The sequence below is a fragment of the Triticum aestivum genome, chromosome 2A (genome assembly GCF_018294505.1).
Source record: "Triticum aestivum cultivar Chinese Spring chromosome 2A, IWGSC CS RefSeq v2.1, whole genome shotgun sequence".
Taxonomy (NCBI): domain Eukaryota; kingdom Viridiplantae; phylum Streptophyta; class Magnoliopsida; order Poales; family Poaceae; genus Triticum; species Triticum aestivum.
In genome coordinates, this window is record NC_057797.1 from 304,318,005 (window position 1) to 304,390,093 (window position 72,089).

Consider the following 72,089-nt stretch of genomic DNA (forward strand, 5'->3'; position numbering starts at 1 on the left):
TTCAAATTAAATTAGTTCTGTTAATTTCAAAAATGTTTAAAACCTTGAAAAATCATATAAAATAAACCGTATCTCGGATGAAAATGTTTTGTACATCAAAGTTGCTCAGAATGGCGAGACGGATCCGAATAACCACTTTGTTCATCTGTCACGTGCCCCTAGCATAGCGGACATGCAACCTTCGCCTCTCTTTCATCTGCCCAGAAAATGCCAATCACCGGGAAAACTCCTCCGGATCTTTTCCCTCTCCATCTGCAATGTGTAACACCGCGTTAGAACACCCTAGCTTTGCATATTGTCATGTCAAGCTTAGTGATGCATGTGTTTGCTTATATTTATGGTTTCTTCCCCCTCTTCTCTCCGACAGACCCCGATACCTATGTTGCCCCTTTGATCGACTACGTCGACGACGACACTTCTTCCTTTTCAGCAGAGCTTCCAGACAAGCAAACCCCCCATTGATCATTCTGATATCGCCCATTCCCATCTCTCTTATGCTTGCATTAGAACTACTATTGTTTTTGTATTATCCTATTCTGATGCATAGCCTGTTTTTGTTACCTGCTTTCATATCTTACATGTTTATCCTAAACTACTTAGTATAGGTTGGTTAGTGATCCACTAGAGACCCCCCCTCCTTGTCCTAGTCGCCGTGCTTGATGACCGATGACTCGATCAACGTGATCGACGTCCAGACCCCAACATCGCACATCACCCCCTTAGTTGTATGACTCTGCAGAGATATTATCGAGTGCCAAGGATGATACCTCATTAGCACTTCAGATGTTAACCCTGTAGTCAAGCTATTCGGTCGTGGTAATCGAGGGTGATTCCTCCTTCACCACTCCCGATACCGACTCTGTCGTGCAACCCCTCAAGTGTGGACCATCGAGGGTGATTCCTCCAAGTCCACCTTGGCGGTTACATCGAGTGGGAACCCATTGAGGGTGATTCCTTAGGTTTCTCCCTTGTTGTTCCGGACACACGATTACTTTGACTTACCACAGAACCATGATGACATCGGGTCGGCCCCGAGGGGTACCTACGAGTGATGTCAAATCAGGTTGACCTGGAGGGTACCTGAGAGATAATTACGTGGCACGGCCGAGCATTCTTATCCCTTGACGTAAGTCCACGAGACGGGGCGATGGGGTCACATAATTGTGAGTCTCTGCTCGTTACCGCACACTACCAATACACTAACAGCTTGGATATTTGATCTAAGTAGGCCTTTGGACTTTTTCGCACTAACGACCACGCGGGAATAAGTATGGGCACTCTACGTCGTACGATTCTTCCGAAAGCTCACTAACGTCAGCGACTGAGTGGGGCGCGCCGGGTTGGATTGGTTAAGCCTGCACTTGTATAAGGGGCTAGGTCTACTCACCGGCCACGTTCGCAACGCGTAGGATCGCAAAGGACGATTGGCCCAGGACCGCTTCGCATTTAGGATGTAGACCAGCGTGTTGGCCTATTTGTTGAGTCTAGGTAGGACTACGGCGTGTCGATCGACCGTGGCCGGTCATGACCTGATGGTGTGTCTGATCAAAGTGGATCGAGCATGTTGGGTAAGCTGGCGCACTCATGCAGGGAAGTATTCTATCTATTCGAATAGCTGTGTCCAGGTAACGGACGCTCGGAGTTGTATCTCGATCGATAGAAGTAGAACTGGACACTGAATGCTGAGGCATGTTATGGATATGTGGCTCCGGGATTGCTTTCTCGCAAGGAGTCAAGAAAGGATCTCTGGGCGCTAATGTTACAACATACTTGTTAAACATAATATGCTATTCTATACTCTTCTATATGCTGCAACATGGTTGAAGATGCTAGTCTTCGATAGGCTAGGCTTTCGCTTTCTCTTCTGGCATTCTGCTGTATAGTCCACAGATACTACCCATTTCATTGATACCGATGCATATGTAGTGTAGACCCTTGCTTGCGAGTACTTTGGATGTGTACTCACGGTTGCTTTGCTCCCTCTTTCCCCCATTTTCCATTCTTCTCGGATGTCGCAACCAGATAGTGGAGCCCAGGATCCAGACGCTACCGCCGATGACTACGACTACACCGAGGGTGCCTACTACTACATGACGGATGCCGACGACCAGGAGTAGTTAGTTGGCTCCCAGGTAGGACGCCTTGCCTTTTCGATCTTTGATGTTTGTGCTAGCAATCTTAAGGCAACTTGTTTAACTTATGTCTGTACTCAGATATTGTTGCTTCCGCTGACTCGTTTGTATTCGAGCCCTCGAGGCCCCTGGCTTGTAATATAAAACGTGTATTATTATAATTTTCATCCAGAGTTGTGTAGTGATATCTTCCCGTGAGTCCCTGATCTTGATCATACACATTTGCGTGTATGATTAGTGTACGGTTGAATCGGGGGCGTCACAAGTTGGTATCAGAGCCGACTGCCTGTTGGAACCCCCCTTTCCAACTCCTTGGCCGAAGTTGAGTCTAGTCATTGATTTTTTTACTAACAAGGCTGTGCAGCTTACGGGCCCACGTCGCCATTGGGTGGTATTATGATCTTTTACTCCTCGTCTATACTCTGGGACTCTGATCTCTCTTCTATTCGGGTGAAATGACTGTGCTAACTCTAACTCTAGGTTCCCATAAATACTTTCTCCCAGAGAGCCACTCACTCCAGATGATTGCTTGGTGCACCAGAAGATTTTCAAGATACTCTTCGATATTTTTCCGAGACCCTTGTTCCCTTGGTCGCTGTGATCCCTACCACCAATAAATCCTTGTGGGTAACATTCTGCATTTGTCATTCATACCTTCATCCCCGGTTGCTCTTATTATTACAAGATGCCCTGAAATACTGTTCGATCTTCCGAAAATCCTCAACAACCTATTGCTCTTGAAATTCTTGCTTGCTTGCGATACGTCTCCAACTTATCTATATTTTATGAATTATTGATGTCATGTTCACAACAATTTTATATGGTTTGCATGGAACTAACCCGGACTGACGCTGTTTTCAGCAGAACTACCATGGTGTTGTTTTTCTTGTGCAAAAATGAAAGTTCTCCAAATGGGCTGAAACTTTTTGATGATTTTTTGTAGAACAAAAGAGACCCCCGAAGGTTTGTGGAAGGAATAGAAGGTGAAGGAGTAGGGCACAAGACACGGGGGCACGCCAGGCGGCCCAGGCGCACCCTGGTGGGTTGTGCTCACCTTGAGGCCCATCTTCGCATGAAACCGACGCCAAAAATCCTATAAATAGAGAAACCATCAGAAAAAACCCTAGATCAGAAGTTCCGCCACCGCAAGCCTCTGTAGCGACAAAAAACCAATCGGGAGCCCGTTCCGGCACCCTGTCGGAGGGGCAGATCATCACCGGAGGACATCTTCATCATCCCTATGGTCTCCACGATGAGGAGGGAGTAGTCCACCCTCGGGGCTGAGGGTTTGTACCAGTAGCTATGTGTTTAATCTCTCTCTCTCTCTCTCTCGTGTTCTTGATGGCGCGATCTTGATGTATCGGTGGCTTTGTTAATATAGTTGGAGCATATGGTGTTTTCCCCTCTCTACCTTGTTATGATGAATTGAGTTTTCCCTTTGAGATTTCATTTTATCAGATTGAATACTTCTATGGATTTGAGAGCACTTGATATATGTCTTGCATATGAATACCCGTGGGGACAATGGGTTATTATTTTGATTCACTTGATATATGTTTTGGCACCTAACTCGCGGATTCCTGAGGTGACATTGGGGTAGCCTATGCATAGGGGTTGATTCACGTTCTCGTCTTTGTTACTCCTGTAGAAATCTTGGGGCACTCTTTGAGGTTCTTTGTGTTGGATCGAGTATTATAAATCTGAATTTGCTTTGGTGTTATTTTAGTACGAACTCTTCATAGATTGACTAGAAAGAATAACTACAAATAATTTCTTCTGATGTTCTCCGCTAGATAAGAACTTTGGAGTGATTCTTTGTTGCACATTGAGAGATGGTTATGTGATCCAATTATATTAGCATTCTTGAGAGATTGCACTAGCGAAAGTACGGACCCTAGGCCTCATTTTCAAGAATGGCAATACCGTTTGTGCTCACTTTTGTTACTTGCTACATTGCTGTTTTTGTAGTTACTATTACAAAAACCAATATCTACTATCACTACTACACTTTTATTACCATCTCTTCACCGAATTAGTGCACATATACAAATTATCATTGTATTTGGTGTGTTGGGGACACAAGAGACTCTTTATTATTTGGTTGCAGGGTTGTTTGAGAGAGACTATCTTCATCCTACGCCTCCCACGGATTGATAAACCTTAGGTCATCCACTTGAGGGAAAATTTCTACTGTCCTACAAAACTCTGCGCTTGGAGGCCCAACATGTGTCTACAAGAATAAACTTGCGTAGTAGACATCAAGCTCTTTTCTGGCACTGTTGTCGGGGAGGTGAGTGCTTCAAGGTATATCTTTAGATCTTGCAATTGAATCTTTTAGTTTCTTATTTTATCACTAGTTTGGTTTATAAAAGAAAACTACAAAAAATGGAATTGAGGTTGCATCATATTATTCATCTTTATAATGGCTTTCGTGAAAATAATGGAAAGGAAAATTGTGCTCAATTGATAGAAGAAGAATTCTATAAAATGTTTGACAAAAAATCTTTGAATGATGAGCATGATTTCCAAGTTGTTGGTATGAACTCTTTGAATATCCATGATGCTAACAATATGCAAAGCCATAAGCTTGGGATGCTATATTTGATGAAGTTGATATTTTTAGTCCCCCAAGTTTTGATGAGGAGATTTATTATGATGTGCCTCCTATTTATGATGATTACAATGATGAAAGTGGATTTGGAAGAGTGTCAACTATAGGTACTAGTGATCCCACTATTTTGGAGGGTGTTGAATTTTATTCTAATAATTATGAAAGTGGATTTGGAGAGGTCATGACTTTATTTACTGATGAATCCACTATTTTGGAAGAGATTTCAATTGATTATGACAAAAAAGTTGCTATTTATGATGATTATGGTGATGACATATATGATATAAACAATAATGATAACCATGAAACTTGTCATCATGATTTTAATTTTCAACCACGTGATAGTTATTTTGTTGAGTTTTCTCCCACTACTATTGATGAGAATACATTTTCTTATGTGGAGACTAACAAAATTTCTTATGCTTATGTATCATGAAAAGAATGCTTTATGTGATAGTTATATTATTGAATTCATTCATGATGCTACTGAAAATTACTATGAGGGAGGAACATATGCTTCTACATATCTCAATAATATCATGTTTCCTCTCTAGGTGTTAAAAATCTTGAAGTTATGGTTGTTTTGCGTTCCTATGCTAGTTGATTCTTGCTCAAAATTTTTTTGCTAACAAAATCCCGATGCATAGGAAGTGGGTTAGACTTAAATGTGCTTGCCATGTGTTTAATGATGCTCTTGTTATGTTTCAATTCATATCTTTTATGCGAGCATCATTGAATAATCATGCCTAGCTAAAAGGCATTAAAGAAAAGCACTTGTTGGGAGACAACCCAACATTTACCCCTACTGTTTTTGTGTGTTAACATGATTAGGATACTATGGTAATTATGTTTTATAGATTTTGTTTCAATGAAGTTCCAAGTAGAGCCTTTGGGATTATGTTTGGTGATAATTGATTTGATCTTGTTGGAAAACATAAACTTTTGCATCCAGTAAAACAATTTTAGAAAATCACATAAGTGACGAAATCTTATGAAATTTTTACACAAGATTGATATACAAATTTCCTACATCTTCCTAATATTGCAGAATTTTTGGAGTTACATAAGTATGGTTAGACTCCAGATTACTACAGACTATTCTGTTTTTGACAGATTCTGTTTCCAATGCATAGTTTGCTTGTTTTCTATTTTCTATGGCTTATATTGATCAATATAAATTGTGGAAATGATGAGGTACAGTAGACATTGTGTGAGAACAATTATGAATCTTGTATTTGACAATACTAAAGTTAATGGTTTGCTATCTATCACACTAACCTATCTCACGAAGCTCTGTTAAGTTTTGTGTGATTGAAGTTTTCAAGTTTTGGGTGAGATATCAATATGAGGAGAATAAGGAGTGACAAGACCCTAAGCTTGGGGATTACCAATGCACTCCCAAGGTAATATTCAAGTAATATCCAAGCAACTAAGCTTGGGGATTCCCCTGAAGGCATCCCCTCTTTCGTCTTCAACATTATCGGTAACCTCACTTGGAGCTATATTTTTATTTGTCACATGATATGAGTTTTTCTTGGAGCATCATTTTATTTTGTTTTGATTTACTTTGTGTTATTTAGAATAATGTTTCATATCTTTTATTTCAATAAAAGTGGCAAGTATAGACTTTACCATGCTTATTTTGCAAGTATATGGGTTGCTGTTTCAAAACAAAAAGTTTGTCGCTGTTGCAAAAATTCCCGAGAAAAGTCAGAATGTGATAAAATGTTGAAACTTTTTGCACAATAATATCTGATAAATTTTCTACGGTGTGTTAAATTTTCAGAAATTTTTGAGCTAAATAAGTATGGATACTTCTTCATCCATTACAGATTGTCCTGTTTGGCAGATTGATGTTATGTTTGCATTGTTTGCATCTTTAATGATTATATTTGAGGATAGGAGTATTAAATATGCAGATGAATTTAGTATGCAATGTTAAATAATAATTTTAATGATTTGCTACAGTAGATAATGATAAGGTTATTGCATTGATTTATACTAACTTATCTCATGAGTTCTTGTTGAGTTTTGTGTGGATGAAGTTTTTAAGATTTAGGGAAACCATGATATACAAGGAATTAAGGAGACACAAAACTCAAGCTTGGGGATGCCCAAGGCATCGCAAGATAATATTTCATCCCAAGATAATATTTCAAGAAGTATCAAGCATCTAAGCTTGGGGATGCCCCGGTAGGCATCCCACCTTTCTTCATCAACAATTATCGGTTAGTATCGGTTGAGCCTAAGTTTTTTGTTCTTCACATGAGTTGTGCTATTCTTGGAATGTAATATTATTTTGTTTTGCTTTCTGTTTTAATAAAATACTTAAATATGAATGTTTTTTGTAAATAAGAGAGAGTCCACAATTAGCTACCTATTTACTTAACTACTCTCTTGATCTTCACTTATATCTTTTTGGAGTACCTTGTCATTTACTCTTGTGCTTCACTTATATCCTATGAGTAAATTGTTGAATGAACTGAATATCATGAAGTTGAAATTATATCATGCCTAGTGGTAGCTTCACATTGGGTTTAGAAAGTGAAATCTTTTGAAGCTTGACAATCACAATATTGGTCATACAAGGAATTCATGAATGATTTGTATAAGGAAGAGAACTTTCACATGCAAATCTTGGCCATCTTCTATGATTGTGAATAACCATTAATTATTTTCAAACTTGAGAAAATTAGTTGAAGTTGGACAAGGAAGACAAGGTAATGAGTGATGGCTATGTATATTTTCATAGAAGTTATATTGTCATGGATCCTCCAACATGTGGTGTTTGCATAGGATCTTTTGCTAGCCAAAAATTCGTACTAAGTAGAGATACCACTTCTTCATCCAAAAACTCCTTACACCCAGTTTCTTGCCATGAGTGTCCACCATACCTACCTATGGATTGAATAAGATCCCTCAATTAAGTTGCCATAGGTGCATAAAGCAATAAAAATTGCTCCTAAATATGTTTGATCTTTTATTGTAAGGGAAAATTGAGCGTTGTACGAACTTGTGATGGCAAAGTAATAAAAGCGACGGACTACATAATAAAGGTTGCTATCATAAGGGGCAATATAATGTGATATTCCTTTGCATTAAGAGCTTGGGCATCCAAATAAAAAGCGCGTGACAACCTCTGCTTCCCTGTGCGAAGGGCCTATCTTTTAATTTTCAGTATTTACTTTTATGCAAAGAGTCAATAATATACATCCTTATTCAACCTCAATTATTCTCTAGTTGGCAAGCATCATGTGGTGGGGAAAGATAGGCACATATGACCAGTTAAATATGTTGGATCTTGATTTATTATTGTTGACAATTATCTCTATGATAAATGAGTTGGGAGGCAAAATATTAAGCCCCTACCTTTCTTTGTGTTCGATGGATGCCATCTGTTCAAAGAAGATGCTTCGAGTAGTAGCAATCATGGAAGACTATATGATGATTGAGTATGTGGAGCTCTTACTTAGACTCTGTTGAATAAGTTGATTTGCAATTGTTTGGTGACTAAGAATATAGGTTGTTGAGTGTCAAGAGAATTCTGACATGTGAATTGGTTGCTACTTTGTCGTGATGAGTTTTATGAGAAAGAGTTGCGATTATGATGCTAGGAAAGGTGATTGAAATTATCATTGATCAAACTTGTTATATTGATGTATGGTAGAACCCTAGACGCCTGATCTTTCACGAAAGGAGCGGATCCCGAGATGAACATGAAGAACAAGAGGGGAAACACGAGAGAATCACTCAAACCAACAAGATTCGGTCACGCATATGCTAGATCCTCGAAACACAAAAGAGGTATAAGAACCAGGATCAACAAGGGACGATACAAGTAGCACGTTCTTCTGCGTGAGGAGGTCTTGAAGGACTTCCCGTAAGGGGTCTTGAATCCACTTGGGGGTTCTTCTCCGTAGAGGCCGTGAACTCCTAAGGAGAAGGGGATCAAGTGGAGAGAAAATCTTCTCAATGAGCTACTACTTTGCTAACCCTAGAAAGAGGGAGGAGGAGGAGTATACATAGTCTAGGTGGGAGAAGGGTTACATGGTCCTCGGCCCTTTACTGTGCGTAGAGAGGTGGAGCCGGACGTCCAAGCGTCGGGCCGGATGTCCGGGCTGGGGGTTGGATGTCCGGCGGATGGGGAAGAGCCGGATGTCCGGGCTGACGAGGTCCAGCCTCGGGTGTGTTTTGTGATGGGTGCCAGATTTCCAGGTGGAGGACGAATGTCTGGGCTGGCGTGAGGCCGGATGTCCGGGGCCTGGGTCGGATGTCTAGGCCCAGTAGCTTCTGCTGGTCGGCTGCTATGGTAGATGTTCCAGGGGGCGGATGTCCCGGGTTGTGGCCAGATGTCTAGGTCCTGGGAGCTGTCCTTGACTCCTTCCGTTGGTTCTCTTCAACTATGAACTTGTGGACTTGTCTGTCTTCATGCGCATCTTCGAGAGAGTCCTCTTGGTACCTAATCATGCACAACATTCCGGAGTTAGGTAGTAGCCATGTCTCAAGTGGATCATATGTGATATCACTAATGATGCGGAGCATCCCAAGGTCATCCCCATGGACCTACCTACATCTTCGATGACACCACATGGACAAATGACACAAGCTTGAGCAAAGGCTATCGAGAACGAGGTTAATTCTCTCCTTGTTGAACTCGCCTTTCACCCACTTGAGACATGGCTACTACCTCAAACGGAGATGCTTTGTGTGCTTAGGTACCAAGGAAGCAACCAAGGAGAAGTTATGGTGCAAGATGGACATCAAGAGCACGAAGAGAATCTGCCCAGTCTAGAAATTCCGGTACGACCGCCCATATACAGCTTTACTACCGCCCGGGCGGTACAGCCGCTCGACTACCTCCCTATTACCGGTCCAGCTTCTGTGATCGAGCGGTGCAAGACCGGTACAACACCGGTTTATCCCCGCAACAACCAAAAGACCGGTACAACCGCCCCGACCACCGGAATAACCACTACTCCCTTCCGCAAACACCTCCAGGAACCAACACCTGAGCTCCCAGCGGTACAACCGCCCCCGTGACCGGTACTACCGTCCTGCCTATGCGCAGTGAAAAGGGTTTCACCCAACGTATCCCCAACTTACCCCTTGGACTATATATACTTGTCCCTTGGCTCCGTACTAGGGTTAGCAATGTGATAGCTCATATGTGAGAAAGAGCTTTGCTCATCCATCCAGATCTACTCCATTGAGAGAGACCGCCACTTCGGAGAAGATCCATCTTGGATCCAAGACCCCTAACGGGAAGACCATCAAGACTTCCTCTTGGGATGACCTAGTTACTCTATGTATCGTCCTTTGTTGGATTCAGATCGTATATCTCTTTATGTTTCGGGGATCTAGCACATGTGTAATCGAATCTTGTTGGTTGGAGTGATTTCCTCTCGTGTTTTCCCCTCATGTTCTTCGTATTCTTCGTAGGATCCCCTCCATCTCGTGAAAGATCAGGCCACTAGGGTTCTACCCTATATCATCTTGGTATCATGAGCCACGTTGATCACGAATTTGGAGTCTCCCCTACTGTTTTTTTAGCCTTCTTTTGTTTGATTTTTGTACTAAATTCGAAAATCCCCACCAAAAATAGCCCCAATTTTTTTGTGATTTGTTGGTGTGATGAAGTTTTGTTGTATTTGATCCGTGGATTTCTTGTCTGGTAGGTAGATCTCCGCAATTTTGCCCCCGAAAACATCCATTTTCGTCCCAAATCCATCCCGATCTAGATCTGAGAATTTTTTTCCCGACAAAAGCGGTACAACCGCCCGCAAGCCGGTACAACCACTCAGCCATCACCTGACACTTCAGGACACTCCAGGAGTGGTACAACCGCCCCCGCAAGGGGTACAATCGCCCCTCCCAGTTTCAGCCTCAGCTGATTGATAGTTTTGTCCATAACTTTCACATCCGGATTCCGATTTTGATGTTCTTTAGCTCGTTGGATAGCTATTGACATCCCCCATCCATATAGATAGATTCCAACACCTTTTGACACCATCAATTTTTTCATTTTGGCATCTTTGCCTTGGTCCTCCAACATATCATCCACATTACCATCACCAACTTCCGCAACTTAACCCATTTTGATTCACATAACATTTGTGGTTGTTTGAGTTGTGATTTGAGTCTCCTAAGGTGTTTAGGATACTTAGGGACGGTTGTTTCTTCATCAACCACCACCACCACTTTCGCATTGCCAACTTTGAAACCACCTTTTGACTTTGGTTTTGAGAATTTGAGTTGTGGTTCATCGTTTCCTAACGTGTTTCGGCTACTTAGGGATGGTTCGACAACGACATCACCACCACTCATATTCGTCATCGACATCGACCACCTCACCACTTTCGCACCTTCACTGTAAGCAAGAACGGTAACCTCTATGTTATCCTCGTATCGTGGTATATCATCATTGTACATTCTTGCCATTGCATTGATAACCCCATCAACCATTTTTGCGTACCTTTCGCATCGAGACTAGCCTTTGAGTATTGTCGGCAACATACTTATGCACATTAGTGATCATAGTTTCCCTTTTCATACATACCATATCATATTGGTATACATATCTTGGTATCATATCTTGTGCCACAAAGTTGTCATCGCATATACACAATTGCTATCTTGGTTCGTGAAGTTTTGCATGAGAAAAGAGCTCCAAAGAAAAAGAGCCAAACAAGCTTTTAAGCAAAAGGAAAAGATAAGCAAAGAGCTTATAAGCAAGAACCATAGCATCATACTACATTAAGGTTGTCATACTTGATCATCTTGGATCATATCATCGGAATACCATACATATAGCATACTTGGGATAGAAGTCGTTGCATTTTTGCTTAGTAGGTTGTGCACAAGTTTCATATCCGTCTATTGTGCAACCGTGCTAGCGTCTCTCTAGTGTTGTGCAACAAGAGCATTTTCGTGGATTCCAATTTTGGCTCATTCCTTGATTGCACGACCCCATTATCTATCCGTGTGTCTGTGTGTGTTTTCATGTACCATATCTTGCTATTGGTCTACTTGTTGAATTTGCAAATTTGTGAATCTTTTCCAACATTATTGAAGCTCACTAACAATTGCATCAAATTTTGTGCCACCATCCTAACCGAGCTCCACCATAAGCTTTTACTTGTGTAGGTGTGAGATCCGACAAGAATTGGTACCAATTGTGCTATTTCCTTGTTACACATTTGAGTGATCATTGATCCATCTTCAACATCGGTCAAGGTACATTTGGTATAAGTTCTTATCTTTCTCCCACTCAAACATTTTCTTGGAATGATGGACGAGAACCCAAACAACTACGTCACCAAGATCCACCTCTTCGGTGCACAACGAGCTTTGCATGAAGAACAACAAGCATTGAGCGACCGCATCGACAATCTCGCCACTGACTTGCGACTCTCCGAGCAATGTACAAGAGACTACTTCGACAACAAGCTCGACGAACAAAAACAAGAGAGCCATGCAAGAATGGACGAGATTCGTGCCTTGTTGTTCAACTGCTCTTCTACCACTTTGTCCTGCTCAAGACGGAGCCGCTCGAGACGACACTCCAACGACACCATCTCCGACTGAAGTACTCCGACATCAAACACTCATCGACGAGCCGCACGCCAAGACCGTCAAGCAAACTGCAATCTTCTACACGCAATCCTACACGAGAGCAAGTCGACGAGCAAGCACATTGGCATCACCAAAACCAAGCTACCCTTGCACAAGCACAAGAACAACAATGCCAATGCCAATAAGAAGAGGAAGAGCGAGCACGATAACACCAAGACGCACAAGATGCCGAGGCACAACATGAAGAACAGCAATGACGTGAAGCTCAAGCACTCCAAGCGCAACGTTCCCTACGAGAATCAAGTCGAGGCGTAGCCACACGCAACCAACATAATTGTGAGCAACAAGAAGCGCTTCGCGAGAAAGTTCAAGAAAGGAACTATCAAGCACGCGTGCACCGACAAGTTCCTCAAGCTCCTCCACAAGCTCCTCCACAAGAACCCCATGTTCGCCAAGAGTAACATGAGGTTGACAACCCTCCATGCCAAGAGCAACATGAGGTTGACAATCCTCCACGATAAGGGCGTCATCATCCCCAATCCCAACACAATGAAGAGCAACATTATGGCAAGCTCAAGTTCACCATGCCCAAGTTCAGTGGAAGCAATGATCCTGAAGAGTACCTTGCATGGGCATTGAAGGTCGGCAAGATCTTTCGTTTGCACAACTATGAGGAAGAGAAGAAGATTGATAGAGGCGAAGCTGTCCCAATGTTTCGATGAGACAACTATCGTTTCTGTGGGAGTCGACTTTGACGATTCGACTACGAATGTGCAAAGATGCCGCGCCTTAGCAATCACTAAATCAAATTCTGAAGGGTTATTGACCACGCCGAAGCACGATAAACCTGGCCACGAGGGTCTATTTCCTATGAGCAAACGAAGAACAAGCAAGAAACTGAGATTGCATTCTGGATATTGCGAATATAAGAGGAAAGCTTTATTAATGAAGGTGGGGTTCCGTGACATTCTGGTCTGGTCGTTGAACACAAACGAAGTACACGAAGTTGCAGCTATGGCAAACTTTTAATCTAAACAAAACCCAAAGTCTAAACGACCCCCTAAGGGATGTATATATGGAGGAAGAGGGGGAATTTCATGGCCCTTGGGGGAGGGGTCCGAAACCAACCCTATCTCTTGTTTCCCCACACATACAGACTCTAAAAACAGCCTATACTATAGTATTTCGAAATTACATGGGCCTGGCGCAAGAATAAGGCGGCGCAACACCTATAATAGTCTCTGGACGAAATTTAGGAAGTGGCATCTTGTACTCATTATGGTGGCTTCAAAGTCCTGAAATCATCACTTGAAACTCCAGTCTTGTTTCCCTTGGGCATGCCATCATCTCCATGCTTGATCTTGCTCAAGTGATCATCCCTCTCATCCATGCTAGGCCTTCATTTGTAAGCAAAACAAACGTATCCAATTTAGGCAGCATCATATTCTTATGAACATTAGAATCATTACAAAGAAATGAAAGTACCTGATAATTTAATTGGCATGCGCGAGCTCTAGTAATTGGTCCAGTATGTATAGAAGCATGGGATGTGGGTGTAACAATGGTATTGATGTCCTCATCACCCTACCCTTCCTGAAATGAAGTCGTCCTTGATGGAAGCTACTACTTTGCTAACCCTAGAAAGAGGCAGGAGGAGGAGTATACATAGTCTAGGTGGGCGAAGGGGTACATGGGCCTCGACCCTTTACTGTGCGCAGACAGGTGGAGCCGGACGTCCGGGAGTCGGGCCTGATGTCCGGGCCTTCACGGGGAGCCGGATGTCCGGGATGGCGGGCCGGATGTCCAGGCTGATGGGGCTGGCTTTGGATCTTCTCTAGATAGGATTATCCAGATGTCCGGGCTGCAGGCTGGATGTCCGGTGCCTCGGGAAGAGCCGGATGTCCGGGCCTTTCGCCGGATGTCCAGGTTGATAGGGTCCAGCCTCGGGTGTGTTCTATGATGGACGCCGGATTTCCGGGCAGGGGCTGGATGTCTGGGCTGCCGTCGGGCCGAATGTCCGGGCCCTATAGCTTCTACTGGTCGGCTGCTATGGTAGATGTTCGAGGGGCCGGATGTCCGGGGTTGTGGCCGGATGTTTGGGTCCTGGGATCTGTCCTTGACTCCTTCCATTGGTTCTCTTCATCTATAAACTTGGGACTTGTCTATCTTCATGCGCATCTTCGAGAGAGTCCTCTTGGTACCTAATCATGCACAACATTTCGGAGTTAGGTAGTAGCCATGTCTCAAGTGGATCATATTTGATATCACTAATGATACGGAGCATCCCAAGGTTATCCCCATGGACCTACCTACATCTTCCACAACACCACTTGGACCAATGACACAAGCTCGAGCAAAGGCAATCGAGAATGAGGTTAACTCTCTCCGTGTTGAACTCTCCTTTGATCCACTTGAGACATGGCTACTACCTCAAACGGAGATGTTTTGTGTGCTTAGGTACCAAGGAAGCAACCAAGGAGAAGTTATGGTGCAAGATGGACATCAAGAGCATAAAGAGAATCTGCCCAGTCAAGAAATCCCGGTATAACCGCCCATATACCGCCTGGGTTGTACAATCGCTCAACTACAGCCCAACTACCGATCCAGCTTCTGTGATCGAGTAGTGCAAGGCCGGTACAACACAGGTTTATCCCCGTAACAGCCAAAAGACCGGTACAACCGCCCCGTCCACCGGTACAACCGCTACTCCCTTCCGCGAACACCTCCAAGAACCAGCACCTGAGCTCCCAGCGGTATAACCGCCGCGTGACAGCTACTACCGTGCTGCCTGTGCGCAGTGAAAGGGGTTTCACCCCATGTATCCCCAACTTACCCCTTGGATAATATATACTTGTCCCTTACCTCCGTACTAGGGTTAGCAATGTGATAGCTCATATGTGAGAAAGAGCTTTGCTCATCCATCTGGATCTAATCCACTGAGAGAACCACCTCTTCGATGAAGATCCATCTTGGATCCAAGACCTCTAATGGGAAGACCATCAAGACCTCATCTTGGGGATGAACTAGCTACCCTATGTGTTGTCCTTTGTTGGATTTGGATCGTGTATCTCTTTGTGTTTTGAGGATCTAGCACATGTGTAATCGATTCTTGTTGGTTGGAATGATTTCCTCTCGTGTTTTCCCCTCGTGTTCTTCGTAGGATCCCCTCCATCTCGTGAAAGATCTGGCCGCTAGTGTTCTGTAACACCCCGGATGTAATTTACCTTATCTGTATCCCAACTCTTGCCGTTTCCGGCCTAAGTTATTTTATTTTCCTCAGTGTCGGGTTTTTGTCTCTGTGTGTGTTTTCCTTTGTCATGCATCTCATATCATGTCATCATGTGCATTGCATTGCATACGTGTTCGTCTCATCCATCTGAACATTTTCCCCGTTGTCCGTTTTGCATTCCGGCGCTCCTATGTCACCCGGTGCCCCTTCCTACCTCTTTTCGTGTGTGGGCGTTTAACATTTCCAGATTGGACCGAGACTTGCCACGCGGCCTTGGTTTACTACCGGTAGACCGCCTGTCAAGTTTCGTACCATTTGGACTTTGTTTGATACTCCAACGGTTAACCGAGGGACCGAAAAGGCCTTGTTTGTGTTGCAGCCCAACACCCTTCCAATTTGGCCCAAAACCCACATAAACCTCCTCCATCATCTAGAGCGTTCGATAACGATCGCGTGGCCGCAAACCGTGCTCAATTTGGAGCCTCCTAGCTCCTCCTACCTATAAAATAGCATCTCCCCCATAATTTTTGGGTCATTCCACCCCTAACCCTAGCCCCGCTCCTCTCCGCGCGGCCGGACACGTCCGCCGGCCGCCGGACACATCGCCGCCACCACTCAGGAGCTGCCACATGGCCCCCTGCGCCGCCTCCCACCGCTCCGGCCCGGGAGGCCCAAGTCGGGCCCCCGCGAGCCCATCGTCCGCCGCCGCCCGGGTCTTCCTCCTCCTCCCGCGCGGTCGTGCGTCGCCCGAGCCGCCCTGCTACTCCGCCGCTCCGGCCGCTGCATACACCGACGCCGACGACCTCCGTCGCGGCCGCCCCTCGCCGGCAACCGCCGTCCTCCGCCGTTCCTTGCTCGCCGGCCACCGCGGCCTCCATCACCGGCGCTCGCCGCCCCGGCCACCGGCGCCCGCGTCCCTCCGCCGGCCTCCGCGGCTCCGGCAATCGCCGGCTGTCAAGTCCATCTCCGGCAGTGCCTCGAAGTCCGTGCTCCGGTGAACAGTATACGCGCCAGATCCAGATCCAGATTTGAGACGGTTCACTTTTTCATCCCCGAACCCTAAATATTTGCAAACTTTGGCATGTCATAACTCTCTCATCGTAGATCCGATTTGTGCGTGTAGCATATCAAAATGTTCGTCTCTACGAGTACATCATTTAATCTCATTGCATCATTTTCATTTGAGTTCATCTTGATGCCAGAAATGCTGTTGGAAGAGGGCTATGTGATGAATTTGTTAGATCTGTTTCAGCAAATAGGCTTTTGTCATTTTTGCCATGATTAATGTGTGCATGCTATGATCCTGAGCTCTACATGTGTTTTGTTATATGCCATGCCATCTTTACAGAGGTGCTTGCCATGTATGTTTGTGATATTTGTGGTGACTAGCACAAGCTTGCAAAGTAGCGTAATCGGTAATGCTGATTTCAGGGACTTAGTTTTTCACCAAGTCCTTGTCCTGATTTTGTTGTTATGCCTTATGTTCATGTTGTTTCCTAGTGATCCGTTCCTCTTTGGAGGATGATCAGTAAGGATGTTTTGTTAACATTATGGTGCTCTATCCATCCATGTCTTTGTTTGCAATTATGGAGCAACCTAGCTTGAGTCAATCGAGCTCTACTTTTGCTATAAAATAATCCTGGCAGAATGTTGACATGTTTAGCGATTTTGCCGAGGATGTTGCTATTGATCCGTGCAAGCTATGTTATTGTTCTTGCCATGTCTAGCTTCTATGCCATGTATTCTTGATGGGTGTATGCTTAGTTTGTCATGCCATGCTCTGTAGTGAGTGCATCGAGCTCGTAAACATGCCTACTCCTTAACTGTTTTGCATCCTCCAGTTTTTCACTAAGTCTGAATCTGTTTATGTTTTTGCCATGTTCACATGCTTGCAATTGTATTTTCTGATCCCTTTTGGCTTAAGGTCACTAAGGGACTTTTGTTAAGTGCTTTGAGTAGCTTCATGCCATGCCTTACTTTGCCATGTTAAGTTCCTGTAGCTTGTAGTTTTCATGCTCTAAAGTGTGCTTCCTGATGATAAATTCCAGACTTGTGTTAATTTCACGAAGTCTGAAACCTGTTATCATTTGCACTTTTGTCATGCTTGTTTGAACCTGTTATTGGATGAATTAGCCGTAGCTCAGTGTTCATCTTTTGTCTAGTATCATGAGTGGATCCCTTCCATGTATTTTGTTGTCATGTTTGTGTGTTGTAGAATATTTATCTTGATGCATTTAGTTGGTCACTTGCTGATTATCGCAGATCGGTGCCATATTTGTTTTGCTTGCCATTTCCAAACTGTGCATCCGATTCCGGTGATCTTTATATCGATTTCAACCAAAATCACCTCACCTTTCCAGTAGCACTCTTGGATTTCCAAGTTGAGGCCAGGTTCAATCATTCCTTTCCAAATCTTGCATATGCATCACATACCGCATCCCGCATATCATACCATGTTTGCATCATGTTGCTTGAGCATTGCATGTGGTCGATTGTGCTCCTTTTGCTTGTTGTTCTTATTTGGGTAGAGCCGGGAGACGAGTTCGTGAACGAGGAGCCCGTTGAGTTCGTTTACGAGGATCAAGTCAACTGTGAGAACTTTGCAGGCAAGATAACCATACCCTCGAAATCACTTCTGTCTTGGCTTGCTAGATGCTCGCTCTTTTAATATGCCTATGCTACGATACCTACCACTTGCTTATCATGCCTCCCAAATTGCCATGTCAAACCTCTAACCCACCATGTCCTAGCAAACCGTTGTTTGGCTATGTTACCGCTTTGCTCAGCCCCTCTTATAGCGTTGCTAGTTGCAGGTGAAGTTTGGAGATCGTTCCTTGTTGGAACATTGTTTATTATTGGGATATCACCTTATTATCTTGTTTATCTTAACGCATCTATATACTTGGTAAAGGGTGGAAGGCTCGGCCTTTTGCCTAGTGTTTTGTTCCACTCTTGCCGCCCTAGTTTCCGTCATATCGGTGTTATTATCCCGGATTTTGCGTTCCTTACGCGGTTGGGTTATAATGGGAACCCCTTGATAGTTCGCGTTGAATAAAACTCCTCCAGCAATGCCCAACCTTGGTTTTACCATTTGCCACCTAGCCTCTTTTCCCTTGGGTTTCCGGAGCCCAAGGGTCATCTTTATTTAAACCCCCCTGGGCCAGTGCTCCTCTGAGTGTTGGTCCGAACTGGGCAGCCTGCGGGGCCACCTCGGGGAGACTCGAGGGTTGGTTTTACTCGTAGCTTGACCTATCTGAGTGTGCCCTGAGAACGAGATATGTGCAGCTCCTATCGGGATTTGTCGGCACATTCGGGCGGTGTTGCTGGACTTGTTTTACCACTGTCGAGGATGTCTTGTAACCGGGATGCCGAGTCTGATCGGAAGGTCTCGGGAGAAGGAATATCCTTCGTTGACCGTGAGAGCTTGTGATGGGCTAAGTTGGGACTCCCCTGCAGGGATTTGAACTTTCAAAAGTCGTGCCCGCGGTTATGGGCAGATGGGAATTTGTTAATGTCCGGTTGTAGATAACATGAAACTTAACTTAATTAAAATGAATCAACCGCGTGTGTAACCGTGATGGTCTCTTCTCGGCGGAGTCCGGGAAGTGAACACGGTGTTGGAGTAATGCTTGGCGTAGGTTGTGCTAGGATCACTTCTTGATCATAGTTGTTCGATCGTGCTTTTGCCTTCTCTTCTCGCTCTCCTTTGCGAATAGGTTAGCCACCATATATGCTAGTCGCTTGCTGCAGCTCCACATCATACCTTGTCTTACCTATAAGCTTAAATAGTCTTGATCGCGAGGGTGCGAGATTGCTGAGTCCCCCTGACTCATAGATTACTTCCAAACCATATGCAGGGACCGATGATACCGCTCCAGACGATGCGCTTGAGCTCAAGTGGGAGTTCGATGAAGACTCTCGTCGTTACTATGTGTCTTTCCCAGATGATCAGAAGTGGTGCCTAGTTGGGGCGATCAAGGACTTTGTCGCATGTGGGGGTTGAACTTTATTTTGGTACCGTAGTCGGACCAAGAGTGTATTGGATGATTGTAATGTTATTCATGTATGTGTGACGTGGTGAGTGTAAGCCAACTGTGTACCTTTTTCCCTTTTATTTATTTACATGGGTTGTTGTGAAGATTACCTTACTTGCGACATAGCTTTCAATGCGGTTATGCCTCTAAGTCGTGCTTTGACACGTAGGAGATATACCACATCGAGGGCGTTACAGGTTCTACCCTACATAATCTTGGTATCATGAGCCACGTTGATCACGAATTTGGAGTCTCCCCTAATGTTTTCTAGACTTCTCTTGTTTGATTTTTGTCCTAAATTCGAAAATGCCCACCAAAAATAGCCCCAATTTTTTTTGTGATTTGTTGGTGTGATGAAGTTTTTTTGGATTTGATCCATGGATTTCATGTGTAGAAGGTAGATCTAGCTTCCACACCAGCTTCCCCACCTTCCATCCACGAAATCTCCGCAATCCCCCCCTCCCCTGAAATCATCCATTTCCGTCCCAAATCCATCCCGATCCAGATCTGAGAAATTTTTCTCGACAAATGCGGTACAACCGGCCCCCAAGGCGATACAACCACTCAGCCATTACCTGACACTTCAGGATGCTCCAGGAGCAGTACAACCGCCCCTGCAAGCGGTACAACCACCCCTCCCAGTTTTAGCCTCAGCTGATTGACAGTTTTATCCATAACTTTCACATCCAGAGTCCGATTTTGACGTTGTTTAGCTCGTTGGATAGCTATTGACATCCCCCATCCATATAGATAGATTCCAACACCTTTTGACACCATCAAACTTTTTTCATTTTGCCATCTTTGTCTAGGTCCTCCACCATATCATCCACATACCATCACCAACTTCCGCAACTTAACCCATTTTGATTCACATAGCATTTGTGGTTCTTTGAGTTGTGCTTTGAGTCTCCGAAGGTGTTTCGGCTACTTAGGGATGGTTGTTTCTTCATCAACCACCACCACCACTTCCTCATTGCCAACTCTGAAACCACCTTTTAACTTTGGTTTTGTGAATTTGAGTTGTGGTTCATCATTTCCTAACGTGTTTCGTCTACTTAGGGACGGTTCGACAACGACATCACCACCGCTCATATTCGTCATCGACATCGACCACCTCACCACTTTGACACCTTCACCGTAATCAAGAACGGTAACCTCTATGTTATCCTGGTATCATGGTATAGCATCATTGTACATTCTTGCCATTGCATTGATAACCCCATCGACCATTTCTGTGTACCTTTCTCATCGAGACAAGACTTTGAGTATTGCCGGCAACGTTACTTGTGCACCTTAGTGATCATAGTTTCCATTTTCATACATACCATATCATATTGGTATACATATTTTGGTATCATATCTTGTGCCACAAAGTTGTCATCACATACACACAATTGCTATCTTGGTTCGTGAAGTTTTGCATGAGAAAAGAGCTCCAAAGACAAAGAGCCAAACAAGATTTTAAGAAAAAGGAAAAGATAAGCAAAGAGCTTATAAGCAAGAACCATAGCATCATATTACATTAAGATTGTCATACTCGATCATCTTGGATCATATCATCGGAATACCATACATATAACATACTTGGGATACAAGACGTTGCATTTTTTCTTAGTAGGTTGTGGACAAGTTTCGTATCCGCCTATTGTACAACCGTGCTAGTGTCTCTAGTGTTGTGCAACAAGGGCATTTTCGTGCATTCCACATTTTGGCACATTCCTTGGTTGCACAACCCCATTTATCTATCCGTGTGTGTGTGTTTCCGTATACCATATCTTGCTATTGGTCTAATTCTTGAATTTGCAAATTTGTGAATCTTTTCCAACATTATTGAAGCTCACTAACAATTGCATCAAATTTTGTGCCACCATCCTAACCGAGCTCCACCATAAGCTTTTACTTGCGTAGGTGTGAGAATCGACAAGAATTGGTACCAATTGTGCTATTTCCTTGTTACACATTTGAGTGATCATTGATCCACCTTCAACATCGGTCAAGGTACATTTGGTATAAGTTCTTCTCTTTCTCCCACTCACACATTTGCTTGGAATGATGGATAGGCCAAGTTCTTCTACCAATACACTCTTCATCGAGCAAGACGAGGACCCAAACAACTACGTCACCAAGATCCACCTTTTTGGTGCACAACGAGCTTTGCATCAAGAACAACAAGCATTGAGCGACCGCAACGACAATCTCGCCACCGACTTGTGACTCTCCGAGCAACGTACAAGAGACTACTTCGACAACAAGCTCGACAGACAAAAACAAGAGAGCAGTACAAGAATGGACGAGATTCGGGCCTTGTTGGTCAACCGCTCTTCTGCCACTTCGTCCTTCTCAAGACGGAGCCGCTCGAGTCGACACTCCGACGACACCATCTCCGGCTCGAGTACTCCGACCTCAAACACTCATGGATGAGCCGGGCGCCAAGACTGTGAAGAAAACTGCAATCCTCTACTCGCAATCCTACATGAGAGCAAATCAATGAGCAAGCACATCGGCATCGCCAAAACCAAGCTACCCTTGCACAATCACAAGAATGGCAACGCCAACACCAAAAAGAAGAGGAAGAGCAAGCGCGACAACACCAAGACACACAAGATGCTGAGGCACAACATCAAGAACAACAACGACGTGAAGCTCAAGCACTCGAGGTGCAACGTGCCTCCGAGAATCAAGTCGAGCCGTAGCCACACGCAGCCGGCATAATCGTGAGCAACAAGAAGCGCTTCACGAGAAAGTTCAAGAAAGGAACTATCAAGCACACATGCACCAACAAGTTCTTCAAGCTCCTCCACAAGCTCCTCGACAAGAATCCCAAGTTCTCCAAGAGCAACATGAGGTTGACAACCCTCCACGCAAAGAGCAATAGGAGGTTGACAATCCTCCAAGACAAGGGCGTCATCATCCCCGACCCCACCACAATGAAGAGCAACGCTATGGCAAGCTCAAGTTCACCATGCCCAAGTTCATCGAAAGCAATAATCCCAAAGAGTACCTTGCATGGACATTGAAGGTCAACAAGATCTTTCGTTCGCACAACTATGAGGAAGAGAGAAGATTCATAGAGGCGAAGGTGTCCCGATGTTTTGATGAGATAGCTATCATTTCTGTGGGAGTCGACTTTGACGATCCGACTACGAATGTGCAAAGACGTCGCGCCTTAGCAATCGCTAAACCAACTTCTGAAGGGTTATTGACCACACCGGAGCATGATCAACCTGACCACGAGGGTCTATTTCCTGCGAGCAAATGAAGAACAAGCAAGAAAATGATATTGCAATCTGGATATTGCGAATATGAGAGGAAAGCTTTATTAATGAAGGTGGGGTTCTATGACGTCTTGGTCTGGTCGTTGAACACAAACGAAGTACGCGAAGTTGCAGCTATGAAGAACTTTTAATCTAAACAAAACCTGAAGTCTAAACGACGCCCTAAGGGCTGTATATATGGAGGAAGAGGGGAAATTTCTTGGACCTTGGGGGAGGGGTCCGAAACCAACCCTATCTCTTGTTTCCCACACATACGGACTCTAAAAATAGCCTATACTATAGTATTTCGAAATTACATGGGCCTGTCCCAAGAATAAGGCGACACATCACCTATAATAACCTCTAGACGAAATTTAGGAAGTGGCATCTTGTATATTTCATCCAAGCCTTCATACACTCATTATGGTGCCTTCAAAGTCCTGAAATCATCACTTGAAACTCCAGTCTTGTTTCCCTTGTGCATGCCATCATCTCCATGCTTGATCTTGCTCAAGTGATCATCCCTCCTGTTCATGCTTGGTCATTCATTTGTAAGCAAAACAAACGTATCCAATTTAGGCAGCATCATATTCTCATGAACATTAGAATCATTACCAAGAAATGAAAGTACCTGATAATTTAATTGGTGTGCGCGAGCTCTAGTAATTGGTCCAGTATGTATAGAAGCAGGGGCTGTGGGTGTAACAATGATATTGATGTCGTCATCATCCCCCCCTTCTTGAAATGAAGTCTTCCTCAATAGAAGCTCATCTTCCTCACCCAAATAAGGCTTCAAATCTGCAATGTTAAAAGTGGGACTAACCCCAAAATATGCAGGCAACTCAAGTTTATATGCATTATCGTTTATTTTCTCTAACACCTTAAAAGGACCATCAGCACATGGCATTAGCTTTGATTTGCACAAATCAAGAAATCTATCCTTACACAAATGTAACCAAACAAGATCTCCAGGTGCAAACACAACATGTTTTCTACCCTTATCTCCAGCAAGTTTATATTTAGCATTCATACGCTCAGTGTTTTCCTTAGTTAACTGATGCCTTTTTAAGATCAATTCAGCATGTTGTTTAGCATCAAAATTAACCTTCTCCAAAGATGGAAGAGGCAACAAATCAATAGGTGGACGAGGTAGGAAACCATATACAATTTCAAAAGGGCACATCTTAGTAGTAGAATTCAACTAACGATTATAAGCAAATTCAATATGAGGCAAGCATTCTTCCCACATTTTCTTATTATTCTTCAAAACAGCCCTAAGCATAGTAGATAATGTTCTATTGACTGCTTCAGTTTGTCCATCGGTTTGGGGGTGACAAGTAGTACTAAAAAGTAGTTTAGTCCCCAACTTAGCCCATAAACATCTCCAAAAGTGGCTAAGAAATTTAGTATCACGATATGAAACAATAGTATTTGGCACACCATGCAAGCGAATAATTTCACGAAAGAACAAATCATCGACATTAGCAGCATCATCGCTTTTATGACATGGTATAAAGTGTGCCATTTTTGGAAATCTATCCACACAACAAATATGCTATCCCCCCTTGTTTGTTCGAGGTAATCCTAAAACAAAATCCATACATATATCCTCCCAAGGAACACTAGGTACAAACAAAGGCATATATAAACCATGAGGATTGAGTCGTGACTTAGGTTTTTGACATGTAGTGCAGCGAGCAACAAAATGCTCAACATCCTATCTCATCTTTGGCCAAAAGAAATGTGTAGCAAGTATATCATCCGTCTTCTTCACGCTAAAGTGTCCCATTAATCCTCCTCCATGCGCCTCCTGCAACAGCAAAAGACGAACGAAGATACATGGAATTCATAGCTTGTTAGCACGAAACCCAAATTCATCATTCACAACGAACTAGTTCCATGTTCTCCCTTCTTTACAATTCTGCAATACATCTATAAATTCAGCATCATGGACATATTGATCTTTGATGGTCTCCAACCAAATATTTTAAAGTCAAGTTATGAAAGCATAGTATAGCGACGGGACAATGCATCAGCAATAACATTTTCTTTAACCCTCTTGTGTTTAATAACATAAGGAAAAGTCTCAATGAATTCTACCCATTTAGCATGTCTATGGTTCAGTTTTGCTTGACTTTTAATGTGTTTCAAAGATTCATGATCATAATGTATAACGAATTCTTTAGGCCATAAATAGTGTTTCCATGTTTCTAAGGTCCGAACAAGAGCATATAATTCTTTATCATAAGTAGAATAAGTCAGACTAGGCCCACTCAATTTTTCAGAAAAGTATGGAACAAGTTTGCCATCTTGTAATAACACACCTCCTAATCCAATTCCACTAGCATCACATTCAAGCTCAAAAGTCTTATTAAAATCAGAAAGTTGGAGGAAAGGAGCATGTGTCAACTTATCTTTCAATACCGTGAAGGCTTCTTCCTGTGCGGTACCCCAAATAAAAGGTACATCCTTCTTCGTAAGCTCATTGAGAGGTGTAGCAATGGTGCTAAAATCTCTCACAAAACGCCTATAGAAACCAATGAGTGCAAGAAAACTCCTCACTTGTGTGACCGTTTTGGGCGGCGGCCAACTCTCAATTGCTTTAATCTTGGCTTTATCAACTTTAATTCCCTGTGGAGTAACAACATGGCCAATAAAAGATACTCGGAAGGTGGAAAAGGTGCACTTCCTAAGGTTACCAAACAAATGTGCATCACGTAGAGCAATAAAAACATCACGTAAATGTTACAAATGTTCCTCCAAAGATCTACTATAAATCAGTATATCATCAAAGTAAACTACCACAAATCATCCAATGAAAGCATGTAAAACTTCATTCATTAATCTCATGAAAGTAATAGGTGCATTAGTTAACCCAAAATGCATGACTAACCACTCATATAGTCCAAACTTAGTTTTAAATGCTGTTTTCCATTCATCTACCAATTTCATATGAATTTGATGGTATCCACTACGCAAAACAACTTTGGAGAATATTGTAGAGCCACTCAATTCATCAAGCATATCAACTAGCCTAGGAATAGGATGACGATAATGAATAGTAATATTATTAATGCCTCTACAATCAACACACATACGCGATGTACCATCCTTTTTCGGCACTAGCATGATAGGAATAGCACAAGGACTAAGAGATTTGTGTATATAACCTTTGTCGAGCAGCTCCTGTACTTGACGCATAATCTCCTTCGTCTCCTCTGGATTGGTACGGTATGGTGCATGGTTGGGTAGTGATGCACTGGGAATTAAGTCAATTTGATGCTCAATCGCTCGAATAGGTGGTAATCTCGGTGGCACATCTTGTGGAAAGACATCAGCAAACTCCTACAAAATGTTAGTGACAGCAGGAGGCAAAGAGGAAGGTACATCCTTGAAAGAAAATAATGCCTCTTTGCACACAAAAGCATAGCAAAAGATTTGCTGAAATCTAGATCATCAAGATCAGATTTGGTGGTAAGTAAACATGGACTTTTCAATTTAATTTCAGAAGCAACACTAGATGGTTTATTATTAGGGTTCATTTGTTGCTCAAATTCCTTTGCCACAATATGATTTTCACTCTAATTTTTCTCCTGTTTTGCTTTATTAGCTCTATTAATATCATCTTTCAAAATGGAATCAGGAGTCATATGAAGCAAAGTAATATTTTTATCCTCATGAACAAGAGTATACTGTTTGTTTCTACCATGGTGTACATATTTTTTTATCAAATTGCCACGGTCTACCAAGTAATAAGGAACATGCTTGCATAGGTACCACATCACAATCAACAAAATTAGCATATGTAGAGATACTAAATTGCACACGAATAGTATGTGTTACCTTAACCTTGCCACTGTTGTTGAACCATTGGATGCAGTAAGGATGTGGATGTGGTGTTGTGGTGAGAGATAGCTTCTCCACCATCTCCATGCTAGCCAAGTTGTTGCATCTCCATCTATCTATGATGACGTGAACATAACGTTCCTTCAAAAATCCCTTTGTATGGAACAAATTATGCCTCTAATTTTGCTCAGCTTGTGTGACCTACACAATCAAAACACGTTGAGCAACTAAACATTCATACCTGTCAGTGTCTTCAGTAGCCATGTATTGCGTCTCATGATCAGAATCATCTCCACCTTATTCTTTACTTGTAATAAGAGCCAAAGTCTCCTAAACATAGTCACTAGCGGAGTCATACCCACCATCCTTAGTAGCAATCATCACAGGCTTAGATGGGCATTCTCTCGCATAATGACCTCCACCCTTGCAACGGCGACAAATAATATCATGTGTTTGCCATGTTGATCCCATGGATGAAGAAGAGCTCTGTGCGGAACCAGAAGGTGTACTCTTGGCAGATGGTGGTGGTGGTGCCGGCTTCCTTGTGTCATGGCTGAAGGTGGCAGCTGATGGAAGTGTTGGTGCATTAGAATGTGTGGAAGTAGAGGATGCACGTTGTGTCCATGATGAAGGTTGACTTGCAGAAAAGTTAGTTCGCGCCAATGCCTGTCGATCCTGCACTTCACATTCAGCTTTACAAGCAAGATGGAATAAATGAGTGATATTATTATACTTCTTATACTCTAAAATGATTTGAATATCTTTATTTAATCCACCCATAAAACATGCGAGCCTAGCTTCATTCTCCTCAACAATACCACATCTAATCATGCTAGTTTGCAATTCCTGATAATATTCTTCTACAAAAAATTTCCCTTGTCTCAAGCCCTACAATTTTTGAAGTAATTCATGTTGATAATATGGTGGAACCCAACAAGTACGCATGGCAGTTTTCAAAGCATCCCAAGTAGATGGAATAGGATATAATCTACAATGTTCAGACCACCAAACACATGCAAAACTAGTGAAAGCACAAACAGTCGCAGGAACACGTCTCTCCTCAGGATATTGTAAACATGTAAAACATTGTTCAGTTTCTAACTCCCAAGTAAGATATATATCAGGAACATATCTACCATCAAATGGTGGAATATTCAATTTTAGTTTAGGAAGATGGTCATGATCTCGTACCTCAGGTCATGGTGCACCTCTACCGTTGCGATGATATGCATGAGGACGACCTGGTGGTGGTGGTTGCACGTAGTTCTGATTTTGATCAACCTCATCCTCGTAATGGTCCTCCGCCTCTGAAGTAGCAGCAGGAGCTACAGAAGCATCAACAATACGTACAACGGCACCAGAATTTTGACCAGGCTCAAGGGAAACGCGCAGTGCTCGTCCCACTTGATTTGGAAGGCGATGTTGTTGTTGTTGTTGTTGTTGTTGGGCTGTTGAAGACGCATGAGCAATTCCTTAAACTTGTTATCAAGCTTTGTTTCAAACGCCTTCTTAATGCCATCTATCTTCTCCATGGCATCTTCAAATTTGTTTAGCACATCTTCCACCTGTCCACTCATCATTTGCTGAAACTTATCATGTAACTCTTTGTTCGTCATGTTCTCCTAGTCAGTCTCGCCGGCTTGTGATCCTACCATGGTTAGCAGCAAGAGACAAACACAAGAATATGATCCTATGGTTACTAGGAAATGGTTGTGGTGTTCTGGAGAGTCACAAATCCGTCAAGCAAATCTCAAATTCTTACCAGTTCTTACCAAGTAGCAGGTGGTGATTGACAACCGTTGTAGTCAAAAACTCTCGAAGCTTGGATAGAGCGATTACTAGGGAGAGTCAAATGCACGACGTAGATGTATGTGGAGCTGGGATGGCTTATAATATGGTAGAAAAAAGATCAGCAATAATCAATTCAGAGATGCAAAGTTGAATAAACGCTAACGAGGGTACTGTGCTAGTCCTAGGCTAGACCGTACTAGAGACGCGAGCCTAGAACACTAACAAAATCATGGCATGGCACAGAAACAAGGGAAAATCCCACTCTGGAATTTTTTTTGCTCTTTTTTATGCTCTCTTTTTTTGCGCTTCTCTTTTTTTGTGAAAAATCACTATAATGGCGAGTGTCTCAAAACTCTTCCCAAATCAAAATAACAGAATAGGCACGGAATTTTTTTGACTATATTTTTTCAGAAATCAGGGCAGCGACGATGAAAAAGTGTGACAGAAAATCACTATGATGGTGAGTGTCTCAAAACGCTCCCTGGGACCTAAAAACTGGATAGGGAAAAAATATTTTCAACTGCCAAAATTTTGGCCTAAGAACTGCCCGAGGGTCTCCAGACCCTTTTTTCTGAAACCTACTCAGACAAGGAAACACGAATCAAAAAATAGATGGATCTTGAAAACAAACCTAATATGAAAAGAACTCAGATTGGTGGTGGATATATGATGGTAGGATATAGCAGCGGTGGTGGTATATGCTAGCGGTGGTGGTATATGGATACGGATCAGTGGTGGTGTATGGAAGCAGTGGTGGTATATGGTAGCTGTGGTGGTATATGGATACAGATCAGTGGTGGTATATGGTAGCGATGGTGGTATATGGATACGGATCGGTGGTGGTATGTGGTAGCGGTGGGGATATATGGATACAGATCGGTGGTGGTATATGGATTCAGAGTGGTGGCGGATAAGCGGTGATGGTAGATGGCAGGGGCAATGATGATGGTGCGGCGCGGCGGTGTGACAACTTATGACTAGAACTCGAAACTCTAAAAGACTAGACCTAAGACCAGTAACTTGACACGACTATGCAACCGCAACTTCAACAAAGCAAAATACTGAAAAGACTATGCAAAGGCTCAGACTGGTTCGGATATGATGAACTAACCCTAATTTTTTTGTGGATTTTTCATGGACTGTAGATATGAAGAACAGACTCGATCTAAACAACGAAAAACTGTAAAATCGCATTGACCAACCTAGAAATCTGATACCACTTGATAGAGGCGAAGGTGTCTCGATGTTTCAATGAGATAGCTATTGTTTCTGTGGGAGTCGACTTTGACGATCCGACTACGAACGTGCAAAGATGTCGCGCCTTAGCAATCGCTAAACCAACTTCTGAAGGTTTATTGACCACGCCGGAGCACGATCAACCTAACCATGAGGGTCTATTTCCTGCGAGCAAATGAAGAACAAACAATAAACTGAGATTGCAATCTGGATATTGCGGATATAAGAGTAAAGCTTTATTAATGAAGGTGGGGTTCTATGACGTCTTGGTCTGGTCGTTGAACAGAAACGAAGTATGCGAAGTTGCAGCTATGGTGAACTTTTAATCTCAACAAAACCCAAAGTCTAAATGACGCCCTAAGGGCTGTATATATGGAGGAAGAGGGGAAATTTCATGGCCCCTTGGGGGAGGGGTCCGAAACCAACCCTACCTCTTGTTTCCCCACACATACGAACTCTAAAAACAGCTTATACTGTAGTATTTCGAAATTACATGGGCCTGGCCCAAGAATAAGGCAACACAACACCTATAATAGCCTTTGGACGAAATGTAGGAAGTGCCATCTTGTATATTTTGTCCAAGCCTTCATACACTCATTATGGTGGCTTCAAAGTCCTGAAATCATCACTTGAAACTCCAGTCTTGTTTCCCTTGCGCATGCCATCATCTCCATGCTTGATCTTGGTCAAGTGATCATCCCTCTTGTCCATGCTAGGCCCTTCATTTGTAAGCAAAACAAATGTATGCAATTTAGGCAGCATCATATTCTCATGAACATTAGAATCACCAAGAAACTAAAGTACCTGATAATATAATGGGCGTGCGTGAGCTCTAGTAATTGGTCTAGTATATGTAGCAATAGGGACTGTGGGTGTAACAATGGTATTGATGTCTTCATCAAATATTGCAATGGCATCCCTTGAGTTCCAAGACTATGTCCTCATATGGTGGGAACAAGTCATCGAGCGACGAGAAGCAAGAGGTGAACCACCCATCACCACTTGGGATCAAATGAAGGATGTCATGCGATCACGTTTTGTGCCAACATACTACAACCGCCACCTATTCATGAAACTCCAACTACTCAAGCAAGGAACAAAAAGCATTGAAGAATAATACAAGGAAATGGAGATTGCCATGATAAGAGCAAATGCCACAGAAGATGATGAGCAAAATATGGCACATTTCTTGAATGGACTCAATCATCCTATCAAGAAGATCGCTGACTTCCAATCATACTCGAACCTCATCGAGCTAGTGCATCAAGCTACCAAGGCAGAACGCCAAGTGCAAGATGACTTCAAGTATGCCAAGTACTCTTCCAAGAGCTACGACTTCTCCAACAACCAGGCTTCAACGACTCCAACACCTTCTACCTCAACCAAGCCATCTACAAGGAATGGCGACAAGTCAAGTTACCAGAAAACTTCGACAACCTCAAGTCGTCCTCCTACTAAAGAAACTTCAAGCCAAGAGCTTCATCATCATCTACTCCAACCGATGAGACCATTAAGACAAGTTCCATTAAATGTTTCACATGCGGAGGATGAGGCCACAAGTCCTTTGAGTGTACCAACAAGCGCATCATCATGCTCAACGACGACGAAACCTATGACTCCATGAGTGAAGAGGAAATGGAAGCTCTTGAGCAAGTGGTCAATGAGGATGAAGATGATCAAGTCTTTTGTGACAAAGATTCGAGCCCCGCTCTTGTTGTCTCCATGGTCATCACACTTGAACATCAACAAGATGAAGACCAAAGATGCCATATCTTCCACACAAAGGCCGGCATCAATGGAATGTCCGTGAAGGTCATCATTGATGGAGGGATTTGCCATAACTTAGCAAGTGAAGAACTATGCTCCAAGCTCCAATTGGTCAAGATGAAGCACACGCATCCTTACAAGGTTCAATGGCTAAGCGACCCCGGCACTATCCAAGTCGAGCATATGGTGCAAGTTTCCTTCAAGATCGGAGCATACGAAGACACTTTGGAGTGTGATGTCGTTCCGATGTCCGTTTGCCACCTCCTTCTTGGACGACCATGGCAATTTGACCGAGGCGTCATCCACAACGGGCGAATGAATCACTATAGCTTCAGGATGAAGGGAAAGGAATACGTGCTACGACCTATGTCTCCTAGCCAAGTGATCACCGACAAACGAGCCACCCATCATGGAGAGAACATTGAGAGAGAGAACTACCCAAAAGAGAGTGAGCACCACAAGGCGAAATTGAGCGCCTCCACGATGAGCGACAAGAAGAACTTAGTCCTATTGGCCACCAAAAGTGCGATGAGAGGAGTGTGTGAGAACCCATCACGTGTCATGCACTATGTCCATTTGTGCAAGGACGAGGCACCAAAAACTAACACCTCTCACAATCTACCTTTAGTGTTATTTTCTCTATTGTAGGAATTCCAAGATGTATTCCCCGACAAGCTACCTCCGGGTCTACCTCCACTACGAGGCATCGAACACCGCATCGACCTCATCCCCGGAGCACCCCTTCCTAACAAGGCTCCCTACCGTGTCAACCCCAAGGAAACTAAGGTGATCCAATGGCAAGTACAAAAACTCATCGACAATGGCTACGTACGCGAAAGCTTAAGCCCATGTGCCATACCGGTAATCCTAGTTCCCAAGAAAGATGGTACATATTGCATGTGTTCCTATTGTCGTCCTATCAATGCTATTACCATGCGTTATTGTTACTCCATTCCACGCCTAGATGATATGCTAGATGAGCTTAGTAGAGCCACAATTTTCTCTACAATTGATCTTAAAAGTGGATACTATCAAATACGCATACAAGAAGGTGATGAATGGAAAATTGCATTTAAGACCAAATTTGGCTTATATGAATGGCTTGTTATGCCAATGGGTTTATCCGAAGCACCCGATACTTTTATGCGAGTCATGCATTTTGTTCTTCGCCCCTACATTGGCGTATTTGTTGTGGTCTATTTTGAAAATATTCTTGTGTTTAGCAATTCTCTTAAAGATCATGTCACCCATATTAGAACTGTGTTGCAAACCCTTAGGAAAGAGTGCCTTTATGCTAATATGGACAAATGCCTTTTTGGTGTTGATAAGCTTGTTTTCTTGGGTTTTGTGGTGTCTTCTAAGGATGTTCATGTGGATGAATCTAAGATCAATGCTATTAAAACTTGGCCCCAGCCAACCAACTTTCAACAAGTGCGAAGTTTTCTTGGTATAGCCAGTTTCTACCGAAGATTTGTAAAGGATTTTAGCACCATTGCATCCCCTTTGCATGCTTTGAGTAAGAAAAATGCACCGTTTGTTTGGGAACCATCCCAAGATAGCGCATTTAGTGAGCTTAAGAATTTGCTTACTCATGCTCTGGTGCTTGCATTACCCAACTTTGACAAACCTTTTGAAGTTCATTGTGATGCTAGCGGTAATGGCATAGGAGGTGTGTTAACGCAAGGAAGCGCCCCATAGCATACTTTATTGAGAAACTCTCAGGAGCGCAACTCAATTATCCCATCTATGACAAAGAGCTATATGCTTAGGGCGAGTTTTGTATGAATGGGAACACTATCTTCGCCCTCATCAATTTATCATTCATACCGATCATGAAACGCTTAAATACCTCAAGGGTCAAAACAAGTTGAACAAGCGTCATGCTAAGTGGAGTGAGTTCATTGAGTCATTTCCTTATGTCATCAAATACATCAAAGGTCAGGAAAATGTTGTAGCGGATGCTCTTTCCCGCATATGCATGCTTGTAACCAAACTTGAATTGAATGTCATTAGCTTTGAGCACATAAAAAGACTTGTATGTGCATGATCCTAGTTTTTCTATTCCATATGCCAAATGTATGACGCATACATATTGGGAACGCTATTACATCAAAGATGATTATCTTATGAGAGCTAACAAACTTTGCATCCCCGAGTCTTCTCTTCGTTTGTTACTTTTGCAAGGATCTTATGGAGATGGGACACTTCAGACGCGACAAAACATTTTCTACGCTCTTTAAGAACTATTTTTGGCCCAAGATGTTTTGCGACGTCTCATGCTTCACCAACCGATGCTCTACATGTCCCAAAGCTAAGTCTAAAGCTCAATCTCATGGCCTATATATGCCACTTCCTATTCCTTATCACCCATGGGAAGATATTAGTATGGATTTTGTGCTTGGTTTGCCTAGGACTAGAAATGGAAAGGATTCCATGTTTGTTGTTGTGGACCAATTCTCCAAGATGGCTCATTTCATTCCTTGCAACAAGATAGATGGTGCTTCACATGTTGCATCGAGTGCCAAGGACGATTATCTTGGACCGTGACGTCAAGTTCTTGAGTTACTTTCGGAAGACCTTATGTGCCAAGCTCGGAATCAAGCTTTTGTTCTCTTCGGCATACCATCCTCAAACCGATGGCCAAACAGAGGTGATGAACCGAATGCTCTCCACTCTACTGCGCGTGTTTATCAAGAGGAACATCAAGGAGTGGGAGGAGTGCCTACCCATCGCCGAATACGCCTACAACCGCGCAAGACATTCGACTACTAGCAAGTCCCCCTTCGAGGTCATCTACGGATTCAACCCGTTGTCCCCATTGGGCATTCCTCCTCTACCACTACAAGAGCGCACCAACATGGATGCGAGTGCATGAGTGAACTATCTCAAGAACATGCATGAAGATACAAGGCACACCATTGAGCGTCAAGTACAACGACTCGCGACCAAGCTCAACATCAACAAGCAACCCATGATATTCAACATTGGAGATCTTGTGTGGCTACACCTTCGGAAGGAATGCTTCCCCAATGAGCGCAATTCCAAACTTCTACCATGAGCCGATGGAAAATTCAAGGTGCTAGCACGCTACAACAACAACGCCTACAAGATCGACCTCCCGCACGGCAAGTACAATGTGAGCGACGTCTTCAGCGTTAAGGATCTCTCGCCCTACCATGGTGATGAAGATTTTGATCCGAGTTTGAATCTTTCCCAAGGGGGGGGGAGAGATGATGCGGAGCATCCCAAGGTCATCCCCATGGACCTATGAACATATCCCATGACACCACTTGGACCAATGACACAAGCTCGAGAAAAGGCTATCGAGAACGAGGTTAACTCTCTCCTTGTTGAACTCCCCTTTGACCCACTTTAGACATGGCTACTATCTCAAATGGAGATGCTTTGTGTGCTTAGGTACCAAGGAAGCAACCAAGGAGAAGTTATGGTGCAAGATGGACATCAAGAGCACGAAGAGAATCTGCCCAGTCCAAAAATCCCGGTACAAACGCCCATGTACCGCCCAACAAACGCCCGGGCGATACAACCGCTCGACTACCGCCCAACTACCGGTCCAGCTTATCTGATCAAGCGGTGCAAGGCCGGTACAACACCAGTTTATCCCTGTAATAGCCAAAAGACCGGTACAACTGCCCCGACCACCGGTACAACTGCTACTCCTTTCCAGGAACACCTCCAGGAACCAGCACCTGAGCTCCTAGCGGTACGACCGTCCCCGTGACCAGTACTACCATCCCGCCTGTGTGTAGTCAAAGGGGTTTCAGCCCATGTATCCCCAACTTACACCTTGGACTATATATACTTGTCCCTTAGCTCTGTACGAGGGTTAGCAATGTGATAGCTCATATGTGAGAAAGAGCTTTGCTCATCCATAGGTATCTACTCCACTGAGAGAGACCGCCTCTTCGGAGAAGATCCATCTTGGATCCAATGCCCCTAATGGGAAGACCATCAAGACCTCCTATTGGGGATGAACTAGTTACCCTATGTATCATCCTTTGTTGGATTCAGATCGTGTATCTCTTTGGGTTTCGAGGATCTAGCACATGTGTAATCGAATCTTGTTGGTTGGAGTGATTTCCTCTCGTGTTTTCCCCTCGTGTTCTTCATGTTCTTCGTAGGATCCCCTCCATCTCGCGAAAGATCGGGCCACTAGAGTTCTACCCTACATCACCTCTCGTCAACGCCAGTGAGCCCCTTCGTTGAAACCCCCTTCTTCCCCCTCTGGTTATCGCCATAGGCCACCGGTCACCGCGACCGCCCAGCCTCACGTCGTCGTTCCCCCTTGCGCACTGCTCATGCTCGCCCCGTGCCCTCGCTCGCTCCTGACACGTAGTCGCGTGCCCGCTGTCGCTCCCGGCGCCGCGGCACTCGCCTTATTACATCTGCGCCGCTACAGCTGCTGCTTCTGCCGCTACTCCTGTCGGTGTTCGGTCGTGCCCCGCATCTTCCTTGCGCGGCCTCGCTGTTGCGCACTATGCTTTGGCCGCCTCGCTCGCCCTGATGTCGAGCCCCTTGTCGCGTGCCTTGCATGCGTCCTCCTTACACGCGCCCGCTCGCCTCAGCCACTCCATGTCGGCCAGCTGCTGCTAGCCCTGCGCGGCGCTTGCAGCTTGTCCTGGTGCTACAGCCTGCAGCTCGCGTCCCGTGAGCGCCTGCCAGCGCCCCTGTCGTCACGCGCCGCCGTGCCCTCCTCGCCGCCGCTGGCCCATGCCCCGCCGCGCCTGCTCCGGCAGGCCGTGCCTGCCGGTCGTGCCCCCTAGCCACGCGCCAGGCCCCAGGCCCCAGGCCCCAGGCCGTGCCGCACCGGTGCCCCCATGGCCAGAATGGCCACGGCATCGCACGCAACCGTATGCCCGTGCCCGCCCCGCTGTGGCCCTGGCCTATGACGAACGGGGCCCAGCCCCTGGAAACAAATAGAAAAATAATTAAAATATATATCTATATAATAAGAAGAATTTAATTAATTAATTAATTCTATTTAGTTAACTAATGAAACTTAATTAACCTGTTAATTAACCTTAATCATATGTTAATTAGAGACAATGGCGAATGGGCCCCACGCGTTAGTTTGACCTTGTCAACGGTCAATGTTGACCGCTGACGTCGTACTGATGTCATGCCGATGTAGTAAACATATTTTCAAATTAAATTAATTATGTTAATTTCAAAAAAATAAACCTTGAAAAATCATATAAAATAAACAATATCTCGGATGAAAATGTTTTGTACATGGGAGTTGCTCAGAAAGACGAGACGAATCTGAATACCCACTCCGTTCATCCATCACATGCTCCTAGCATAGTGAACATGCAACCTTCCCCTCTCTTTCATCTGTCCAAAAAATGTCAAACGTCGGGAAAACCCCTCCGTATGTTTTCCCTCTCTGTGTGCAACATGTAGCACCGCGTTATAACACCCTAGCATTGCATATCATCGCGTCATGCTTAGTGATGCGCCTGTTTGCTTATATTTACGATTTCTTCCCCCTCTTCTCTCTAATAGACCCCGAGACCAATGCTGCCCCTGTGATCGACTATGTCGATGATGACACTTCTTGCTTTCCAGCAGAGGTTCCAGGCAAGCAAAACCCCATTGATCATTCCGATATCGCCCATTCCCTTCTCTCTTATGCTTGCATTAGAACTGCTATTATCTTCATATGATCCTATTATGATGCATAGCCTATTTTTGTTACCTGCTTTCATGCCTTACCTGTTTATCCTAAACTTCTTAGTATATGTTGGTTAGTGATCCACCAGAGACCCCTCTCCTTGTCCGAGTCGCCCCCGCTTGATGACTGATGACTCGGTCAATGTGATCGATGTCCAGACCCCGACACCGCTCATCACCCCCCTTAGTGTACGACTCTGCAGAGTTATTATTGAGTGACCAGGGTGATACCTCATCAACACTTCTGATGTTAGCCCTATAGTGTAGCTATTCGGTCATGATCATCGAGGTTGATTCCTCTTTCACCACTCCCGATAACGACTCTATCGTGCAACCCCTCAAGTGTGGACCATCGAGGGTGATTCCTCCAAGTCCACCTTGACGGTTACATCGAGTGGGAATCCATTGAGGGTGATTCCTCGGGTTTCCCCCTTGCTATTTCGGACACACAATTACTTTGACTTACCATAGAACCATGATGACATCAGGTCGGCCTCGAGGGGTACCCACGAGTGATGTGAAGTCGGGTTGACCTGGAGGGTACCCGAGAGATAATTACGTCGCACGGTCAGGAATTCTTAGCCCTTGCTGTAAGTCCATGAGACGGGGTGATGGGGTCACATGATCATGAGTCTCTGCTCATTACCGTGCACTACCATGACACTAACGGTTTGGATATTTGATCCGAGTAGGACCCTTGCCTTTTTCGCACTGACCACCACACGAGAATAAGTATGGGAAGTTTGCATCGTACGATTCTTCCGAAAGCTTACTGATGTCAGCGACTGAGTGGCGCGCGCCGGGTTGGACTGGTTAAGCCTACACTTGTATAAGGGGGCTAGGTCTGCTCACCGGCCGTGTTCGTAACGTGCAGGAATGGAAAGGACGATTGGCCCATGACCCCTTAGCATTTAGGATGTAGACTGGCGTGCTAGCCTCTCCGTTGAGCCCTAGTAGGACTACGACATGTTGATCGATCGAGGCCGGTCATGACCTGATGGTGTGTCTGACCGGAGTTGATCGAGCGTGTTGGGTAAGTTGGTGCACCACCGCTGGGAAGTATTCTATCTATTCAAATAGCCGTGTCCATAGTAATGAACGCTCGGAGTTGTATCCCGATCGATACAACTAGAACTGGATACTGAATGCTGAGGCATGTTATGGATATGTGGCTCCGGGTTTGCTTTCTCGTAGGGAGTCAAGAAAGGATCTCTGGGCGCTAATGTTACAACATACTTGTTAAACATAATATGCTATTATGTACTCTTCTATATGCTGCTAGTTGCTTGAAGATGCTAGTCTTCGATAGGCTAGGCTTTCCCTTTCTCTTCTGGCATTCTCCAGTCCAGTCAACAGATACTACCCATTTCATTGATATGATGCATATGTAGTGTAGATCCTTGCTTGCGAGTACTTTGGATGAGTACTCACGGTTGCTTTGCTCCCTGTTTTCCCCATTTTCCATTCTTCTCGGATGTCACAACCAGATAGTGGAGCCCAGGATCCAGATGCCACCGTCAATGACTACTACTACCCCGAGGGTGCCTACTACTACGTGACGGACGCCGACGACCAGGAGTAGTTAGGAGGCTCCCAGGTAGGAGGCCTTGCCCTTTCGATCGTTGATGTTTGTGCTAGGCATCTTATGGCAACTTGTTTAACTTATGTCTGTACTCAGATATTGTTGCTTCTGCTGACTCGTTTGTATTCGATCTTATGTATTCGAGCCCTCGAGGCCCCTAGCTTGTAATATAAAGCTTGTATTATTTTAATTTGTGTCTAGAGTTGTGTTGCAATGTCTTCCCGTGAGTCCCTGATCTTGATCGTACACATTTGCGTGTATGATTGAATCGGGGTCGTCACACAAATCCGTAAGAGCCATCATAGAATGCACCATCCAATAAAGTACGATTACAATGTTCGGATACACCATTACGCTGTCGTGTTTCGGGTGGCTTGAGTTGTGAAACAGTTCCACATTGTCTTAAATGTGTGCCAAACTCATCGCTCAAATATTCACCTCCATAATCAGATCGTAGAAACTTTATTTTCTTGATACGATGATTCTCTATCTCACTCTAAAATTCCTTAAACTTTTTAAATGTTTCAGACTTGTGTTTCATTAAGTGAATATACCCATATCTACTCAAATCATCCGTGAAGGTAAGGAAATAACAATATCCACGTGTTTCAACACTCATCGGACCACATACATTTGTATGTATTATTTCCAATAAGTTACTTGCCCGCTCCATTGTGCCGGAAAATGGGGTTTTAGTCATCTTGCCCATGAGGCATGGTTCACATGTTTCAAATGACTCCAAAAGTCCATCAGCATGGAGTTTCTTCACGCGCTTTACACCAATATGACCTAAGCGGAAGTGCCACAAGTATGTGGTAGTATCATCATTAACTTTTCATCTTTTGGCATCAATATTATGAACATGTGTATCACTATGATCGAGATTCAACAAGACTAACCATTCAAAAGGGGTGCATGACCATGAAAGATATTATTCATATAAATAGAACAACCATTATTCTTTGACTTAAATGAGTAATCATCTCGCAATAAACATGATCTAGATATAATGGTCATGCTCAATGTAGGCACCAAATAACAATTATTAGGTTCAAAGCTAATCCCAAAGGTAGACGTAAAGGGAGCGTGTCGAAGACGATAACATCAACCTTGGAGCCATTCCCAACGCGCATCGTCACTTTGTCCTTAGCTAGTATCCATCCATTACACAACTCCTGTTTTGAGTTACAAATATTAACAACCGAACCAGTATCAAATACCTAGGCGCTACTGCTAGCACTAGTAAGGTACACATCAATAACATGTATATCAAATATTCCTTTGTTGACGTTGCCAGCCTTCTTATCTGCCAAGTACTTATGGTAGTTCCGCTACTAGTGACCATTCCCCTTGCAAAAGAAGCACCCAGTCTGTGGGTCTAGCCTTGGGTTTCTTCACGGGACCGGCAACTGGTTTTTCATTCTTCTTGAAGTTCCCTTTCTTTCCCTTGCCTTTTTTGAAACTGGTGGTCGTGTTGACCATCAAGTCTTGATGCTCTTTCTTGATTTCTACCTCCACAACCTTAAGCATCACGAAGAGCTCATGGATCGTTTTCTCCATCCCTTGCATATTATAGCTCATCACAAAGCCATTCTAGCTTGGTGGAAGTGACTGGAGAACTCTGTCAATCGCTACTTCATCCGGAAGATTAACATCCAACTGATTCAAGAGGTTGTAGTACCCAGACATTTTGAGTATGCGCTCACTAACACAGCTATTTTCCTCCATCTTGCAGCTAAAGAACTTATCGGAGGTGTCATACCTCTCATTTCGTGCATGGGCTTGAAATAGCAATTTCAGCTCCTGGAACATCTCATATGCTCTGTGGTGCTCAAAACGCCTTTGGATCCTGATACGTCTCCGTCGTATCTACTTTTCCAAACACTTTTGCCCTTGTTTTGGACTCTAACTTGTATGATTTGAATGGAACTAACATGGACTCACACTGTTTTCAGCAGAATTACCTCGGTGTTGTTTTATGTGCAGAAAGCAAATATTCTTGGAATGACCTGAAACTCCACGGGAGGTCTTAGAAAAAACAATAAAAAATCCTCGCCAAATATGAAGACCAGGGAGCCCACACCCTTTCCACGAGGCTGGGTGCGCCCCCCCCCCCCCTAGGGCGCGCCCCCTACCTCGTGGGCCCCCTGGAAACCCTCCGACGCCAACTCCAACTCTATATATTTGCTTTCGGAGAGAGAAAAAAATCAGAGAGAAGAAATCATCGCGTTTTACGATACGGAGCCGCCGCCAAGCCCTAAAACCTCTCGGGAGGGCTAATCTGGAGTCCGTTCGGGGCTCCGGAAAGGGGGATTTGTCGATGTCGTCATCATCAACCATCCTCCATCACCAATTTCATGATGCTCACCGTCGTGCGTGAGTAATTCCATCGTAGGCTTGCTGGACGGTGATGGGTTGGATGAGATTTATCATGTAATCGAGTTAGTTTTGTTAGGGTTTGATCCCTAGTATCCATTAGGTTCTGAGATTGATGTTGCTATGACTTTGCTATGCTTAATGCTTGTCACTAGGGCCCGAGTGCCATTATTTCAGATCTGAACCTATTATGTTTTCATGAATATATGTGAGTTCTTGATCCTATCTTGCAAGTCTATAGTCACCTACTATGTGTTATGATCCGGCAACCCCGAAGTGACAATAATCGGGACCACTCCCGGTGATGACCATAGTTTGAGGAGTTCATGTATTCACTATGTGTTAATGCTTTGTTCCGGTTCTCTATTAAAAGGAGGCCTTAATATCCCTTAGTTTCCAATAGGACCCCGCTGCCACGGGAGGGTAGGACAAAAGATGTCATGCAAGTTCTTTTCCATAAGCACGTATGCTATATACAGAATACATTATATTGACGAACTGGAGCTAGTTCTGTGTCACCCTATGTTATTACTGTTACATGATGAACCACATCCGGCATAATTATCCATCGCTGATCCGGTGCCTACGAGTTTTCCATATACTGGTTTACTCTTATTTACTTTCCCGCTGCTACTGTTACAATCACTACAAAATACCAAAAACATTACTTTTGCTGTCTTTACTTTTGTTGCCGTTACCACCACTATCATATTACTGTGCTACTAAACACTTTGCTGCAGATACTAAGTTTCCAGGTGTGGTTGAATTGACAACTCAGCTGCTAATACTTGAGAATATTCTTTGGCTCCCCTTGTGTCGAATCAATAAATTTGGGTTAAATACTCTACCCTCGAAAACTGTTGCGATCCCCTATACTTGTGGGTTATCATGACCTTTTTCTGGCGCCGTTGCCGGGGAGCATAGCTCTATTCTTTGAGTCACTTGGGATTTATATCTGCTGGACACTATGAAGAACTTGAGAGATCCAAAAACCAAGATCTATCCCTCAACTACGAGGGGAGGTAAGGAACTGCCATCTAGCTCTGCACTTGATTCACCTTCTGTTATGAGTAAGTTTGCGACACCTACATCTGCTTCTGCTATTCGTTCCGATATGTCGCATGTTATTGATGATGCCACTTCTACTATGCATGATACTTATGATGAAACTGCTTCTATGCCTTATACTACTGTGCCCCTTAGTGAATTTCTTGAAGAACAAATTGCTAGGGATAGAGAAAGAGAAACTGATGAAACTGAATACGATGATGATAGTGATGATGAAAATATGCCTGTTATTCCTGAAGGTTATCTTTTTCATAAAGATTCTTCTTTAGCTATTTTAGCCTGCAAAGATAGATATGAGCTTAAAAGGTTATTAATTAAATGGAACAAAGAATCACTTAGAGATAAAATGAAACCCAATCCTGCTTTTGCTACTTCACCTATATGTGTTCCTGATAAAGATTATGAATTCTCTGTTGATCCTGATATAATTACTTTGGTTGAATCTGATCGGTTTTATGGCTATGAATCTGAAACTGTTGTGGCACATCTTACTAAGTTAAATGACATAGCTGCCCTGTTCACTAATAATGAGATATCACGTTACCTCTATTTACTCAAAATATTTCCGTTCTCATTAAAGGGTGATGCTAAGATATGGTTTAATTCTCTTGATCCTAGTTGTGTGCGTAGTCCTCAGGATATGATTTATTACTTCTCCGCTAAATATTTCCCTTCTCATAAGAAACAAGATGCTTTGAGGGAAATATACAATTTCGTGCAAATTAAAGAAGAGAGTCTCCCACAAGCTTGGGGGAGGCTTCTCAAGTTACTTAATGCTTTGCCTAATCATCCTCTTAAGAAACCTGAAATACTTGATATCTTTTATAATGGACTAACCGATGCTTCCAGAGATTACCTGGATAGTTCTGCTGGTTCTCTTTTCAGGGAAAGAACACCGGATGAAGCTGAAATTCTATTGAATAATATGTTGACAAATGAAAATAATTGGGCACCTCCTGAGCCAGCTCCTGAGCCAGCTCCTGAGCCAGCTCCTGCTCCAATTAATGATCCTATTCCTAAACCAACTCCGAAGAAGAGAGGTGTTCTATTTCTCAGCCCCGAAGATATGTAAGAGGCAAAGAAATCTATGAAAGAAAAAGGTATTAAAGCTGAAGATGTTAAGAATTTACCTCCTATTGAAGAAATACATGGTCTTAATATACCGCCTGTTGACGAACTATATGATCTTAATCCTTTATTCATTGAGGAACCTCCCGATATCCCGACACAGGTAGTAAAGGTAAATTCTCTCTATAGATTTGATGAAGGTGATATCCCTCACTATAAGTCTGCTAGGCAATGCTTTGATGAGTTTGATAATTTTATTGTCAAACAAGAAAATTTCAATGCTTATTTTGGTAGACAATTGAAATATGATTCCAATATAATTAAATACTTGGGTGATTATATGGCTAATATTAGAGGTGAACTTAAACTTGTTAGCAAACATGCTTCTATGGTTACCACTCAAGTAGAACAAGTACTTAAGGCTCAAAAAGAATTGCTCAATGAAATGAATAGTAAGAAAAATGATTATGCTGTTAGAGTGGCTACTAGAACTGGTAGAATGACTCAGGAACCTTTGTATCCTGAAGGCCACCCTAAGAGAATCGAGCAAGATTATCAGAGAAATAATATTGATGCACCTAGTTCTTCTAAAAAGAAGAAAAAGAAAAATGATAGAACTGTGCAAACTTCTAGTGAACCTATTGCTGAACTACCTGATAATCCAAATGATATTTCTACGTCTGATGCGGAAACACAATCTGGTAATGAAAATGAACCTAGTAAAAATATTAATGATGATGTTCATGATGATGCTCAACCTAGTAATGATAATGATGTAGAAATTGAACCTGCTGTTGATCTTGATAACCCACAATCAAAGAATCAATGTTATGATAAAAGAGACTTTGTTGCTAGGAAACATGGGAAAGAAAGAGAACCTTGGGTTCATAAACCCATGCCTTTTCCTCCGAAACCATCCAAGAAGAAGGATGATGAGGATTTTGAGCGCTTTGCTGAAATTATTAGGCCTATCTTTTTACGTATGCGATTGACTGATGTGCTCAAAACAAATCCTTATGCTAAATATATGAAGGATATCATTACTAATAAAAGAAAAATACCAGAAGTTGAAATTTCCACCATGCTTGCTAATTATACTTTTAAGGGTGGAATACCAAAGAAACTTGGAGATCCCGGAGTACCTACTATACCTTGCTCCATTAAAAGAAATTACATTAAAACTGCTTTATGTGATCTTGGAGCCGGTGTTAGTGTTATGCCTCTCTCTTTATATCGTAGACTTGACTTGAATAAGTTGACACCTACTGAAATATCTTTGCAAATGGCTGATAAATCAACTACTATACCTGTCGATATTTGTGAGGACGTACCCGTTGTGGTTGCAAACGTTACTATTTTAACGGACTTTGTTATTCTTGATATTCCCGAGGATGATAGTATGTCTATTATTCTTGGAAGACCTTTTCTTAATACTGCAGGGGCTGTTATTGATTGCAACAAAGGCAATGTCACTTTCCATGTTAATGGTAAGGAGCATACGGTACACTTTCCGAGGAAACAACCTCAAGTTCATAGTATCAACTCCATTGGAAAAATTCCATCGATTATATTTGGAGGTTTTGAATTTCCTCTACCAACTGTCAAGAAGAAATATGATATTCTTATTATTGGGGATGTTCATATCCCCGTTGAGGTAACTTAGTGTTATTTGAAATTTCTCCGGTTTCATGATTATCGGAATGAGTTTGTTAACAAGACCCGATCAACCTTGTTAGTGGATTCTTTTTGATGAGCATCAGATGGATGAAACTAGAAGCACAAACTTCTGCACATTCTTTATACTTTCTGTTATTTATATTAAATAAAGTAAAAATAGTTTTTTCTGTCTGTTTCCGGACTTATCATACAATATAAAAATATCCCAAAAATAAAAGTCCTCAGAAAGCCATGCCAATTTAATATGATTTTTTCGGGAATATTTTAGGATTTACTGTGCAAAAATTACCGCGGGAGGAGCTACCACCTGGCCACGAGGGTGGTGGGCGCGCCCCCCTGCCTCGTGGGCCCATGGTGGCCCTCCACTTATCCCAGCACCCATCTTCTTCCTCTGCCTCACACAAACCCGAAAAACCAACTCAAGCGCGAGTTCCAGCCACTTTTGCTATGATTTTCGATCTCCTTGCTCAAAGCACCTCTCGCAAAACTACTCGGGAGATTGTTCCTTGGTATGTGACTCCTCCATTGGTCCAATTAGTTTTTGTTCTAGTGCTTTATTCATTGCAAATTTATGCTGCATAGGTGACCATGTTCTTGAGCTTGCATGTCAAATTTATATGGTTCCAAGTAGTTTTGATGCGTGATATAGGCTCCAGGCACTTGTGGGATTAGTTGCTATCAGTTTTATTGAGTTTGGTTTACTTTTATTTTGAAGTTACTAAAAATTTCAGAATTTTTTAGAGAAAAACAATATGCTTAGGAAGATGTTCCAAGGTGGTTCCTCTAAGAAGCAAGGACCGAAGATTTCTATGCGCGATGCTGACGAGGATCCACCAAGAGACGCTCCAGTACGGCCTTGCGAATGGCCGTCAGAAAATTTTATGGACCGTGCAGGAATTAAAGAAGAATTCAAAGTATATTTGCGCAATGCCGGTCTTGAGGAATTTGAGGCCAACAAATGCCCCCAGTATCATGATCTCACAAGTTCATTTGTGGGGAGGTTTGAGTATTCATCTTCACGTAATTCTCCTTCAATCATGTTTGATCTTTATGATAAATCTTATAGAATGGACTTAGAGGATTTCACTCTTGTGTGCAAACTTCCGTCATGGGGCAGTATTAGGGATCCCCCTAAATCTGAATTTAGAATCTTTCTTGCTAGTATAACTGTGGGGGAATCCAGAGACATAACACAGGCTACCATAGGGAGCATTCACTTTCCTGCTATACATTATTTTGCTCTCTTTATCGGTAGAGGCATAAATTCTAAGAATGAAGCATGTCACATGTGTGTCCCTGATCTTAGCATTCTTAGGAGTGCTGTGTTAGGAGACCAATCTTATCATATGGGAGCCATTGTAGCTCATAGGTTGCATCATAATAGACATAATGGAGATTTCTTTGGAGGAATTTACGCAACCCGCTTAGCTCATTTTCTTGAAATAGACATTCGTGAGGGTGATATGGAGTTTCCTCCTGCATATTTAGATTATAACTCTATGGCTTCGCACCAGTTTGTTGAGAGGCCTGAATCACCTCGCTTATATCGCTTATTTTTTGATAAACGACGTGTTTTCCGTATTACTCTCCCTGCTCCTGCCTTCTTTGATTCACATACAAAAGGAAGATATGTTATTACCAGAGAGGAGGCAGAAGAGTACGAGAGGAGAGCGGAGGCAGCTCGACTCCACGCTGCAGCTCAGCAGGTGATAATCGCTGCACAACAGTATGATCCCAACTATTCTTCCTCATCACAGTACGACCCCAACAACTATTATTATGGATATCCACCAGGCCAGCCGTGGCCATAGACCAACTTAGGCCAAAAGCCTAAGCTTGGGGGAGTACGTATTTCTCACCAACATTACATTTATGTTCACACACACTCATTGCTAGATGTCGGTGCTCATACTTTTTCATTGTAATATCCATGCTAGTTTATTTTCCTTTTCCTGCTTTCTTCTTGTGTGTTTGTTAAACCTTAAGAAAAACAAAAAAATTACTAGTAGTTTATTTTTCTGCTGTAGTAGTAATAATTAAAAGGAAAACCCAAAAATATTTCCCGTTCTTCTTTTGCTTGTTGGGAGCTTTCCCGTGTAAATAGTTTTATTTCTTTTCTTTTCTTTGGGGGTAAGTAGGAGAAGACCATAATTAAATTGTTGTAGTGGCTCTTATATGCATTATTGTTGAATTAACCGAAGAGCCCATATTGCCTTGTCTTCTGCTGTTTATTGAATGCTCACAGATTCCAGCTTAGTCCAATGCACGTGCACTCTTATTATTGTTCACACTGTTCGGTCGTGCAAGTGAAAGGCAATTATGATGATATATGATGGACTAACTGAGATGAGAAAAACTGGTATGAACTCGACCTCTTGTTTTTGTAAATATGATGAGCCCGTCGTTCTTGATTCAGCTTATTATGAATAAACATGTTTGCAATGACAATTAGAGATCATAGTTGCTTGTGCCATGCTTGATTAGCTATGAGTTATAATGATTTACCTTGTGTGCCAACATGCTATTGAGATGACTATGATGTGGTATGATGGGGTGGTATCCTCCTTTGAATGATTTAAGTGACTTGACTTGGCACATGTTCACGCATGTAGTTGAAACAAAATCAACATAGCCTTCATGATATTTATGTTCATGGTGGATTATATCCTACTCATGCTTGCATCCAATGTTTATTAATTTTAATGCATGTACATAGCTGTTGTCGCTCTCTAGTTGGTCGCTTCCCAGTCTTTTGCTAGCCTTCACCTGTACTAAACAGGAATACTTCTTGTGCATCCAATCCCTTAAACCCCAAAGTTATTCCAGATGAGTCCACTATACCTTCCTATATGCGGTATTTACCTGCCGTTCCAAGTAAATTTGTATGTGCCAAACTCTAAACCTTCAAATAAACATTCTGTTTTGTATGCTCGAATAGCTCATGTATCAACAAAGGCTGTCCTTATCTTCTGTGTTAGGCGGGTTATTCTCAAGAGGAGTGGACTCTGCTCCTCACTCACGAGAAAATGGCTGGTCACCGGGATGCCCAGTCCCATGCTTTATGCAAACTAAATCAAAATTAATTGCAAATAAAACTCCCCCTGGGACATGATGTATGTTGGAGGCACTCGTCGTTTTGAGCAAGCCATGGATTGATGCTTGTTGGTGGAGGGGGAGTATAAACTTTACCATTCTGTTTGGGAACCGCCTATAATTTGTTTAGCATGGAAGATATCGCCATCTCTTAGTTGTTACGTTGACAATGAAAGTATACCGCTCAAAATGCAATTTATCTCTATTTCAACACCGAGCTCTGGCACATCTACAAATCCCTGCTTCCCTCTGCAAAGGGCCTATCCATTTACTTTTATGATGAGTCATCACCCTCTTATTAAAGAGCACTAGCTGGAGAGCACAACTGTCATTTGCATTCATCACTATTAATCTATGTTGGGTATGACTATGATTGGATCTCTTTTACCATGAATTACAATGTCTAGTCAGTCCTTGCTCTTTAAAGGTGCTCTGCATTTATGTTTTGCGGTCTCAGAAAGGGCTAGCGAGATACCATCTTGTTATATCATATTATGATTGTTTTGAGAAAGTGTTGTCATCCGAGATTTATTATTATGACTTGCTAGTTGATTATGCTATTGATACGAGTAATTGTGAGACCTGAGGATTATTGCAAATGTGGTTAGTTATGATCTATGTTGAAAACTTGAATGCTGGCTTGACATAGTTACAACAACAAGAGCAAACAGAGTTTGTAAAAGTTTTTCTTTCTTTCTTTCAGTTTGTCAACTGAATTGCTTGAGGACAAGCAAGGGTTTAAGCTTGGGGGAGTTGATATGTCTCCGTCGTATCTACTTTTCCAAACACTTTTGCCCTTGTTTTGGACTCTAACTTGTATGATTTGAATGGAACTAACCTGGACTGACGTTGTTTTCAGCAGAATTACCTCAGTGTTGTTTTATGACCTAAAACTCCACGGGATGTCTTAGAAAAAAACAATAAAAAATCCTCACCAAATATGAAGACCAGGGGGCCCACACCCTTTCCACGAGGGTGGGGGGCGCGTCCCCCCCCCTAGGGCGCGCCCCCTACCTCGTGGGCCCCCTGGAAACCCTCCGACGCCAACTCCAACTCTATATATTTGCTTTCGGAGAGAAAAAAATCAGAGAGAAGAAATCATCGCGTTTTACGATACGGAGCCGCCGCCAAGCCCTAAAACCTCTCGGGAGGGCTGATCTGGAGTTCGTTCGGGGCTCCGGAGAGGGGGATTCGTCGTCGTCATCATCAACCATCCTCCATCACCAATTTCATGATGCTCACCGCCGTGCGTGAGTAATTCCATCGTAGGCTTGCTGGACGGTGATGGGTTGGATGAGATTTATCATATAATCGAGTTAGTTTTGTTAGGGTTTGATCCCTAGTATCCATTATGTTCTGAGATTGATGTTGCTATGACTTTGCTATGCTTAATGCTTGTCACTAGGGCCCGAGTGCCATGATTTTAGATCTGAACCTATTATGTTTTCATGAATATATGTGAGTTCTTGATCCTATCTTGCAAGTCTATAGTCACCTACTATGTGTTATGATCCGGCAACCCCGAAGTGACAATAATCGGGACCACTCCCGGTGATGACCATAGTTTGAGGAGTTCATGTATTCACTATGTGTTAATGCTTTGTTACGGTTCTCTATTAAAAGGAGGCCTTAATATCCCTTAGTTTCCAATAGGACCCCGCTGCCACGGGAGGGTAGGACAAAAGATGTCATGCAAGTTCTTTTCCATAAGCACATATGACTATATACGGAATACATGCCTACATTATATTGACGAACTGGAGCTAGTTCCGTGTCACCCTATGTTATGACTGTTACAGGATGAACCGCATCCGACATAATTATCCATCGCTTATCTGGTGCCTATGAGTTTTCCAGATCCCCGGTTCTAAGCCGTAAAGCATGGTGCACTGAACTATCATGTAGCCATCATCTCTTGTCTGCCAGGCATTCGTAGCATCTAGATTTGCGGGAGCAGGTGGTTCACCTAGCGGTGCATCAAGGACGTAAGCCTTTTGTGCAGCAGTGAGGATAATCCTTAGATTACGGACCCGGTCCGCATAGTTGCTTCCATCATCTTTCAACTTAGCTTTCTCTAGGAATGCATTAAAATTCAGGGGAGCTACAACCCGAAATATTAAGCTACAACATAAATTTGCAAAGACATTTAGACTATGTTCATGATAATGGGTTCAGTTAATCAAATTACTAGTGAACTCCCACTTAAATCAACATCCCTCAAGTTGTCTAAGTGTTACATGATCCAAATCAAGTGGCCCATGTCCGATCATCACGTGAGATGGGGTGGTCATCAACGGTGAATATTTCCATGTTGATCATATCCACTATATGACTCACGTTTGACCTTTTGGTCCTCTGTGTTCCGAGGCCATGTCTGTACATGCTAGGCTCATCAAGTTTGACCTAAGTAGTCCACATGTGTAAAACTAGCTTACACCATTGTATATGAACGTAGAGTCTATCACACCCGATCATCACTGCTTCGAAACTACAAACTTTCGCAATGGTGCATACTTAGGGGGAACACCTTTTATGTTGAAATTAAGTGAAGGGATCATATTATAATGCTACCTTCATCCTAAGAAAAATAAGATGAATAAAAGAAAAACATCACATGCAATCAATATATGACATGATATGGCCATTATCATCTTGTGCTTTTGATCTCCATCTCGAAAGCACCGACATGATCTCCATCGTCACCGGCATGACACCATGATCTCCATCATCGTGCCATCATGTGGTTGTCTCCACCAATTATTGCTTCTACGACTATTGCTAACACACAATGATAAAGTAAAGCAATTACATGGCATTTAATTGACACACAGGTCATACAATAAATTAAAGACAACCCTATGTCTCTTGCTAGTTGTCGTACTCATCAACATGCAAGTCCTGAACCTATTACAAAACATGATCATCTCATACATCAACATACATCACACCAGTTTTGGCCATACCACCTCAAAACATGCCCTGCAAAAACAAGTTAGACGTCATCAACATTGTTGTCGCAATTTTTGTGTGGCTGCTAGGGAAAACTATAAGAACCATTATTATTAATGCAAAAGCACAATAGTGATATACAAGTCACCATTTAACCTTCTACAAGGACCACCATTGTCAAATCAGATTCAACTAAGGTGGGAGAGACAGACACCCGCCAGCCACTTTTAGGCAATACAAGTTGCATGTTAGTCAGTGGAACTGGTAGCTTGTGCAAGGACAAGTAAGGTTAGTCTGAGATGCTTCATCCCACAATACCGCTGAATCCAAATAAGACAAGGGAGGTAAGCAATCTGAAAATCAATGCCCACAACATCTTCATGTTCTACTCATGCATATACATCTATGCATAGACCTAGATTCGATACCACTGATGGGGAACAAAGCATGAAAACCAATTTTGTTTTCCTACAAAACACCCAAGATCTGGACTAGGAGATGCATAGCAACGAGAGTAAAGTGTGTCTACATACCCTTGTAGACCGAAAGCGTTAACGTATGTAACGCGGTTGATGTAGTCGTACTCTTCATGATCCAATCTCGATCTAATCCGATCTAGTGCCAAACGGACGACACCTCCAAGATTAGCTGATGCGGAGCATTCCATCTCATCCCCATGGACCATCCTACATCTCCCAAGACACCACATGGACCGATGACACGAGCTCATGCAAGGGTTATCGAGAACGAGGTTAACTCTCTCCTTGTTAAACTCCCCTTTGACCCACTTGAGACATGGCTACTACCTCAAACGGAGATGCTTTGTGTGCTTAGTTATGAAGGAAGCAACCAAGGAGAAGTTATGGTGCAAGATGGACATCAAGAGCATGAAGAGAATCTGCCTAGTCCAGAAATCCCGGTACAATCGCCTGCTACCTCTTGAGCATGCGTTGGTTTTCCCTTGAAGAGGAAAGGGTGATGCAGCAAAGTAGCGTAAGTATTTCCCTCAGTTTTTGAGAACCAAGGTATCAATCCAGTAAGAGGCAATGCACAAGTCACCTAGTACATGCACAAACAATCAAGAACCTCATAACCAACGCGATAAAGGGGTTGTAAATCCCTTCACGGTCACTTGCGAAAGTGAGATCTGATAGAGATAATAAGATAAATATTTCTGGTATTTTGTTGTATATATTGGAAAGTAAAGATTGCAAAATAGTAAACAAGATGCGATAATAAAAGAGATGTAATATAATAAGAATGAGACCGGGGGCCATAGGTTTCACTAGTGGCTTCTCTCATGATAGCATGTATTACGGTGGGTGAACAAATTACTGCCGAGCAATTGATAGAAAAGTGTATAGTTATGAAGATATCTAAGGCAATGATCATGGACATAGGCATCACTTCCGTGTCAAGTAGATCGAAACGATTCTGCATCTACTACTACTACTCCACACATCGACTGCTATCCAGCATGCATCTAGAGTATTAAGTTCACAAGAACATAGTAACGCATTAAGCAAGATGACATGATGTAGAGGGATAAACTCAAGCAATATGATATAAACCCCATATTTTTATCCTCATGGCAACAATACAATACATGCCTTGCTGCCCCTACTATCACTGGGAAAGGACACCGCAGGATTGAACCGAAAGCTAAGCACTTCTCCCATTGCAAGAAAGATCAATCTAGTAGGCCAAACTAAACCAATAATTCGAAGAGACTTACAAAGATATCAAATCATGCATATAATAATTCAGAGATGAACCAAATAATATTCATAGATAATCAAGTTCATAAACCCATAATTCATCGGATCTCGACAAACACCCCGCAAAAGAGTATTACATTGAATAGATCTCCAAGAACATCAAGGAGAACTTTGTATGAAGATCAAAGAGAGAGAATAAGCCATCTAGCTAATAACTATGGACCCAAAGGACTGTGGTAAACTACTCACGCTTCATCGGAGAGGCTATGGTGTTGATGTAGAAGCCCTCCGTGATCAATTCCCCCTTCAGCAAATCACCGGAAAAGGCCCCAAGATGGGATCTCATGGGTACATGAGGTTGTAGCGGTGGAAAAGTGGTTTCTTGGATCCCCCTGATGTTTTTGGGTATAAGAGTATATATAGGCGAAAGAAGTATGTCGGTGGAGCTCCATGGGGCCCACGAGGGTGGGGACGCACCTACCCCCTAGGCGCACCCTCCTATCTCGTGGACACCTCACGGAGTTCCAGACTTCCACTCCAAGTGTCCTGGTTTGCTTTCGGTCCAAGAAAGATCATCGCGAATGTTTCATTCCGTTTGGATTCCATTTGGTATTCCTTTTCTGTGAAACACTGAAATAGGCAAAAAAACAGAAACTGGCACTGGGCCTCCGGTTAATAGGGTAGTCCCAAAAATAATATAAAAGAGCATATTAAAGCCCATAAAACATCCAAAATAGATAATATAATAGCATGGAACAATAAAAAATTATAGATACGTTGGAGACGTATCAAGCATCCCCAAGCTTAATTCCTGCTCGTCCTCGAGTAGGTAAATGATAAAAATAGAATTTTTGATGTGGAATGCTACATAACATATTTATCAATGTAATTTTCTTTATTGTGGCATGAATGTTCAGATCCAAAGATTCAAGAGAAATGTTTATTGGCATAAAAATAATAATACTTCAAGCATACTAACAAAGTAATTATGTCCTATCAAAATAACATGGCCAAAGAAAGCTCATCCATACAAAATCATATAGTTTGGTCATGCTCCATCTTCGTCACACAAAATACTCAAATCATGCACAACCCCGATGACAAGCCAAGCAATTATTTCATACTTTAGTAATCTCAAACCTTTTCAACTTTCACGCAATACATGAGCGCGAGCCATGGACATAACACTATAGGTGGAATAGAGTGGTGGTTGTGGAGAGGACAAAAAAGGAGGAAGATGGTCTCACATCAACTAGGCATATTAATGGGCTATGGAGATGCCCATAAATAGATGTCAATGTGAGTGAGTAGGGATTGCCATGCAACGGATGCGCTAGAGCTATAAATGTATGAAAGCTCAACAAAAGAAACTAAGTGGGTGTGCATACAACTTGCTTGCTCACGAAGACCTTGGGCATTTGAGGAAGCCCATTGTTGGAATATACAAGCCAAGTTATATAATGAAAATGCCCACTAGTATATGAAAGTGACAAAATAAGAGACTCTCTATCATGAAGATCATGGTGCTACTTTGAAGCACAAGTGTGGAAAAAGGATAGTAGCATTGTCCCTTCTCTCTTTTTCTCTCATTTTTTTCTTTTTTTCTCTTTTTTGGGCCTTCTCTTTTTTATTTGGCCTTTCTCTCTCTTATTTATTTATTTATCTCCTCACATGGGACATTGCTCTAATAATGACGACCATCACACTTCTATTTATTTACAACTCAAAGATTACAACTCGATACTTAGAACAAAAATATGACTCTATATGCGTGCCTTCGGCGGTGTACCGGGATGTGCAATGAATCAAGAGTGACATGTATAAAAATTATGAACGGTGGCTTTGCCACAAATACAATGTCAACTACATGATCATGCAAGGCAATATGACAATGATGGATCGTGTCATAATAAATGGAACGGTGGAAAGTTGCATGGCAATATATCTCGGAATGACTATGGAAATGCCATAATAGGTAGGTATGGTGGCTGTTTTGAGGAAGGTAAATGGTGGGTTTATGGTACCAATGAAAGTTGTGCGGTACTAGAGAGGCTAGCAATGGTGGAAGGGTGAGAGTGTGTATAATCCATGAACTCAACATTAGTCATAAAGAACTCACATACTTATTGCAAGAATCTACAAGTCATCAAATACCAAGCACTACGCGCATGCTCCTGGGGGATAGATTGGTAGGAAAATACCATCGCTCATCCCGACCGCCACTCATAAGGAAGACAGTCAAAAAATACCTCATGCTTCAAATTTGTTACACAACGGATACCATTCGTGCATGTTGCGGGACTTGCAAAGCTCAACACAAGTGTTTCTCAAATTCACAATTACCCCACTAGCATGACTCTAATATCACCATCCTCATGTCTCAAAACAATCATCAAGTATCAAACTTCTCCTACTATTCAACACACTTTATATGCAAGTTTTTATTATACCTAACTGGGATGCCCATCATATTAGGACTAGTCTTATAACCAAAGCAAATTACCATGATGTTCTAAAAGACTCTCAAAATAATATAAGTGAAGCATGAGAGATCAATAGTTTCTATAAAATAAAACCACCACCGTGCTCTAAAAAGATATAAGTGAAGCACTAGAGCAAAATTGTATAGCTCAAAAGATATAAGTGAAGCACACAGAGTATTCTAATAAATTCCGATTCATGTGTGTCTCTCCCAAAGGATGATTGTGGTAAACTAAAAAGCAAAGACTCAAATCATATAAGATGCTCCAAGAAAAACACATATCATGTGGTGAATAAAAATAAAGCCTCAAGTAAAGTTATCGATAGACGAAGACGAAAGAGGGGATGCCCCAAGCTTAGGCTTTTGGTTGTCCTTGAATTTTACCTTGGGGTACCTTGGGAATCCCCAAGCTTAGGCTCTTGCCACTCCTTGTTCCAAAATCCATCAAATCTTTACCCAAAAACTTGAAAACTTCACAACACAAAACTCAACAAAAAATCTCGTGAGCTCCATTAGTATAAGAAAATAAACCACCACTTTAAGGTACTGTAATTAATTAATTATTTATTTGTATTGGTATTAAACCTACTGTATTCCAACTTCTCTATGGTTCATATCCCCCGATACTAGCCTTAGATGCATCAAAATAAGCAAACAAAACGTGAAAAACAGAATCTGTCAAAAACAGAACAGTCTGTAGCAATCTGTAGGTTTCGAATACTTCTGTAACTCCAAATTTTTTTTGAAAAATTAGGACGACTAGGACAATTTGCATATTGATCTACTGCAGTTGGAATTGGTATTTTTATTGCCCTCTGGTAAAAAATGGTAATTATTTTTTTTGAGTGCATACTTTCTGTTTTTATCAGCAAGATCAAACAACAATCACCCAAGAAGATCCTAAAGGCTTTACTTGGCACAAACACTAATTAAAACATAAAAAACACAATCATAACAGAAGCTAGATGAATTATTTATTAATAAATAGGAACAAAAATAAAAGAACAAAAATAAAATTGGGTTGCCTCCCAACAAGCGCTATCGTTTAACGCTCCTAGCTAGGCATTGAGAATTCAATGATGCTCACATGAAAGACAAGAATTGAAGCACAAAGAGCGCATCATAAAACATATGACAAACAAGTTTAAGTCTAAAATGCTTCCTATGCATAGGGATATCATAACCAAACAAATTATCAAGACAAGCAAAAACCACCATATCCAAGGAAGAAGAAAGAAACAATAGCAATCTCAACCTAACGAGAGGTAATTTTGTAACATGAAAATTTCTACAACCATGTTTTCCTCTCTCATAACAATTACATGTAGGATCAAAATCAATTTAAACAATACAACTATCACATAAAATTTTCTCTTCATGATCCACATGCATGCAAAGTTGACACTCTTCCGAAATAGTGGGATTATCATAAAATAAAGTCATGACCTCTCCAAACCCACTTTTATCAAAAACTTCGTAACATTGAATGTTATGAAAATATATGGGATCCAAAGTTGACATTCTTCCAAACCCAGTTTCAATATTATTGCAAACATTATTATCAATCTCATATTCATCATGGGGCTTAAATAAATTTTTAAGATTATAAGAAGAATCACCCCAATCATGATCATTGCAACAAGTAGTAGACATAGCAAAATTAGCATCCCCAAGCTTAGGGTTTTGAATATTATTAGCACAATTTATATTAATATAATTGCAATCATGCTTTTCATTAAAGGAGCTATCGTGAATCACTTCATAAATTTCTTCTTTCAACACTTCATCACAATTTTTAGATTCACGAATTTCAAGCAAAACCTCATAAAGATAATCTAGTGCACTCAACTCACTAGCAATTGGTTCATCATAATTGGATCTTTTAAAAATATTAGGAAGTGGATGAGGATCCATAAACTCTTAGCAAGCGAAGATGTAAGCAAAAAGAAGGCACATGGTAACACAAGATCGAACGGAAGAAGGGCGAAAGAAAAGGCAAAGGTGAAGTGGGGGAGAGGAAAACGAGAGGCAAATGGAAAATAATGTAATGCGAGGGAGAATAGTTTATGATGGGTACTTGGTATGTCTTAACTTGGCGTAGATCTCCCCGGCAACGGCACCAGAAATCCTTCTTGCTACCTCTTGAGCATGCGTTGGTTTTCCCTTGAAGAGGAAAGGGTGATGCATCAAAGTAGCGTAAGTATTTCCCTTAGTTTTTGAGAACCAAGGTATCAATCCAGTAGGAGACAACGCACAAGTCACCTAGTACATACACAAACAATCAAGAACCTCACAACCAACACGATAAAGGGGTTGTCAATCCCTTGACAGTCACTTGCGAAAGTGAGATCTGATAGAGATAATAAGATAAATATTTTTGGTATTTTGTTGTATATATTGGAAAGTAAAGATTACAAAATAGTAAATGAGATGCTATAATAAAAGAGATGCAATATAATAAGAAAGAGACCCGGGGCCATAGATTTCACTAGTGGCTTCTCTCATGATAATATGTATTACGGTGGGTGAACAAATTGCTTCCGAGCAATTGATAGAAAAGTGCATAGTTATGAAGATATCTAAGGCAATGATCATGAACATAGGCATCACGTTTGTGTCAAGTAGATCGAAATGATTCTGCATCTACTACTATTACTGCACACATCGACCGCTATCCAGCATGCATCTAGAGTATTAAGTTCATAAGAACAGAGTAACACATTAAGCAAGATGACATGATGTAGAGGGATAAACTCAATCAATATGATATAAACCCCATCTTTTTATCCTCGATGGCAACAATACAATACATGCCTTGCTGCCCCTACTGTTACTGGGGAAGGACACCGCAAGATTGAACCCAAAGCTATGTACTTCTCCCATTACAAGAAAGATCAATCTAGTAGGCCAAACTAAACCGATCAAAGAGACTTGCAAAGATATCAAATCATGCATATAAGAATTCAGAGAAGAACCAAATAATATTCATAGATAATCAAGTTCATAAACCCACAATTCATCGGATCTCGGCAAACACACCATAAAAGAGTATTACATTGAGGAGAACTTTGTATTGAAGATCAAAGAGAGAGAAGAAGCCATCTAGCTAATAACTATGGACTCGAAGGTCTGTGGTAAACTACTCACGCTTCATCGGAGAGGCTACGGTGTTGATGTAGAAGCCCTCCGTGATCAATTCCCCCTCCAGCAGATCGCCGGAAAAGGCCCCAAGATGCGATCTCATGGGTAAAGAAGGTTGCAGCGGTGGAAAGTGGTTTCGTGGCTCCCCCTGATGTTTTTAGGGTATAAGAGTATATATAGGCGAAAGAAGTACATCGGTGGAGCTCCGTGGGGCCCACGAGGGTGGGGGCACACCTACCCCACTGGGCGTGGCCACCTATCTCATGGACGCCTCACGGAGTTGCAGACTTCCACTCCAAGTCTCCTGGTTTGCTTTCGGTCCAAGAAATATCATCGCAAAGGTATTATTCTGTTTGGATTTCGTTTTGTATTCCTTTTCTGCGAAACACTGAAATAGGCAAAAAAAAAACAGAAACTGGCACTGGGCCTCTGGTTAATAGGTTAGTCCCAAAAATAATATAAAAGAGCATATTAAAGCCCATTAAACATCCAAAATAGATAATATAATAGCATGGAACAATCAAAAATTATAGATACGTTGGAGACGTATCACCACCCATGTACCGCCCAACTACCGCCCAGGCGGTACAACCGCTTGACTACTGCCCAACTATCGGTCTAGCTTCTGTGATCGAGCGGTGCAAGGCCAGTTCAGCGCCGGTTTATCCCCGTAACAGCCGGAAGACCGGTACAACCGCTCCCAACACCGGTACAACCGCTACTCCCTTCCGCGAACACCTCCAGGAACCTGCACCTGAGCTCCCAGCGGTACAACCACCCCCATGGCCGGTACTACGGCCATGCCTATGCATAGTGAAAGGGGTTTCACCCCATGTATCCCCAACTTACCCCTTAGACTATATATACTTCCCCTAGCTCCGTATTAGAGTTAGCATTGGTTTAGCTCATACTTGAGATAGGGCTTTGCTCATCCATCCAGATCTACTCCACCGAGAGAGACCGCGGCCTCTATGGAGAAGATCCACCTTGGATTCAATACCCCTTCTAGGGATGACCCCTCAAGGCCTCCTCACGGAGATGAACTAGTTACCTATTGTATCGTCCTTTGTTTGATTCGGATCGTGTATCTCTTTGTGTTTCAAGTATCTAGCATATGTGTGACCGAATCTTGTTGGTTTGAGTGCTTCTCTCATGTTTTTCCCTCATGTTTCCCCTTGAGTTCTTTGTCTTCCTTGCTGGGATCCGCTCCTTCCATGAAAGATCGGGCAACTAGGGTTCTACCCTACATGATTAGCACACGTTCAGATCGATGGCTTCCTCTCCTTGTTGATCCAGCAAGCGATGGTGAGGAGGCAGATGAGATCAGAACCAACACAATAGTATGGTGGTGGTGGTGATAGCAGAATTCTGGCAGGGCTTCGCCAAGCGCGTACCGGAGAAACATGGGAGGAGTTCGGAGAGGCAATGGGAAGGGTGAAGGGGTGGCTGCCCCCTTGCGCCTCCCCCTCTATATATAGGCTAGGGGGCAGGGGAGGGCGCCCAAAACCCTCCTAGGGCCGGCCACAAGGGAGAAATACCTTTAAACCTGGAGGTAACATCTTATCTCTAGATTCAACCCTTTAAATGTAGAGATAATACCTTATCTCTAGATTTAAACGACACGTGCCTTGGGGAATGGTGCGGCCAGCCCATGCGGGTTGTCGCCCCACCTCTCGGTCCATGTGGGCCCTTCTCGAATCATTGGGCCCATGTAGGATTGAAAGTATGTCTAAAGGGGGGGTGATTAGACTACTTGACCGAATAAAAACCTATCCTTTTCCTAATTTTAGTTGTAGGCAAGTTTTAGCAATTCTACCCACTCAAGAACACCCTACACATGCAAGTCTAAGAGTTGACCAGCGTAAAGTAAAGACTTTGCATATGATCGTAAAGGAGGGATTGTAGAAATTAAGTGCAATGAAGACACAATGATTTTTGTTGTGGTTCCGATAGGTGGTGCTATTGTACATCCACATGGATGGAGACTTCATGCAACACCCACAATGCGGCTATATCTCCCACGTGTTGGGGCATGGCTTAGAGGCATAGCCGCATGGTAGTTTTGTCGCAAGAGGGGTAATCTTCACACAATCCCATGTAGTGAATAAGAAAGGGATAAAGAGTTGGCTTACAATTCCCACTTCACACAATACATAAATAATTCATACATCATCCAAATACACTCAAAGACCTACTACAGTCAAAACCGAATAAAAAGGAAGATAAACCCCAAATGCTAGATCCCCGATTGTCCCAACTGGGCTCCACTACTGATCATCAGGAAAAGAAACATAGTAATGGCCTGAATCCTCATCGAACTCCCACTTGAGTTCGGTAGCATCACTTGCACTGGTATCCTCGGCACCTGCAACTGTGTGGAAGTATCCGTGAGTCACGAGGACTCAACAATCTCACACCCGCGAGATCAATACCATTTAAGCTTATGGGCAGGAAAGGGTAGTGAGGTGGAGCTATAGCAAGCACTAAGCATATATGGTGGATATCATACGCAAATGAGAGCGAGAAGAGAAGCAACACAATGGTCAAGAAGCTAGAAGTGATCAAGAAGTGATCCTGAAACTACTTACGTTCAAGCATAACACAAGACCGTGTTCGCTTCTCGGACTCCGCCAAAAAGAGACCATCACAGCTACACACGCAGTTGATTCATTTTAATTAAGTTAAGTGTCAAGTTCTCTACAACCAGATATTAACAAATTCCCACCTGCCATTTAACCACGAGCATGGCTCTCGAAAGTTTATTCCCTGCAGGGGTGTCCCAACTTAGCCCATCACAAGCTCTCACGGTCAATGAAGGATATTCCTTCTCCCGAGAAGACCCGACCAGTCTCAAAATCCCGGTTACAAGACATTTCGACAATGGTAAAATGAGACTAGCAAAGCCGCCCGATGTGCCGACAAATCCCGATAGGAGTCGCACGAATCTCGTTCTCAGGGCACACCAGATGAGCACTCCATACAACTAAAACCAGCCCTCGAGTTTCCCTGAGGTGGTGATGTAAAAGACTCTATTTCGGACCAACACTCAGAGGAGCACTGGCCCGGGGGGGTGGTTAAAATAAAGATGAACCTTGAGTCTGCAGAACCCAAGGGAAAGGTATAGGTGGTAGGTGGGCAAATGGTAAAACCAAGGTTGGGCCTTGCTGGAGGAGTTTTATTCAAAGCGAACTGTCAAGGGGTTCCCATAACACCCAACCACGTAAGGAACACAAAATCAAGGAACATAACACTGGTATGACGGAAACTAGGGAGGAAAGAGTCGAACAAAACACCAGGCATAAGGCCGAGCCTTCCACCCTTTACCAAGTATATAGATGCATTAAAGTAAACAAGAGATAATAATGATATCCCAACAATATCCATGTTCCAACATGGAACAAACTTCAACTTCACCTGCAACTAGCATTGTTATAAGAGGGGCTAAGCAAAAGCGGTAACATAGCCAAACAACGGTTTGCTAGGAAGGTGGGTTAGAGGCTTGACATGGCAATATGGGAGGCACGATATAACAAGTGGTAGGTAGCGCGACATAGCGATAGAGCGAACAACTAGCAAGCAAAGATAGAAGTGATTTCAAGGGTATGGTCATCTTGCCTGCAATGTTCTCAGAGTTGTCGAAAGCTTGATCCTCGTTAGCGTACTCAACATGTTCCTAGTTCACGTACTCGTCTCCAGGCTCTACCCAAAGCAAGAACACAAGCAACGGAACAACAACCAATCATGGTGCAACGCACAAGCAACATGATGCAATACATGGCATGATATGCAAGATATGGTATGCAATGCATATGAGTTCTCTGGAAGGGAAAGGATGATCAAGGCATCAACTTGGCAAACCAAGTATGGCGCTGGAAAGATGAGGTGATTTCAGTCGAAATCAATATAAGGATCACCGGAAACGGATACACGGTTTGCAAATGACAAGCAAACACGGATGATGCGTGCGTGCGTGGACGTAGTTGAAGTAGTGGGTCTTCGGGGATCTCTCCATGGTGGCCGGAGGGTTGGAGGCACGACAAGGAAGCTACCCCGAGCTCGAGCTCTTGCTCACTTGGTTCATGGCGGCCGCAGCGAAGGCGTGGGCGTGGAGACTTACCTAGGTGGCGGTGAGGGAAGGGGAGGATATGAATGGTTAGAGGACAGGCCGGGGTAGGGTTTCGACATGATTTATAGGCGCTAGGGGTTCCAGACGTCCGTCAAATCATCGGGCGTGCCAACGTGGCTCCTCTGGATGGTCTGCTGTACTGGAGGACGATGCTCCTGTCGCTTGCGGGCTAGCTGGGCTGTGGGAGGCTGACTGGGCCGGTTCTGGAGGGAAGAGGCCCAGGTGGCTGCGAGTAAGTTGGGCCTTTTCCTTTTCATATTATTCTGCCCATTAAATAAATAGCCAACAAAAGGGAAAATGCTAGAGATATTCGGTATGAAATAGAAATAAGTAAGGATACCTATGGACTCCTGGAATTATGCACCATTTTATAAAATAGGTTTGGGCATTTTTAGAGGTAGAAAAATAAAACAAGTATGAATAAAATTCAAACTTGAGGCATTTTTGAACCTAACCAAATCAACTCCAAAATAGGTGAAACTTGACAAATAAGTGACATGAGGCTAGAATTATGAGGCAAAGATGAACATTAAAAGGGAAGGGAATGTGGCACTCGCGAAAAGAAGGAAGTTGAGGGAAGGAGAAGGTGATGATGCATAGAGCAACATTATGAGCACCTCAAGGCATATGTTGAGCATGTAAAGACAAGAGGCAAAACAACCACACAATGACCATGATGCCATGCCATAGTAAGAATAAAATGCAATATGACAAGGATGGCATGAGATGAATATGCCCTATATGATGACGACATGGCAACCAACAACAATGCTAGAAAGAAAACAACAAAATGACCCAAAATGAAGGAGACCAAAATGGAATTGATCATGTTCAAAGTTGGATATATTTCCAAAATGGCAAGTTTTACATCTGGGGTGTTACAATTCTCCTCCACCATAAGAGGATCTCATCCCGGGATCTAGGACTGAAAGAACTCCGGATATTCGGAACGGAGGTGATACTCGCGCTCCTAGGTGGCTTCTTGATCGAAATGGTGTGACCACTTCACTTTCAGGAATTTGATTGACTTGTTGCAAGTCTTGTGCTCGGTTTCTTCAAGAATAGCAATGGTATACTCATGATAAGACAGATCTTCTTGAAGGTCAATCTCTTTGAAGTTCATAGTGCGCTCAGGAGTCTTGAAGCACTTGCGAAGCTGTGACACGTGAAACACATCGTGCACATTTGCGAAGTTGGACGGAAGCTCTAGTTGATAGCCGAGGTCGCCTCTTTTGCCTATGATCTTAAAAGGACCCACGTATCACATGGTCTCCGATCTCGAAAGCCAAGTCACGGTGCTTGCTATCATAGTAACTCTTCTGGCGCGATTGAGCGGCTTTGAGATTTTCACGGATGACTTTACACATTTCTTCAGCTTCTGTGATCAAGTCGTTGCCTAGAAGTTGACGTTCACTAGTCTCTGACCAATTGAGATGAGTATGACACTTCCTGCCATAGAGAATTTCGAATGGGGCCTTGCCCGAACTCGATTGGAAGTTGTTGTTGTAGGATAATTCGCCATATGGAAGACAATCTTCCCTACTGAAGGAGATGACAAAAGCCCTGAGCATATCTTCAAGGATTTGATTGACTCGCTCGACTTGGCCACTAGTTTGAGGATGGAAAGTTGTGCTGAAGTGAATGTTGGTGCCCATGGCCTTCTAGAAGGAGTCCCAGAACATAGATGTGAAAATGCTTCCATGATCTGAAGAGATCAATTGCAAAATACCATGAAAGGAGACAATCCTGGAGGTGTATAGCTCTACCAACTGAGCTTCTGTGATAGATTCTTTGATTGGAAGGAAATGAGCCACTTTTGTAAGCTTGTCGATGACAACGAAGATAGCATCATTTCCACGCTTGGACTTGGGAAATCCAGTAACGAAGTCCATCTCGATATGGTCAAACTTTTATTCTCGAATAGCAAGAGGTTGGAGGAGACTAGCTGGTCATTGGTGTTCTGCTTTCACCCTTCTGCAGACATCACATTCATTCACGAACTGAGCGATCTCTCGCTTCATTCGAGTCCACCAATACGACTGCTTGAGGTCATGTTACATCTTCGTACTTCCAGGATGAATGGATAGAAGGGAATTGTGCGCCTCGTTCATAATGACTTTCCTTAGATCACCTTTTGGAATCACAATCCGGTCCTTGAAGAATATAGTGTCTTTGTCATCAATGCGATAGCACTTGTATTTGGATTGGCTCTTGGCAATCCCATGTTTCACCTTCTTCACCATGGTATCCAGAAGTTGTGCCTCACGAATTTGATCTTCCAAAGTAGGAGAGACTTGGAGATTGGCAAGAAAGCCTTGAGGAACAACTTGGAGATTCAGTTTGCGGAAAGCTTCACAAAGGTCCGGTTGGAAGGGCTTGAGAATTAAGCTGTTGAAATAGGCCTTCCTGCTCAAAGCATCTGCAATGACATTGGTCTTGCCTGGAGTATATTCAATACTCGGATTGTATTCTTTAATCATTTCGACCCATCGAGTCTGCCTGAGGTTTTGGTTGGGTTGAGTGAAGATGTACTTGAGGCTCTTATGATCTGTGAAGATGTCCACTTTCCTTCCCAACAAGAGATGTCTCCATGTTAATAATGCATGGACAACCGCTGCCAACTCAAGATCGTGAGTGGGGTAGTTCCTTTTGTTGGGCTTCCACTGGTGAGAGGTATAGGCCACAACTTTCTTCTCTTGCATTAAGACAGTGCTGAGACCTTGCAAGGAAGCATCACAGAAAACTTCGAATGGTTTGGATTCGTCAGGAGGAGTCAAGACAGGAGCTGTGACCAGCTTTTTTTGAGGGCGTTGAAGGCAACGTCACACTCAGGCGTCCAGACATACTTGACATGCTTTTGGAGGAGGTTGGAAAGAGGCTTTGCAATCTTAGAGAAATTCTCAACGAATCTTCGACAATAGCTTGCAAGCCCAAGAAAACTACGGAGCTGCTTGACATTCTGAGGAGGTTCCCAATTCACAATTGCACACACCTTCTCGGGATTAATAGCGATGCCCTTGGCGGAGATGATATGACCAAGGTAAAGAACTTCGTCAAGCCAGAACTCACACTTGGAAATCTTCACATAGAATTGATGCTCTCTGAGTTTGTCAAGCACCAATCTCAAATGCTTGGCATGATCCTCCTTATTCTTGGAAAAGACTAAAATGTCATCGAGATACACAAGGACAAAATCATTTGTGTAAGTGTTGAAGATGAAGTTCATCATGCGAGAGAACGTTGGAGGAGCATTGACAAGGCTGAAAGACATGACAATATATTCGTAAGAACGATAGCTTGTTCTCAATGCTGTCTTGGGGATATCTTGTTCACGAATGAGAATCCGATGATAACCCATACGGAGGTCAAGCTTGGAAAATACTTTAGCACCTTTAAGTTGCTTTAATAGCTCATTGATGTTGGGAAGTGGATACTTGTTCTTTATTGTCTTCTTGTTTAGTGGACGGTAGTCGACGTAGAGTCGTTCCATTCCATCCTTCTTCCGGACAAAAAGAACACCACAACCCCATGGAGATGAACTCGGTCTAATCAGACCCATATGCTCCTGTTCATCGAGTTGTTTATTCAACTCCTTTAACTCCTCTGGTCCAAGCTTGAAAGGCTGCTTGCAAACAGGTTCCATGCCTGGCTCAAGATCGATAACGAATTCAACTGGCCGGTGAGGAGGCATTCCCGGAAGCTCTTTTGGAAAAACATCTTGATATTCACAAACGACTGGAATCTGAGAGATGGCATTCAACTTTCCCTTCTCATTGAGAGAAAACAATCGAATGGTTTCGTCCCGAGCAGCATAGATGATCACCTCCTCAGAAGAGTGTGTCAATTGAATTTCCCTGGTAGCACAATCAAGCTGAGCCTTGTGCTCAGAAAGCAAGTCCATGCCAAGAATCAGATCAATATCCGAGTCACCAAGAATAATTGGAGAAGACAGAAATTTATAATTTCCCATCTTGATAGACACATCCGGGAGACAATTATTAGATGTCATTTGCTTACCTGGGGACACAACTGATAACATTCTAGGCAATTCTTGATAAACCCACTCATGCTTTGATGAAAAAGGTCTTGAAATGAAACAATGCGATGCACCAGTATCAAATAAAACTTTTGCAGGAATATCATTAAATGGAAGATTACCCATGATCACTTCAGAAGAATCCTCTGCCTGAGCTGCGTTCATCATGTTCACCTTAGCATGCTTGGGATTATGCTTGACCACTGCATTGCTGGAAGATCTCACATGAGGAGGAGGCGAAAGGCACCTTTGGTTGAAGCACTTGTTTGCATAGTGCCCTTTCTGCTGACACTTGTTGCAAGTAACCTCTAAGAGCGGACGATGATAAGTAGCACTTGACCTTGGAGTTTGAGACTAATCTTTGTTCTGATAGACTGGGTTGGGTGGGTGGGAAGATCCATTGCCACCTTTGCTCTTCTGCTGGTAAGGCTGGCGAAATGGAGGAGGAGGCAACCTAAACTTTTGTTGCTTAGCTGCCACTTGTGATGAAGAAGAAGACTGAACTGCATCCCTGACTCTCTTCTTAGAAGCCTCACACATGAGCTGGGCAGTGTAACGCCCCGGATGTAACTTACCATATTTGTACTCCGACTCTTGCCATTTCTGGCTTTAAGTTATGAGATTCACGGTTGGGTTTTTGCCTTTGTTTTGATTTTGTTCTTGTCATCCATTTCATATCATGTTCATCTTGTTGCATCATGGCATCATCATGTGCATCTTCATCTTAGCATGTTGCATTGTGGCATGTTCTTTGTGGATCCAAGCATCATCTTTTCCCCTTCACTCATCACCACCTCTTCCCCTCTTTTCTTTCTTTGGCAAGTGCACCTCTACCCTCCTCCGTTAATGTTCAACTTTGCCCCAATTTTCCATCACCATGCCATAAAGCCCCCTGCCAAATTTCACCTCTTTTGGAATTGATTTGGTTAGGTTCAAAAATGCCTCAAGTTTGAATTTGATTCAAACTTGAATTATTTTTGTTTCCTCTAAAAATGTCCAAACCAATTTTGTATAATAGAGCATAATTCCAGGAGCTCAGGTATATCTTTTGTTTCTGCCAAATACCTCTCCTACCTCCCTAGACCTTTCTTTTTCTACAACTGTGAATTTATATTTACAGATTTAAGTAAAAGGGGAAAGCCCTCCTAGTGCAGCAACTTGGGCCTCCCCCTCTCCTGCAGCCCAACAGAGCTCACCAACTGCGCCCAGTCAGCCCACGCATACAGGAGCTTCGTCCTCCTGTACGGCAGTGCATCCAGTGTGTCCACGTCGGACATGGGCGTGATTTGGCGGTCGTCCGGCGTCCCTAGCCCATATATATATTGTCACCGGTGCCCTAGGGTTCCTTCTCGACCGATCCCCCTCCTCTACCTGCCTCACCGCCGCTTAGGTTAGCGCCACAGGCCTCGCCCTCGCCCTGCCCACCATGCCCCCGCCGAGCTCGAGCTCAAGCTCGGGGTAGCCTCTCCGACCACGTCTGATCTCTCCTGCCGCTGTGGGGGAGTCCGCCAAGTTCCCCTACGTCTCCTTCCACGATGAACGCGATCTCTACGGCCTCAGGATCGACTTCTCCGACCTGTCTTCTTCCTCTTCTTCTCGGATAGCAGCCCCGCCAGGTTCAGAGCTCGTCCACGTCGCCGCAGGCTCGACTCCGTCGCTGTATTCTTGTCCTAGGGTAAGCATGTATACCCAACTTCCTCCCCGCTCCTTCCTGTCGTCAATAGATCACCGCAGGCGCTGCTTCGATTCAATCTTTCCCGTGCTCTCGGTGCTCCGGCGAAGTTGTAATTGTTTTGGGTAGTTCGTGTCATGGCCGTGGCTTGCCCGTGCGTTCCCCCACTCCGCCTTGCCACACTCGCCTCAGCACTTAAGCTAGCACGCTCACACGCGCCTCCTTGCCCCATCTCGCACGCCCGTCGGTGCTCTGCAGCTGCAGAAATTGCTACATTTGCTTGCCGTCGACGCCGGAACTCTGCTGCGCGTTCATGGCGTTTTCCAGGACCGGGCTTCTCTCTGTTCAAAGGGAGACGCACCCCTTCATGTTTACAGTCCGGGCTCGTAACCCACTGGTTGCTCCCGCACGCTCAGTTGTAGGAGGTATCGGGTTTGAATTCCCATGGCTACACCTTTTGTTTCCACCAGTTTCGTCTCAGCAGGTCCAAGCGTTGTTGTTATTTGATCTAGCATAGAGCCCACTCTAGATCACCAACACACAGCCAGCGCAGTGGTCAGCGCACTCGTTTCCGTGCGGGAGGTGCTGGGTTCGAGTCCCAGGGGCCCCTATTTTTGCCAACGACTTATCTTATTCTGGAGTCGCTGACAACCGGCCCCCACATGGCATCCACACTCTCCAACCGGCCCCTGCATGTCATCCACAGCCCCCCTCCTTTTTTTCTCAGTAACCCCACGGTTTCCATTTCTGGCCATGGCAAATTCTGCACCTTCCATATTAGGCAGTTGCCCATTTCTGTTTATTTTCTTTTTAGGTAGTATTTGTTTTTGCATTTTTGTGATGACTTTCCTACACTAACCTAGACATATTATATATGTTTTTGGGGTAGAAAAATCCCAGAAATCCCGTGGTTGCATTAGTTTCTGCATTTGAGCAAGTTCATAAACATGTCATTTATATCATGATGTTGTTTTGTCATTTTCGTGTGATTTAATTCAATCATGCCATGAGGTTGCTTTGCACATGGATAGCTTTATTTTCATGTCTACTTCATGATAGATTTTGTTCCATGCCATGACATGCCTTGTAGTGAGTTAATCAAGCTTGTAAAGATGCCATGTTGAATCTGTTTCTGCTATGTCTAGCATTTTCACCAAGTCTTTAAAACTGTTATCTTTTGCATTATTGTCATGCTGTTTTAGTCATGCTCTTGTGGTTTATAGCTTTAGCTCAGTGTTCATCTTTTGTCAAGCATCTTGAGTAGATCACTGGCATATGCCTTGTTGCTATGTTGGAGTGTAGTAGCTTAGTTTATTATTGCATTCTAGACGGCATCGTGCTGTTAATCGCAGAATGGTGTCATTATTGTTGTGCTTGCCATTTACAAACCGTGCATCCGATTCAGGTGATCTTTATATCGATTTCGACCTAAATCAACTCACTTTTCTAGCGGCGCACTTGGTTTGCCAAGTTGAGGCCTGGTTCAATCTTTTCCTTCCGGAGCACACATATGCATTGCATATTGCATCCCGCATATCATGCCATGTTTTGCATCATGTTCCTTGCGCATGGCACCGTGGTTGATTGTGGTTTCTTTTGCTTTTGTTCTTGCCTTGGGTAGAGCCGGGAGACGAGTACGTGATCGAGGAACCCGTTGAGTACGCTTACGAGGATCAAGCTTACGCAACTCGGAGAACTTTGCAGGCAAGATGACCATACCTTCGAAATCACTTCTATCTTTGCTTGCTAGTTGTTCGCTCTATTTGCTATGCCGCGATACCTACCACTTGCTATATCATGCCTCCCACATTGCCATGTCAAGCCTCTAACCCACCGTTCCTAGCAAACTATTGTTTGGCTATGTTACCGCTTTGCTCAGCCCCTCTTATAGCGTTGCTAGTTGCATGTGAAGTTGAAGTTTGTTCCTTGTTGGAACATGGATAGTTGTTGGGATATCATTATTATATCTTGTTTACTTTAATGCATCTATATACTTGGAAAAGGGTGGAAGGCTTGGCCTTATTCCTGGTGTTTTGTTCCACTCTTGCCGCCCTAGTTTCCGTCATACCGGTGTTATGTTCCTTGATTTTGCGTTCCTTACGTGGTTGGGTTATAATGGGAACCCCTTGACAGTTCGCCTTGAATAAAACTCCTCCAGCAAGGCCCAACCTTGGTTTTACCATTTGCCACCTAAGCCTTTTTCCCTTGGGTTCCGCGGACTCAAGGGTCATCTTTATTTTAAACCCCCGGGCTAGTGCTCCTCTGAGTGTTGGTCCAAACTAGAGTCCTTTGCAGCGCCCCCTCGGGGAAACTCGAGGTTTGGTTTTAGTTGTACGGAGCGCTCATCCGGTGTGCCCTGAGAACGAGATATGTGCAGCTCCTATCGGGATTTGTCGGCACATTCGGGCGGCTTTGCTGGTCTTGTTTTACCATTATCAAGATGTCTTGTAACCGGGATTTCGAGTCTGATCGGGTCGTCCTGGGAGAAGGAATATCTGGTTAACCGTGAGAGCTTGTGATGGGATAAGTTGGGACACCCCTGCAGGGATTTGAACTTTCGAAAGCCGTGCCCGCGGTTATGGGCAGATGGGAATTTGTTAATATCCGGTTGTAGAAAACCTGACACTTAACTTAATTAAAATGAATCAACAGTGTGTGTAGCCGTGATGGACTCTTTTCGGCGGAGTCCTGGAAGAGAACACGGTCTCGTGTTATGCTTGAACGTAAGTAGTTCTAGGATCACTTCTTGATCATGATAGCTTATCAATCATGCCTTGCTTCTCTTCTTGCTCTCATTTGCGTAAGATAGCCACCATATATGCTAGTGCTTGCTGCAGCTCCACCTCACTACCTTTTCCTACCCATGAGCTTAAATAGTCTTGGTCGCGAGGGTGTGAGATTGCTGACTCCCCGTGACTCACAGATTACTTCCAAAACCAGATGCAGGTCCCGATGATGCCAGTGCAGGGGTCGCGACCGAACTCAAGTGGGAGTTCGGCGAGGATTCGAGACGTTACTATGTTTCCTTTCTAGACGATCAGTAGTGGAGCCCAGTTGGGGCGATCGGGGATCTATGCATTTGCGGTTGTCTTTATTTTGGTTCCGTAGTCGGACCTTGAGTGTATTCTGGATGATGTAATGCTATATTCATGTATTGTGTGAAGTGGCGATTGTAAGCCAACTCTTTATCTCTTTCTTATTCAGTACATGGGATGTGTAAAGATTACCCCTCTTGCGACATGGCTACTATGCAGTTATGCCTCTAAGTCGTGCTCAGACACGTGGGAGATATAGCCGCATTGTGGGTGTTACAAGAAGCTTCTTTCTTTAGTGCCATGTTATAGAATTGATCGAACTTGGTCGGCTCAAGAAGCACGAGAGATAACTGCAGATCTTCTCTGAGGCCACCTCTAAATTGATAGATCATACTCTTTTCATCAGGAACGTCTTGTTTACCGAAGCTAGCAAGTTTCTGAAACTGAATATTGTATTGATACACGGACATGCTGCCTTGCTTGAGATTGTGGAACTCCTCATGCTTGCTCTCAGCAACACTTGGTGGGATGTGATGAGCTTTGATGTCTCGGCGGAAATCATCCCAGGTAATCACACGACCTCCTATGGAATCTCTGTATTGTTGATACCACTCAATAGCTTGGTCATTGAGTTGAAACGAAGCAAACTTGACAAAGTCCTCAGGACTAACATTGCTACATTCCAAATGCTTGCATATGTCCACGAGCCAGTCATCGGTGTCTGTGGCCTCGACACAGTTCCTGAGAGACTTCGGCTGGTTTGCGAGGAACTGGTTGAGGGTAGCAAACTGAGGCTGATTGTTGCCTTGGCCTTGATTTCCTTGGTTGCCTTGACCTTGGTTGCGCTCTTGCAAGATTTGCAAAGGCATCTGAGTGTTGGCGTTGGTGGCTGCATGACAG